This window comes from Macaca fascicularis, chromosome 1 (assembly GCF_037993035.2).
Source record: "Macaca fascicularis isolate 582-1 chromosome 1, T2T-MFA8v1.1".
NCBI lineage: Eukaryota > Metazoa > Chordata > Mammalia > Primates > Cercopithecidae > Macaca > Macaca fascicularis.
This window is the reverse complement of record NC_088375.1, coordinates 10,013,648-10,085,736: the sequence shown is the minus strand read 5'-3', so window position 1 is coordinate 10,085,736 and position 72,089 is coordinate 10,013,648. Positions and strand designations below refer to the sequence as shown.

Sequence of the window (72,089 nt, the reverse complement as noted above, 5' to 3'; positions counted from 1 at the left end):
TATCAAGGTGATTTTCCCAATCCTAAACAATTATAAATTATATTTATATCAAGGTGATTTTCCCAATCTAGTGAGCATATGTAAATATGTATGTATCTAATGTAGTGAGCATATGCAAATATATATGTATCTAATGTAGTGAGCATATGTGAATATGTATATATCTAATCTAGTGAGCATATGTGAATGTGTATGTATCTAATCTAGTGAGCATATGTGAATATGTATGTATCTAATGTAGTGAGCATATGTGAATATGTATGCATCTAATGTAGTGAGCATATGTGAATATGTATGTATCTATTCTAGTGAGCATATGTGAATATGTATGTATCTAATCTAGTAAGCATATGTGAATATGTATGCATCTAATCTAGTGAGCATATATGAATATGTATGTATCTAATCTAGTGAGCATATGTGAATATGTATCTAATGTAGTGAGCATATGTGAATATGTATGTATCTAATGTAGTGAGCATATGTGAAAATGTATGCATCTAATCTAGTGAGCATATGTGAATATGTATGCATCTAATCTAGTGAGCATATGTGAATATGTATGTATCTAATCTAGTGAGCATATGTGAATATGTATCTAATCTAGTGAGCATATGTGAATATGTATCTAATCTAGTGAGCGTATGTGAATATGTATGCATCTAATCTAGTGAGCATATATGAATATGTATGTATCTATTAGGGGGAGGTTTATGTGTGTGCCTGTGTGTTTGCTTTTTATGTGTGTGTAGTTGTAAGCATGTGTACGTGTACTTATGTGTGTGCATTTATTTGTGTGCCTGTCTGTGTGTGCACGTATGTTTTGTAGTAAGGTGAGTATACATTTTCTTTTTGGTGTGGAAGAATACGATCATCACAGAAATAATGAAAATGAGCCAGATTTTGAAAACAGAAACCCCAGAACAGAAATAAAATGTCAAGTAAATGAAATAAAATGAATAAATACATTGTTTTCATCAAGTTAGATGTTTCAAAATACACACTTCAATATTAGCTTATTTCCAGCTTTTTGTTTTCTCAGTATGTGGTTCATACAACTGTAATGCTTTTGTGAATACAGAGCACCAGTAATGGGAAAAGAAGCTCTGTTCATTATTCCCAGATTATCCTCATTTTGTAATTCTTTTCACTACCTCTTTGTGAGTATTATCACAAAACAAAAACAAGAAACACCTGCTGTATTGTACACATGATTTTCAATCAATTCATCAGCAGCTTCAGAGTAAAAGAAAGAAATCAAGCAAGTTATTAGTCCACTTGGGAACTATGAGAACAGATTTTAAAGGATGTGAATGTTTTCATTTCAAAGTAATTTTTTTTCTTTGCCCTTTGGAATCATCAACACCAAATTATTTTTGGCTTGCTGCTTACACTTTTCATCATTGCCTTTAGATATTTATTGGTAAAAGGCTCTGAATCTTGGGAGCTGCAAAATATGAAGATATGGACAAACATACCTCACACACGAAGATGTAATGGTCATTAGAATGTGACCATTAATTCTGCCATTCTTTCAAATTCTGAATTTACTTCTTTAATCCTTTCAGCTTATAATTTGATATTTTGATTCTTGAGTAGAAAAATTCACTTAAATATAGCAAAGATTTATTGAGCCCCTGATATATAATATATTGGATAAATGCTCTAGCTCTGAAGTTTACAGACCTGGTTTTGAATTTTAGCTCTACAAATAATTATGTAAGCATTGGGCACATTGCTTAACTTTCATTCAATTCCATTTCCTCACCTGTAAAACAGTCATAATGTCCTGAGATAAAACATTAGTAACCCAGAAGCAAGCATAAAATCAAGAAAAATGAAATTATTATTAGACAGGTAGTCATGTAATATTACTGAGAAATTGTCACATCCCCAAACTTTGTATAGTAATGCAAGCATTTGGTGAAACTTTTTTGTTGCTTTCAACTTAAATGAATTGAATGCCAACAAGAATATTTCTAGGATCACATCAAAATTAGTATATAAACTGTGATAAGCTGAGAAAATAACTTATATTTTTCACCAAAACAAGTTGCTCATATTGTATTTTTGCATTGCTTAATGTATATATGAATGCAAGCCATATACCAATTACTAATAAATGCAATAGAATAGAACAGACAACTTCAAAGCTCTTCTCTCTCTCCAGTTTGAACAGGCTAAAGAAATCCATTTTTATTTTATAACATTGGCGGAGTAAAAAAAAAAAAAGTGAATGAAGTAAAACGATAGACCTAAATGTTTTAATATAACATAATTATGGAGTTCTATTTTTTAAAAAAAGATTGATAATGCATAGAGTTCACTTTATAAATACATATTAATATCTATAGCATAGTAAAGTTAAAAGAAAACAAGTATTTATCTTGAGAATTATGCTGTCATATTCGAGGTCCATATTGAATTAGAAAATGTTAAGCTCAATCTTTCTAGCCACAGAGATTGATCGGTCATCAGATGACTTAGTGTAATCGTCTACATGATCAGTACCTCTGTTGCCTCGTTCAGCACAAGATCAACTAGGAGTTACTAGTTGAGGTAACAGGTAAAGGGATCTCACTGGAGGAGGACAATCACAACCAAACAAATAAATGAAGACTGTGATGAACCAACCAACACTGTGAATCAGTGAAAGTCTGGACTAATTTCCCAAATTCTGAATCTTGGTGTTTTTCCAAGCAAATAGATGTAGTAATTATTGTGGTGACTATGTGGTCTGTGTTTTTACTTTTAGTACAAATTTGCTTCTTTCAAGGAAGTTATGGGCTTGCTACTCCGGACTATGAATACTGAGGCCCTCATGCAGACACCAAGAAATGTCTTCTTGTAGCCTGTGATATGGCTTGTGGACAGCCTTGCTTTTGGGTGCAGGGAATTAAGAGCACACCTGTACTAATGGAATAAGAAGGTAAGCATGAGATACTCTGGAGTTCAATATTCTAACCTTCTACTTGAAAACAAAATGAGATATAAAAGTAGCAGCAATTCTGATTAAAGTCATGGGAAAAAAGTACTGTCAGTGACCCTGTTATTCCAGCAGGATCTCATAGAATATGCCATTAACCTCAGTCCACAAGGAAGTATATTATACAAGAAAGCAATTAAAAATAGTGGTGTCTAATCTCTTGTGACTTTGGGGCACTGGATTATCCATAAAACAAAGGCACATCAGTTTCACTGAGGAAAACTCCATCCTTCAGGGACTTCGTTTGGACTTTTTCTCACTGATGTGCAGAAGTGAAAAAGTCAGCTCTTTGTTCCTGGTGTTTATTGGTTTATCACAGTCATCATTCTCTTATTCAGCAAATGTTTATTCAGAAATGTCTATACATAGGCTTTGATTTAGGCATTCAACTATAAGTGAAATAGACATTTTCTTCTTTATTAGAGCTTATTGTCTAGAGGAAGATGGAGATAACATACAGGTGAATGTTCAAACAAAAATGTGAAATAACTTGAGAATAATGCTATGATACAATCAAATTAGAAGCTAAGCAAATAATTAGACGGAAAGGACACATGTGAACAGTTTAGACAGGTCAGAGCTCTTGGAGGAGTTGGAATTTGAAGACCTTAAAGAGCTAGCCATGCAGTGTGCAGAGAGAAGGAGAGGCAGGCTCAGGGGCTCTCATGGTGTCCTATGAACTCTATGGTGATGTTCACTAAATCTATATAAATTTTCTTGACGTCACCGAAATCTTCAGGTTAACAATATGAACTGTGTTATCCAATTAATTATTTTACCATCATCATAAATCAATACACAAAACTAAATCATTATGTCATCATCCCATGCTCGAGAGTGCTCCACCTCAAAACTCAAATTTTCTGTGACTAGCTGTGTTTTATTTATTATTTCAGATAGTATGTCTAATAAACATATATTGAAAGACACTATTTAGCTTACAAAACAGAACATTAGCAATATTGTTGATGCCCTTTGAGTGCTTCTCCCCAACTTAATTGTTCTTTCTACCCACCAAAGGTATCCATTACTTTGTGCTCTGTACTTGTCATTTTTTTCATTGTTGTTTATCTCCCTAGACTTGTATCCTTAAATGAGATATCATTTAGTTTTGTTTGTATTCAAACCTTGGTAAATATAAATGTATAAATTATCCACTGACTTGCTTTATTTTATTGAATTTTATTCAATATTATGCTTCTGAGGGTCTGTTAACTTCTGTAGCTATATTTCATTCAATTTAACTGTTGTGCACAGTTCCATTTTAAGAATTTGCCCAAATGGGTGTATCTATTTTTCCAGTAACAGAGAGTAGGTGGTTTCCAATTTTTTCGTACAATCAACAATGTTACTGTGAACATGAAAATGGTTTCCAGAGGGTATATGTTTAGTAGCTAGATTTCTAGGTCTGTGTTGGATCATGTGCAAATTACTAGGTAATATCATCAGGCTTTTCGAAGAGGATGTACCAATTTACATTCCCACAGGCAGATTTCAAATCTTCTACTATTCCACATACCTATCATTTTTAGATTTTTAAGCTTCTTTCAACATATTAGATATAAACATGTATCTCATTTTTATTTTAAGTTTGCATTTCTCTGATGACTCTTGATATTGTGAGCATTTTCATTTATGAGTCACTGATACATCTTCTATGAAATGTCTGAGCATGTCTTCTGCTATTTCATCTTCTAGACTTATTGTCACTTCCTTATTGAATTTTAAAAGTTTATATATTCTTCATATGATTTCATTTTTGAACAGAAATTTTACTTTGAATGTAACTAGATTTATAAATGCTTCCTTCAAAAGTTTTTGCTACTTTGTTTGGTTTAGGGAATCTCTCCATAACTCAGTTAGTTTTCTGCTAAAACTTTGAAATTTTGTCTTTCACATTTGTCTTTGACTTAGGCAAATTACTTATTTTTGTGTATTGTGTGGGAGAATCCTATGAAATATATCTTGTCAGAACGCGCAGCTGTGATTGCGGCAACAGGGAGAGGCTCCTCTGCCTGTGGAAAGTGGAGGAAAGAGTACAAAGGGTTTTATATTGTGGTTTGAATATCAGCTTAGCCACAGTAGACTAGAACATCAGGTGAATTGTTCAGGTTTTTGACTCGAATCTCTAGCTCCCAGACAGCATCTCTGGACACATACGGGGCCTGGGGGAACTAACTCCCCCTGAAGGGAAGGACCTTAAGCAAGGTCCAGTGCTATGCAGGCTTCAGGTTTGACCCAGCAGAGTCCCAGTGGTGGTGCCCACAGGGATGTTTGCATCACCACACACTTAGTTCCAGGTGGGCAAGCACAGAGAGAGAAACTCCATTTGTTTGGGAGGAAGCAACAGAAAGAACAAAACTCTCTGCTTGGTAATCAAGAGAATTATTCTAGATCTTATACGAGATCACCAAGGTGATACCTCTATAAGTCTGCAAAACATGTATTTATTGGGTTTGCAGTTTAAGTCTCTTTGAATACCCGGAAAACCTTCCCAGGAAGGACAGGCACAAACAAGCTCAGATTGTGAAGACTATGACAAATACCTAACTCATCAACGCCCAAACACTGACAAACATCTACAAACATCAACACCATTTAGGAAAACATGGCCTCACCAAGTGAAGTAAATAATGCAACAGGGTGTAATCCTAGAGAAACAGAGATATATGATGTATCAGACAGACAATTCAAAATATCTGTTTTGAGAAAATTCAAAGAAACTTAACACAGAAGAAATTCACAATTCTATTAGATAAATTTAACAAAGATATTGAAATAATTTTTTTTTTTTTTTTTTTTTTTGAGACGGAGTCTCGCTCTGTCACCCAGGCTGGAGTACAGTGGCCGGATCTCAGCTCACTGCAAGCTCTGTCTCCCTGGTTTATGCCATTCTCCTGCCTCAGCCTCCCGAGTAGCTGGGACTACAGGCGCCCGCACCTCGCCCGGCTAGTTTTTTTGTATTTTTAGTAGAGACGGGGTTTCACCGTGTTATCCAGGTTGGTCTCGATCTCCTGACCTCGTGATCTGCCCGTCTCGGCCTCCCAAAGTGCTGGGATTACAGGCTTGAGCCACCGCGCCCGGCTGATATTGAAATAATTTAAAAGAATCACACATTCTAGAATTGAAAATTGCAATTGACATGCCAAAGAATGCATCAGAGTCTCTTAATAGAGAATTGATCAAGAAAAAAGAATTAGTGAGCTTTAAGACAGACTATTTGACAATAGCACTCAGATGAAACAAAAGAAAATAATAAAAACAATGAAGCACACCTACAAGATCTAGAAAATAGCCTCAAAGGGGTTAATCTAACAGCTATTGGACATAAAGAGGAGGTAATGAAAATATAGTGGTAGAAAGTTTATTCAAAAGAATAATATCAGAGAACTTCCTAAACCTAGAGAAAGATATCCACATTCAAGTACCAGAAGGTTATAGAATACCAAGAGGATTTAACCCAAAGAAGACTACTGCAAGGCATTTAATAATTAAACTCCCAATGGTCAAAGTTAAAGAAAGGACCCAAAAAGCAGCAAGAAAAAGATACAAATAGCATACAATGGAGTTCCAATATGTCTGGCAGCAGACTTTTCAGGGAAACTTTACAGGCTAGCAGGCTAGGAGACAGTGGCATGACATATTTAATATGCTGAAGGAAAAAAACTTTTACCTTAGAATTGTATATCTGATAAAACTATCTCTTAAGCATGAAGAAATAAACACTTTCCTAGACAAACAAAAACTGAGGGATTTAATCAACACCAGACCTTTTATACAAGAAATGCTAAAGGGAGTTCTTCAATCTGAAAGAAAAAGATGTTAGTGAGCAATAAGAAATCATGGGAAGGTATACAACACACTGGTAATAGTAAGCACACAGAAAAATACAGACTAATATAGCACTGTAATTGTGGTGTGTAAATTACTCTTGACTTAAGAAGAAAGACTAAACTATGAACCGTCTAAAATGATAACTACAACAACTTTTTTAGATATAGACAGTACAATAAGACATACAGAGAAACAACAAAAAGCTAAAAAGTAAGATGAAGATAAAGTGTGGAGTTCTTATTAGTTTTATTTTTGTGTATCAGTTTGTTTATGCAATTAGTGGTAAGTTGTCGTCAGTTTAAAATAATGGGTTGTATTTGCAAACCTCTTAGAAAACTCAACATACTACAGATATACAAAAAAAAAAACATACAACGGATATACAAAAAATAAAAAACAAGAAACTAAATTATATCACCAGAGACAATCCCCTTCACCAAAACAAAGCCAGGAAGAAAGGAAAGAAGGAAGAGAAGATTGCAAAATAACCAGAAAACAAATAATAAAATGAAAGGAGTAAAACTCTATTTATCACTAATAACATTATATGTAAATGGTCTAAACTGTCCAATAAAAAGACATAGAATGGTTGAATTGATAAAAATAAACAACACCCATTGATCTATTGCCCACACGAAATGCAGTCCACCTATAAAGATGCACATAGACTGAAAATAAAGGGATAGAAAAAGATATTCCATGCCAATGGAAACCAAAAAACAGCAGAAGTAGCTATTCTTATATAAGACAACATAGACTTCAAGACAAAAGCTGTAAGAGACAAAGAAGGTCCTTATATAATGATGAAGTGGTCAATTCAGCAAGAGGATATAATGATTGTTTATATATGCACCCAATACTGGAGCATCCAAATATATAAAGCAAATATTATTAGAGCTAAAAAGAGATAGACACCAATACAATAATAGCTGTAGACTGCAACACCTCACTTTAAGCATTGGACAGACCTCCTAGACAGAAAATTAACAAACATCAGATTTAATCTGCACTACTGAACAAATGGACCTAATAGATATTTACAGAACATTTCATTAAATGGCACAGAATACACATTTTTCTCTTCAGCACATGGAGCATTCTCAAGGACAGACCATATGTTATGTCAAAAACCAGGTCTTAAAACATTCAAAAAATGAAATAATATTAAGCATCTTCTCTGGCCACAATAGAATATAACTAGAAATCAATAACAAGAGGAATTTTGGAAACTATACACATGGGAACTTGAAAATATGCTCCTGAATGACCAGTTGGTCACAGAAGAAATTAAGAAGGAAATGAAAATTTTCTTAAAACAAATGATAATGGAAAAACAACATACCAAAACCTCTGGGATACAACAAAAGCAGTACTAAGAGAGGAGTTCAGAGCTGTAAATGCCTACATCAGAAAAGAAGAAAAACTTTAAATAAATAATGATGCATCTTAAAGAACTGGAAAAGCAAGAGCAAACCAAATCCAAAATTAGTAGAAGAAATAATAAACATGAGGGTGGAAATAAAAAAGTTTGAAATAAAGAAAACAATCCAAAAGATCAATGAAACAAAGAGTTGGTTTTTCAAAAAGATAAACAAAACTGAAAAACCATTAGCCAGACTAACAAAGAAAAAAAAAAGAGATAAGACCCAAATAAATAAAATCAGAGGTGAAAAGGAGACATTACAACTGATACTGCAGAAATTCAAAGGATAATTAGTGGCTACTATGAGCAACTATATGCCAATGAATTGGAAATATCAAAAAGGAATGGATAAATTTCCAGATCCATACAACATACCAAGACTGAACCAGGAAAAAATCCAAAACCTGAACATACCAATAACAATGAGACAGACCCTCATAAAACATCTCCCAGTGAAGAAAAGCCTGGAAACTGATGGCTTCACTGCTGAATTCTACCAAACCTTAAAAGAAGAATTAATACCAATCCTACTCAAATTGTTCCAATACAGCAGGAAGAATTACTTTCAAACTCATTCTATGAGGTCAGTGTTACCCTGATACCAAAACCAGACAAAAACACATCAAAGAAAGAAAACTACAGGCCAATATCCCTGATGAATATTGATGCAAAAATCCTTAACAAAATACTAGCATACCAGATTCAACAATGCATTAGAAGGATCATTAGTCATGACCAAGTGGAGTTTATCCCTGGGATGCAAGGATGGTTCAAAATATGCAAATCAATATGATACATCATATCGACTGAATGAAGGACAAAAACCATAAGATTATTTTAATTGACTCTGAAAAAGCATTTGATAACATTCAATTTCTCTTCATGGTCAAAACCGTAAGAAAACTGGAGATAGAAGGAACGTACCTCAACATAATAAAAGCCACATATAACAAACCCACAGCTGGTATCATACTGAATGGGGAAGAAATGAAAGCCTTTCCCGTAAGATCTGGAACACAATGAGCATGCCAACTTTCACCACTGTTATTCAACATAGTACTGGAAGTTCTAGGAGAGCAATCAGATAAGAAAAAGATATAACAGGCATCAAAATTGGAAAAGAGAAGTCAAATTATCCTGTTTGAAGATAATATTATCTCACATTTGGAAAATCCTAAAGATGCTACCAAAAACACTATTAGAACTTATAAACAAATTCAGTAAAGTTGCAGGATACAAAGTTGACACACAAGAATCAGTAGCATTTCTATATGCCAACAGTGAACAGGAAAAAGAAATCATAAAAGTAATCCTATTTACAATTGACATAAATAAAAGTAAATGCCTAGGAATTAACCAAAAAAGTGAAAGATCTCTACAATGAAAACTACAAAACATTAATACAATAAATTGAAGAGGACACCAAAAAATGAAAAGGTATTCAATGTTCACAAATTGGAATAAGCAAAAATTGCTAAAATGCTCATACTAGCCAAAGCAACCAACAAATTCAATGCAATCCCTATCAAAATACCAATGACATTCTTCACAGAAATAGAAAAAAATTCTAAAATTCATATAGAATCACAACAAGACTTGGAATAGTAAAAACTATTCTGAACAAAAAGAGCAAAACTGGAGCAACCACATTACCAGACTTCAAATTATACTACAGAGCTATAGTAATCAAAACAGCATAGTACTGGCATATAAACAGACACATTGACCAATGAAGCAGAATATAAAACTGAAAAGCAAATTCACACACCTACTGTGAACTCATTTGCAATAAGAGTGCCAATAACATGCCCTGGGGAAAAGACATTGTCTTCAATAAATGGTGCTGGGAAAACTGGATATCGATATGCAGAAGAATGAAACTAGACCCCTATCTCTCCCTTATACAAAAATCAAATCAAAGTGGGTTAAAGACTTAAGCCTATGACCTCAAACTATGAAACTAGTACAAGAAAACATTGAGGAATCTCTCCATAACATTGATCTGGGCAAAACTTTCTTGAGTAATATCCCATAAGCAAAGGCAACCAAAGCAAAAATGAACAAAGAAGGTCACAGCCAGTTAACAAGGTTCTGCAGAGAAAATGAAATAATCAACAAAGTGAAGAGACAACCCACCAAATGGGAGAAAATATTTGAAAACTATCCATCTGACAAGGAACTAATAGCCAGAACATTTAAGAAGCTCAAACAACTCTATAGGAAAAAAAGCCAATAATCCAATTTAAAAATGGACAAGATTTGAATGGATATCCTCAAAAGAAAACATACAAATGGCAAACAGGCATGTGAAAAGGTGCTCAACATCACTTATCATCAGAGAAATGCAAATCAAAACTACATTGAGACATCATCTCACTCCAGTTAAAATGGCTTATATCCAAAAGACAGGCAACAACAAATTCTGACAAGAATGTGGAGAAAACGGAACCCTCATAAACTGTTGGTGAGAATGCAAAATAATACATCCGCTATGCAGAGGAGTTTGGAGGTTCCTCAAAAAACTAAAAATAGAACTACCATATATATGATCCAGCAATCCCACTGCTGGGTGTATACCTAAAAGAAGGGAAATAAGTTCATTTAAGTAATATCTGCATTCCCATGTTTGTTGTAGCACCTTTCCAATAGCCAAGATTTGGAAGCAACCTACTTGTCAATCAACAGATAAATGGATGAAGAAAATATAGTACTTATACACAATGGAATACTATTGAACCATAAAAGAGAATGAGATTTAGTCATTTGCAACAACATAGATAGAACTGGAGGTTATTATGTTAAGTGAAGTAAGCCAGGCATAGAAAGACAAACATCACATGTTCTCACTTATCTGTGGAATCTGAAAATCCAAACAGTTGAACTCATGGTGATAGAGAATAGAAGGATGGTTACCAGAGGCTGAGATTTGTGGTGGGGGTAGGGGCGAATTGGGGATCATTAATAGGTGTAAAAAAATTAGAAATAATAAATAATAACTAGAATTTGCTAGCATAGCAAGGGACCACTGTTAATAATAATTTAATTGTACATTTAAAAAATAACTAAAAGAGTATGATTGGATCATTTGTAACAAAAAGAGAGGATAAATGCTTGAGGGGATGAATATGAAAGTGTTCCATGATATGACTATTACACATTGCATGCCTGTACAAAAATACCTCATGTAATCTGTTAATATATACATCTATGTATCCACAAATATTTTAATTACATTTTTACATGATAAATACATAAATTTTTATCTATAAATTAAACAGAAAATTATAAAACATATTAAAAAATAGCAGTGTTCCAAAAAATTCTGCCAGCTAGATAATTATTGTTGAGCAGTATGCCCCTTCACACTGGTCAGCGATACCATCCCATTTACATACCACATTCCAACATTTGTCGGGTCTGATCGTGGGCTTTTATTTTTTTTCTGTCTCATTGTCTACTTTTTCTACTATTTAACCAAAAGCACACTGCCTCAGTTGCTACATTTTATATTAATTTTTACTCCAAATACAGTCTCATCTATGCTTTTGTGTACATTTTAAAACGAACTTTTCAAGTTAGGAAAAAACAGTATTGGCATTCTGATTGGGATTTTTCAGACTCTAAGATGTTCAGGAAAGTTGACATTATTACAGTTTATGAACCTTGTGTCTCTCTCCAGTCAATATAGGTCATGTTTAATATCTTTCAACAAAGTTTTATCATTTTCTCCATAAGAACTTTGCCTACTTTTGTTATGCATATTTAGAGGTATTTATGATCATTGGTGTCATTATGCAAAGTAGATTTTTTATTTAATAATGTCCCCATGCTTTTAATAGCATTCAGATATATTATTTGGTGTTTTAGTATTTTATTTTATTTTGCTGTTCATGTTTTTATTCTGTTTTAATATAAAATATACTTCAAAGTATACTATTTTAATACATGACAGAAAATTTTTATTGTAACCATGTTCATAAAATCACTCGAAATCCTAAAACAGGAGCAACATGGAGACTCTAGGCTTTCTATTTGAGTTAATTATGCATTTGCAGGAGATCTTCTTTCATAGACCTCTACATTTTTCCCTCCGAATTTGTTTTTTTGGCTTAAGCAATAGAAATCTATTTCTCACACTTCTGGAGGCTGGGAAGTCCAAGATCAAAGTCCTGGCCAATTCAAATGAAGGCTTTCTTCCTGACTTGCAGATAGTCAGTCTCCTTCTCCCTATGTTCTCATGTGGCAGAGAGATCTCTCTCTCTTCCTGTTTTTGTTTTGTTTTGTGATTTTTATTAGAGATGGGGTTTCAACAAGACTGATCTAAAACTCCGGACCTCAAGCTATCCTCCCACCTTGGCCTCCCAAAGTAATTGGATACCTTTCTCTCCTTTTTTTTTTATAATTATTTCCATAGATTTTGGGGGAACAAGTGGTATTTCATAACGTAAGTTCTTTAGTGGTGATTTGTGAGATTGTGGTACACTCATCACCTGAGCAATATACACTGAACCCATTTTGTAGTTTTTATCCCTTAACCACTCCCCATGCTTTCCCCCGAGTCCCCAAAGTTCACTGTGTCATTCTTGTGCCTTTGCATCCTCATAGCTTAACTCCCGCTTAACACTGAGAACATATGATGTTTGGTTTTCCATTCCTGAGTTACTTCACTTAGATTAATAATCTCCAATCCCATCCAGCATGCTACAAATGCCATTAATTCATTTCTCAGCCATAGCTGAGTAGTATTTGATCATGTACCACAGTTTCTTTATCCACTCATTGATTGATGGGCATTTGGATTGGTTCCATGTTTTTGCTCTTGTGAATCATGCTGCTATAACCACGTGTGTGCAAATATCTTTTTTGTATAATGACTTCATTTCCTCTGGGTAGATACCCAATAGAGGGATTGCTGGAACAAATGGTGGGTCTACTTTTCATTCTTTAAGGAATCTACACACTATTTCCCATAGTGGTTGTACTAGTTTACATTCCCACTAACAGTGTAAAAGTCTTCTCTTTTCACCGCATGCCTGCCAAAATCTCTTATTTTTTTATTATGGCCATTCTTGCAGGAGTAAGGTGGTATCACACTGTGGTTTTGATTTGCATTTCCCCGATCATTAGTGATGCTAAGCATTTTTTCCTATGTTTGTTTGGCCTTTGTATATTCTCTTTTGTGTATTGTTTATTCATGTCCTTAGCTCACTTTTTGATGGGATTTTTTTTTTCTTGCTAATTTGTTTGAGTGCATTGTAGATTCTGGATATTAGTCCTTCGTCAGATGTATAGATTGTGAAGATTTTATCCCACTCTGTGGGTTGTCTGTTTACTCTGCTGACTGTTTCTTTTGCTGTGCAGAAACTCTTTAGTTTAATTAAGTTCCAGCTGTTTATATTTGTTTTTATTGCACTTGCTTTTGTGTTCTTCATCATGAAATGCTTGCCTAAGCCAATGTCTAGAAGGATTTTTCCAATGTTATCTTCTAGAATTTTTTTAGTTTCATGTCTTAGATGTAAGTCTTTGACCCATCTTGATTTGATTTTTATATAAAGTGAGAGATGAGGATCCAGTTTCATTCTCCTACATATTACTTGTCAATTATCTCTGCACCATTTGTTGAATAGGGTGTCCTTTCCCCACTTTATGTTTTTGTGTGCTTCGTTGAAGATCAGTTGGCTGTAAGTATTTGACTTTATTTCTGGGCTCTCTCTTCTGTTTCATTGGTCTATGTGCCTATTTTTATACTAGTACCATGTTTTTTTGGTGACTATGGTCTTAAAGTATAGTTTGAAATCAGTTAATGTTGTGCCTCCAGATTTGTTCTTTGTGCTTAGTCTTGCTTTGGTTGTGTGGGCTCTTTTTTGGTTCCACATGAATTTTAGGATTTTTTTTTTCTAGTTCTTTGAAGAATGATGATGGTATTTTGATGAGAATTGCATGGAATTTGTAGACAGCTTTTGGCAGTATGCTTATTTTCACATTATTGATTCTACTCATCTATGAGCATGAGATGTGTTTCCATTTGTGTCATCTATGATTTCTTTTAGCAGTGTTCTGTAGTTTTCCTTGTAGAGGTCTTTCACCTCCTTCGTTAGCTATACTCCTAAGTATTTTATTTCTTTGCCGCTATTAGAAAAGGAGTTGAGTTCTTGATTTGATTCTCAGCTTGGTCGCTGTTGGTGTAAAAGAGAGCTACTGATTTGCATATATTACCTTTGCATCCTGAAACTTTGCTGGATTCATTTATCAGTTCTAGGGCTTTTTGGATGAGTCTGTAGGGTTTTCCAGGTATAGAATTACATAATCAGCAAACAGTAACAGTTCCACTTACTCTTTACCAACCTGGATACCCTTTATTTCTTTCTCTTGTCTGATTGCTCTGGCTGTGACTTCCAGTACTTTTTGAATAGAAGTGGTGACAGTGGGCATCCTTGTCTTGTTCCAGTTCTCAAAGGGAATGCTTTCAACTTTTCTCCATTTAGTAGTATGTTGGCTGTGGGTTCGTCATAGACGGCTTTTATTACCTTGAGGTATGTCTCTTGTATTCCAATTTTTTTTTTTTTTTTTTTTTTTTTTTTTTTTTTTTTTTTGAGACGGAGTCTCGCTCTGTCGCCCAGGCTGGAGTGCAGTGGCGCGATCTCGGCTCACTGCAAGCTCTGCCTCCCGGGTTCACGCCATTCTCCTGCCTCAGCCTCCCGAGTAGCTGGGACTACAGGCGCCCACAACCGCGCCCGGCTAATTTTTTGTATTTTTAGTAGAGATGGGGTTTCACCGTGGTCTCGATCTCCTGACCTTGTGATCCGCCCGCCTCGGCCTCCCAAAGTGCTGGGATTACAGGCGTGAGCCACCGCGCCCGGCCTTGTATTCCAATTTTGCTGAGAGTTTTCATCAGAAATGGATGCTGGATTTTGTCAAATGCTTTTTTTTTTTTTTTTTTTTTTTAGGTTTTATCAAGTTACCTGGGGCTTTTGCCTCACAGTTCTTAAGAGTCTTTGCTTTGTCTTAACTTTAGATAACTTGCTGAAATGTGCCTAGGTGATTATCTTTTTGCAATGAATTTCCCAGGTGTTCTTTGAGCTTCTTGAGCAAGGCCAAGGAAGTTTTCCTCGAATATTCCCTCAAATATGTTTTCCAAACTTTTAGATTTCTCTTCTTCCTCAGGACCACCAATTATTCTCAGGTTTGGTCATTTAACATAATCCCAAACTTCCCTGATACTTTGCTCATTTTTTCTTTTTTTTTCTTTTTTCTTTATCTTTGTTGGATTGGGTTAATTTAAAAACCTTGTCTTCAAGCTCCAAAGTTCTTTCTTCTGCATGTTCAATTCTATTACTGAGACTTTCCAGAACACTTTGCATTCCTCTAAGTGCATCCATCATTTCCTGAAGTTTTGACTGTTTCTATTTATTCTATATATTGCACTGAAGATTTCTCCCCTCATTTCTTGTATCATTTTTTTGATTTCCTTAACTTGGACATCATCTTTCTTTGTGCCTTCTTGATTAGCTTAATAACTGACCTTCTGAATTATTTTTCAGGTAAATCAGAGATTTCTTCTTAGTTTGAATCCATTGCTGGTGAGCTAGTGTGGTTTTTGGGGGTGTGTCAAAGAACCTTGTTTTGTCCTATTACCAGAATTGTTTCTCTGGTTCCTTCTCATTTGGGTAGGCTATGTCAGAGGGAAGGTCTAGGGTTCAAGGTTGCTATTCAGATTCTTTTGTCCCATGGGGCATTCCCTTGAGGTAGTACTCTCACCCTTTTCCTAAGGATGTGGCTTCTTGAGAGTGGAGCTGTAGTGATGGTTATCTCTTTTCTGGATCTAGCCGCCCAATAGGTCTACCAGACTCTAGGCTGGTACTGGGGGTTGTCTGCACAGTCCTGTCATGTGAACCATCTCCAGATCTCTCAGCCCAGGATACTAGCACCTGCTCTGGGGGAGGTTGCAAGGGAGTGAAATGAACTCTGTGAGGGTCCTTAGTTTTGGTCCCTTAATGCACTATTTTTGTGCTGGTTGGCTGGCGCTTTCGAGAGCAATCAGTTGTGGTAGTGTAGGGATGATCAGGCAGTGGGCTGGGGCCTAGAGCTTCAAAGAGTATATGCCCTTTGTCTTCAGCTACCAGGGTGTGTAGGGAAGGACCATCAGATGGGGGCAGGGCTAGGCATGTCTGAACTCAGACTCTCCTTGGGTGGGTCTTTTTTGCTGCAACTGCTGTGGGGATGAGGATGTGGTTCCCAGTTCAATGGAGTTAATGATCTCAGGAAGATTGTGGCTACCTTTCCCGTGTCATGCAGGTTGTCAGGGAAGTGGGGGAAAGCCAGAAGTCACAGGCTTCATTCAGCTTCCATACAACCCTAAAGGCCAGCCTCAAGCCCCTACCAACAGCGCTCAGTCGGTTTCCAGGCAGTGGGTGAGCAGGGCTGAGGATTTCACCAGCCTCCCAGCTGTGAAAGCAAGTAAGGCTTTTGTGCCTCCCTGCCTATGGAGTCAGCACATCAGATTCACCCGCTCCCTGAGTTCGGGCCAGGAGACTTAGCATTCAGTTGCAATTGTTACAAAGTTCAGTAGGAGGTGTCCTTCTCCTTGTGGTCTTTTCCCCATACCTCTAGCAGCCCTCCCCAAGGACCCCTGTAAGGCAAGGCAGAAATGGCTTCCTAGAGGACCCAGAGAGCCCACAGGGCTTTTCCTGCTGCTTCCTCTACCTCTTTTTTAAGTATTTTTTCGTTATTCCTATTTTAAGCAGTATTTTTCTTTTAATAGCTTGAGTAGAAATGAACTTAATTACTTTGTATCAACCTTATATTCAGTAAAATTTGCTATATGAATAATTTTAGTAATTTGTAAGTCCCGTGGCATTTGTCTTTGAAATGTTCTCACATCTGTCCCCTCCTTCTGTCTAACTAGCTTGCACACTACCTGGTACTCCCTTTCATTAGGCCCTCATTCACATCAGTCCTGCATTTCCAGAAGAGCTTCTCAAATCTATTCATTGTCTAGTAATTTACCAAACTCTAATTTAGTCTTAAAGAGTATTTCTTAGTGAATGGAAATGGGCCTGCTTTCTTGAAAAAAATAAAAATGTTCAAACTCTAAGATCCATATCTTATTCAATTTTCCTGCCTTTCATTTAAATTCCTCTAAAAGATTTCATAATATATATTTACAATCTCAATTTCCAACCTGCTATCTTCCACTACTGTCCAACAACCATCATTTGCTATCTTCCTCCCCTTACTCCAACCTGCTACATATCTCTCTAAATATTTCTGTTGTAAGCATTAGTCCTGCCTTCCAAAGTTTTTCTTATTACCCATACCAAAAACTCCTCTCACCCTCAAAATAGTAGTTAAGCCCCTCTTCTATCTGAAGATCTTTTGTGTCCCAATCCACTTCGATAGCTCACTGTCCTTAATAATTACTCTTTGCATTTTTATATTGTTAGATTGGTTTTTTAATGTTTTTACTATTCACCCATCAATGATAATTTATTGAATGTCTCACACATGTGTCAGGCACTGCGTCCCGCAGCAAAGCCTCTTTCATAGGTTGCAAATATATCATTATGTATCTTAAAAATAGCCTAAAGTTAACCTCAACAATTATAGCTGTTCAATCAATATCTCTTTATTAATTTCCCTTTTTACTCCTCAATTTCTATCATAGAGCAATTCTGCACATGATAAATATTTAATGTACATATTTGTTTAATAAAAATCAATGAATACATTTTATTAAGAAAATAAGACATTCTCCCAAAGGCAAAGTGAGTTGTATTTTTTTCTACGTAACTTGGGAAGTTTTGGTGGATATGACAGGATTTCTTTGGGAAAAAAATGTATATGATGTGCTGCAAATTACAGAATCCTGATATATATTTTTTCTGGTTTGCTTAAGTTCTATTAAAATAAGCTGTCTTATTCCAAATCAACTTAACATAATTTAGGATAAATCATCGTGACTTTGTCTGATGTTAGCATTAAGTGGGCTATGCTATCACTTCATTATGAGTGTGTCTTGTGGATTTCTCTCTCCAAGTTTTATCAATAATGAGGATATAAGCCTGCGATTGTCAAACACTTTGTCTGTAAAAGAATTTTTAAATTTTGCATTTTACAGAGAACTAACCATTTAGAAAGTACAAGTTCTACAACCCAACTATTTACACAAGAAACAATTAATTAGCTTTCAATGCCTTCATTAATGATTGTAGTATTTCTAATTTCACCTACTGTTTAACCTTTTGAATTTCAGTCAAGACAAACAGCTCTGCATGATACAACACTTAATCAGAATGAATGCCTCAAATGGAAAAACACTTTTGTAATCCCAAGTATTAACATTGATAATACAATTGAATGACAAATATTTGCACAAATGAAGGAAAAATAATCTATATTTTCTGTGTATTTAATTTCAGGGAAGTAGTGGATGCCAAGAATGTATGTTTCTAATTATAGATTCTATCATTTCAGAAAATAAGGATGTAGATAGATAATTAAGCTCCATATAAATACTCTTACAAGTATTGAAAACTTACAAATCATTAGTTTATACTCTCTTAATAGCTTCCTGTGAGCTACAATTATTTTCATAGTAATGGCTATGATATTTCATCGTATTTTTAGCCAGTGATATAATTTCTTTTACTATGACGATAGTGAATTTTTTCTGCCATTATCCTACAAATTTTAAAAACCTTTCTAAAAACAATATGAAAGCTTTGATAAAGCCTTTTTGGGAAATGCTGACAGAAACAAAGTTAGAACAAATGTGAAACAAAAAGTTTCATCAGAGATTTTAGTATCTTAACATGCCTTACAAAAGTTCAGGAGGAGCAGTAATATGTATGGAATTTCCTAAAAATCTTTAACCATGGAACCCTTCTTTTTTCAACTTTCCCATAGGACTGAAGACATGTTTTGAAATCCATTGGTAGAGTGAAAATATTGTGTTTTCGATTCATTAAGAATAGATTTGAATCCCAATTTATCTCAGTTTTGCCTGTTAGGTTTTTTTTTTTTTTTTTTTTGGAGTCTTGATATCATCATATGTAAACAGGAAGTATTATTGACCTAATGAGGCATTGTATAAATGCAGTAAGCGATTTCAATTGACTTAATTCGACAAACGTTTACCTAGGTTCCAGTAAATGATCAGCATTTAGTTAGGACCTGGAGATAAAGAAATTAATAAAACATAATCCCTGACCTCAAAGAGTTCTTATTTTAAAATCCATCCACCATTTGCTGCCATGGGAATTTTCTCTGGCCACATTCTTCTTTGGTTCTCACTTACTATACGTTTTCTTTGCATTTTTTACTCTTCTCTGGCTGTCAGCTGCAAACTGTTATAGTCCTAACCAGAGTAATTTAACCTTCCATTTCCCCAAACCAACTATCCTTGAAAGCCCAAAAACTCATAGATGGCAAACAATAACCCATATATGCTGGATATCTGTCCTTACAAATACAAAAACAATAAAATGATCGAAATGAGACATTTTTCTTGAACACACACCAGACCAAATTCTTAACACTTCTCTCATCCAGACTTCTCATTCACGAGAGAAGCAACTGAAACATATATTGTCCTGAAGGCTCTGTGGTCATCAAGAAAGGTGATTGTTATTATTATTAATTGTGTACACTTTCTTTTATTCTTATACAAAAGGAAATCTTCAACAAATACTACACTACACATACAGAGGTTAGACCTCTTATCTCTAACAATCAGCATTTGTTGCCATCAGTATTAGCAGTACACTCAATTGAAGAAAGGGAAGAAAGATAGGCAAATAACCATGAATGAACAAAATAAACATGTTCTTATGAACATTAAATGTTTCTGGCCAAGTGTGACAGCTCATGCCTGTAATCCCAGCACTTTGGGAGGCCGAGGTGAGTGGATCATTTGAGGTCAGGAGTTCGAGACCAGCCAGGCCCACATGGTGAAACCCCGTCTCTATTCAAAATATGAAAATTAGCTGGGCGGTAGTGGCACACAACTGTAATCCCAGCTACTCAGGAGGCTGAGGCAGGAGAATTGCTTTAGCCTGGAATGCAGAGGTTGCAGTGAGCCTAGATCAATACCACTGTACTCTAGCCTGGGTGACAGAGAGAGACTCTATCTCAAAAAACAAAACAAAAACAAAAACAACAACAAAAAAATTAAATGTTTCTTAGCTAATCAAATTAGAATGCATTCAGCTGAATAAATAATAATTTATTCTAATTCAAATTAAATTTTTGACTATTACATCAAAAAAGAGGCAGTTAAAAAATATACAAAAATGAAAACATGACCTCAATTTAAATTTTGCTGAAGCAATAATCTCAGCTTTTAAAATACAACCTTAAATTTTATACTGATAGTTAACTATTTATTGAAGCAATGCTGTGTGTTTAGAATTGTCAAATGATTTTTCTTTTTTGTTTGTTTTGCATGTGAGGAAAAACCTCAGATTAGAAGCTCAAAGGTACAGATTAAAATCTGCAGAATGTAAACAGAGTAAATTCTGCAAAACACAGCTCAAAGAAGAATGCCAGATTCTCTGGAGCACTTGGAAAATTCTGACTACTTGAAACAATTCCAGAGGATTCTTCTTCCACTAAGTCCACTTGAATTTTTCAGAGAAGACATTCATCTACCTGATCAGAACATGAGCCCACAATTTCTGAAAATGCATTATTGATACTATGTATCATCCATATTTCTGGATATCTACCCTCTCTTGCTTCACACACCCAATGTGGTGTTACTCTGTTTTGTGATTCCAGAATGAGATTGGATAATCTAATCAGGCACCATGTAAAAATTAAAGATTAATAGCTTCCCCTTTTCTTCCACCTTATATCTTGCTGTAATGCTGATTGCCTCTTGAAATGCTTGGCTGTGTGTCCCCATCCAGATCTCATCTTGAATTGTAATCCCCACATGTCAACGGAGGGAGGTGATTGAACCATGGGGGTTGTTTTCCCCATGCTATTCTTGTGATAGTGAGTGAGTTCTCATGAGGTCTGCTGGTTTTATAAGTGTTAGGCAGTTCCTCCTTCACATGCTTACACTATCTCTTGCTGCCTGGTGAAGAAGGTGCCTGGTTCGCCTTCCACCATGATTGTAAGTTTCCTGAGGCTTCCCCAGCCATGTGGAACTGTGAGTCAATTAAACCTTCTTTGTTTATAAATTACCCAGTCTCAGTTAGTGTCTTTATAGCAGTGTGAAAATGGGCTAATATACCTCTTATTAACAGACTCTACATAAGATACTACTGACAAATAAGTAAGATAGTTTTCAGGGTTTATCTTTCTTTGACAGAGAGGAGTTTAGAAAAGTAAATGTAATAAAGATCATGGATAAATGCATTCTGATCTGTTATACAGGTATGATGTAGAGTTAACAAAATAATTCACAAATATTATCATAGGCCGGGCGCGGTGGCTCACGCCTGTAATCCCAGCGCTTTGGGAGGCCGAGGCGGGCGGATCACAAGGTCAGGAGATCGAGACCACGGTGAAACCCCGTCTCTACTAAAAATACAAAAAATTAGCCGGGCGCGGTTGTGGGCGCCTGTAGTCCCAGCTACTCGGGAGGCTGAGGCAGGAGAATGTCGTGAACCCGGGAGGCGGAGCTTGCAGTGAGCCGAGATCGCGCCACTGCACTCCAGCCTGGGCGACAGAGCGAGACTCCGTCTCAAAAAAAAAAAAAAAATATATATATATATATAATCAAATACTTTTCTTGATATTTTTTTGTACCCACAAAAACATCATAGTAATTTTCTTTTAAATTACTTTATCTTCTTCTATGGAACCTTTTTTTTTTAACTGTACAATCACCAAAATAAAATTTCTAGATTTAGGTTCTTACTGATGAGATTAGTAAAATGGCTAAAGCTTTATATATATTTACCCTAAAAGAGTACTATATATTTTTCCAAAGAAAGAGGACTTGCATGCATAATAATTATACCCAGGTTTCAGAGGCAGCTAAACAGAAGAAGGAATTGAGTGCTCAATCCCTGCACTCTCCCTCAGGGCAGTGAGCGAGTCAAAGGTCAGTTTTTTTCTTGATGGTCCCTTCTCAAAACTTGCCTTAAACTTCAAATTATGAAATGTGTTAACTATCACTTCTGCCTCCAAAGTACTTCAGGTCAGTAGTCTGTTAAGATACTGCTTGCTATTAGACTATGAATTTAAACATAACCTTACATTCCACAAATGATGATATTCTGTCACGTCTGTATACCCTTTATGTGCCTATCAACAACTGTAAAAACTGAACACATAATGCACATGTCTAGTTCTTCATCTTTTTGAGGGGAGTGAGGTCTTTCTCAGCACACATAGACGAAAAATGACGTAAGAGAAAACTCCACTCATTTCTTTTGTGTATGCAGGATCCAAAAGTAAACTATAGTCCCCATTCCAGGCTGCAGTGTATATTTTACTCATGTGTCTCGATAAGTGCACTGTATATGTTATCTCACATAACACAAAATATATCACTGCAAAGCTTTAAAAAAATCATTCTGTCATTTTGAATCAAAAGTTGGGGGAGCAGATGGGTAACTAGCTTGGAGGAGAGAGATGGGGCTACTATCGGCCAAATGCAAGAGAAGTATCAGAGTCTAATGATGAGGGCATTCTACGGCTAAGCATGTACAAAATTTAGTTTTGGTAATAACTTTTCTACTTGGCCTTCATTTTGTAGTTTGAGGTTATCTGCTGACAATGTAAGAATTGAACATCAAGTGGAATCTCTAATGAATCCAAGTGGATATTTTGAAAGTTGCTAACTGAAGTAAATATAATTTTGAGTAAGAACATAGGCATTTATCCAGCACAGAGAGCACATGATGTGTTGGATTGGAGGTTACTGCCTGTATTATCAAGGCTGTCCTTGGTAGTTTCTATCTGTACAGTGTTTCACATCAAGATTACCATGTGTTCTTCACAGCCAGCTAGTGAAGTAGGTTAATAATTTTTGTGCTGTTGTATAAATGGGCCAACTGAAACAGATAGGTTCTAACCTTGGAACAAATACAGAATAGAGTGTGTTATTTAAAATATGTCAAACTATATAAGAAGCTATATTATTACAAGTATATAAAGTATCAAATAAGGGTAAGTAGTTATCCTCTTAATTTTGAAGTTCCATTTAATCAAAATGGAAATTTCAATTGGTAATAGAATGTCAGTGTTTGAGATTGTTTTAAATTAATTTAACTAAAGTATTTGTGTAAGCTCTGTAAATTAAATTTACGATGATGTGGGTCAAATGAAAATACGTGACTTTACGGTAAAGCTGCAATCATAAAAAGGTGAACATTGCCTGTGTTGTTCTTCCAGCTGAAATAAAGTGGTTACTTAAAAATCTCTTCTCGATACTTCTGACTTCAGCTCAGTCATATGAGAGCTCAGAAGGCATCAATCCCATTTTTACAATAAGAAAAAAAGGGTTACTTACTAAAAATCAATGACCTTTTAAGACTCATCTGAGATTTAAGGTCACATGGCAAACTGCTACCCCAAATTCTATAGACAAATGAATGTAGAGAATCACAGCACAGAGCAGCTGACTTGGAGTAGAAACCACCTTACCCAGACACTGGCAGGAACATTTACATTGTAATTTTGATATTGATTTCTTGAGTCTGAGTGTGGATTAGATTGAGAAAGAAAACCCCTGAATGGTTTCCATTTTATGGGGACCCCACACTTTTATACATTTTACCTCCAGGAATCCTACTATATTCTCATGGTAAAGAGTGAAAAAAAAAAAAAAAAATTCCCTTCCTGGCTCTGGCAGGAGGAGGTAAAAGTGGCCATTTGGAAACACACGTTCCATAATGAAGGCCGGCTCTCCAGAGGAAGGGCAATTACCCAACTCCAGGCCACTCTAGAGTCACCTAGTGTGAGAAAATCAGGGAGAAAAGTGTTAAATATACTTGTAAAGGTCACACCCCAGGCCCGACGCCTACTAAAAGACAGATTTAATCCTAAAATTAATTAACACTTAGAGCTCCTTCCCCTCATTCTTTCCTTACCACTACACCAAGTAGCTCCAATCTGATACCAGTGGATACAGATGAAATAACTGTAAGACAAAGGCTCTAAGAAGTTCTTGGGGGAAACTCAAAGACAACATGAGAGACAAAAACAAGGACACTAGAGGAATTTGCAGATCCTAGAACCTACAGCCTTTGCAAATACTATGCACAGCCAAGCTCCTACCTCAACAAACGTAAAAACTCACACTGAAAGCCTATTTTACCCTATTCCTGTAATTCAGTATGTCACGTCCAACTTCCAAAAAAATTATAAGAATAGGCTAACAGGGAAGAGAAAATACAATCTGATGAGACAAAGCAAACGTCAGAATCAAAGTCAAATATAATACCAAATTTGGAATTATTGATTAAGGATTTAAGATAACTATAATTAATATAATAAAAATTCTAATAGAAAAAGCAAAACACATGGATAATATAAGCAGAAAGAATGAAACATTAAGAAAGAATCAAAAGGAAATGCTGGAAATACAAAACACAGTTACAAATGAAGAATGTCTTTGGATGGACCTATCAAGAAAATACATGAATTCAAAGCAATGTCAACAGAAATTTCACAAGCTGAACTAGAAAGAGAAAAACATAATGAGGCAATAGAGGATCCAAGAACTGCGAGACAATTTCTAAAGGTATATTATACCTTGGAATACCAGAAGGAAAAGAAAGAATAGAGCACAAGATATATTTGAAGTAATAATGGCTGAAAACTTTCCAAAGTTAATGACATATGTTTATTCACAGATTGAGGAAGTTCAGACAACACTAAACAGAATAATTCCCCCCAAAAAATCTACAATTAGGCATGCCGTATCCTACTGTGGAAGCCCAACATTGTATTCATTGTATTTCATTTCAAATACAATGAAAAAAACCAGAGAAAAAAATGGCTTACCAATAAAGAAAATGGATGAGAAATATTGTCTACTCATGAGAAACCATGCAAAGAGCTACATTAAAAAAAACAACAACAACCTAGAATTCTAAAACTAGCAAAATTACCCTTCAAAAGTGAAAGAGAAACACCTTCTTAGAAAAACAAAAAGTAAGAAATTCATTGTAAGCAAACCAGCCCCGTAAGATGTTAAAAGAAGTTCTGCAAGAAAGAAAACGATATGGGTCAGAAACTTAGAGCTACACAAATGAAGGAAAATATTTAGAGAAAGAATAACAGAAGGCAAATAATTTATTTTTAAAAGTATTATTGATACAGTAGATAATTTTGTTCAAGGTAATCATGGTACTAATGCATTATGTGATTACAGTATGTGATAAGTGAAATGACTCAAGAGTAATAGTATAATAAATACAGGGAAGAATTGAAAATACTGTGTTTTAAGTTATCTGTACTACCCATGAAGTGGTATAGTGGTATTTGAATGTGGACTTGGATTAGGTAATGGTATACTGCAAGATGTAGGGTAAAATAAAATAACATGCAAAGAGAAGAGAGAAAATGGAATCATGAAGTGCTCATACAGATACTTTGGAAGACAGTTTTTCAATTTCTAATAAAACTAAACATAATCTTACCATCTAAGCCAACAATTACACTCTGATATTTTATGAAAACTTAAGGCTTTAGAAAAACCTGCACACAGATGTTTACATAGAAGCTTTATTTATAAATTGTCAAGACTTGGAAGCAACCAAGATGTCATTCAGTAGGTGAATGGATAAAATGAAGTACATGCAGACAATGAAATATTATTCAACACTAAAACGAAATGATCTATCAAGCCAGGCAAAGACACAGAAGAAACGTAAATGTATGTATCTAAGTGAAAGAAGCCATTTTGAAAAGTCTATATACTACATGATTCCACCTATATGACATTCTGGGAAAAAAGCGGTTCCCAAGGGTCAAAGGGGAGGAAAGGATGAATAGCCAGAGCACAGACTTTTAGGGCAGTGAAACTACTCTGTATGATACTATAATGGTGGATACATGTAATTACACATTTATGCAAAGAAAGTTCAAACCCAGGAATTAACCCTACTGTAAACTATGGAATTCAGATGATAATGATGTATCAATATAGGCTGATCAATTGTAACAAATTTACCACTCTGATGGGGTTGATAATGGGGCAGGCTTTGCATGTGGGTACATGGGGTATATGAGAAACTCTGTATCTCCTTCTTAATTTTGCTGTGAACATATATCCACTCTACGAATAGGCTTAAACCTGCTCAATTGAAAAAAGAAACAAAGAATAACAAATAGAAAACACAACATGCGGCCGGGCGCCGTGACTCACGCTTGTAATCCCAGCACTTTGGGAGGTCGAGGCGGGCGGATCACGAGGTCAGGAGATCGAGACCATCTTGGCTAACACGGTGAAACCCCGTCTCTACTAAACATACAGAAAATTAGCCGGGCGCGGTGGCGGCGCCTGTAGTCCCAGCTCCTCAGGAGGCTGAGGCAGGAGAATGGCGGGAACCCAGGAGGCGGAGCTTGCAGTGAGCCGAGATCACGCACTCCAGCCTGAGCAACAGCGCGAGACTCTGTTTCAAAACAAAAAAAAAGAAAAGACAATATGGTACACACACACACATATACACACACATATATATACACACACACGTACACACACATTATACATATATGATGTGCACATAATATAAACAAATACTGACTAGACTGAATATACAGTCATCCCTCAGTATCCATGGGCATTGATTCCAGAACCCTCTTGCAGATATCAAATTTTGCAGATATTCAAGTCTCTCATATAAAATTATGTAGTATTTGCATATAACTTAGGAGCATCCTCTTGTATACTTTAAATCATCTCTAGATTATTTATAATATATAATACAATGCAAATGCTATGTAAATAGTTGTTATATTGTATTTTTTAATTTGTATTATGTTTTATTTCTGTATTTTTTTTCCTGAATATTTTCTATCCATGGTTGGTTGAATCTGCTGATGCAGTCCCTGGGAAAAGAGAAGGCTGACTGTATAAATAAATCGGGGAGAAGAGACAAATTTCCATTGCAGACAAATTCTGCACAATTTATGCATATACTCTGCATAAATCTGCCCTTTTAAAATGTGGGCTGCAGATAATGACTTTGTTCCACAAAAGTCTGTATAGAAAAGGAAGGCAAAAAAGATTGCAGTGGAGAAAACTGATAAACACTACTTTAGCCAGGTGGCTAAGGTCAACGTCAACAGTGGTAAGTCATGCTAACAGTATGTTTCTTGATTTGTTGTTGGGGAAGCAGCCATCACCACCTGTCCTACTCTATGAGTTTGCTGAATCGAGGCTCTGGGTCTGGAACATTCCCCAATATGGAAGTTGGTCCCAGATTCTTCTTACTTATTAGGATAAACTTTCCCATGCTCTGGTATGCAGTGAACTTCTTTGTGTTGCTTAAGCACGTGCACCAGATGGTACCTGGCCAGTCCCACCAGTATATCTGCACCCCCAGGGAAGGGAGCAAGTCTCTTGACTATAGCATAAGAAGGGTTCATTCTGTCCATCACTCTGCATCAGCTCCTGGTAGGGACGCGCTTACCCTGGGAGACTGAGCCCATTACAGATGGTGATCTTGCTGCAGCTCTTCTCCTTTTTGTGAGTGCAGAGTTGTTCTAACCAGTGCCTGGTATGTCAAGTCCTCCTTGGCACTCCTCACGCTTAGAATATGCAGTGAGCTGAGGTCTGTGGCCTCCAACTGCTGACGGTTGGCATTGCTATGATCTTTGCTGCCCTCCAAGTGCTGGGGATTCTCCTTTCAAATTGGTTTCTGAGTCTTCCTGTTTGGTAGTAGGATATGATCGACTTGACACTTTATCTTTGTGATCTTCCTCATAAAAACCCATTACTCTAGTTTAATTATGAGAAAAATGTCAGGCAAATTCCAAGACAAGGGTATCCTCTAAAGTACTTGACTGGTATTTCTCAAAACTGTCAAGGTCATCAAAAGCGTGGAAAGATTGAGAAACTATTCCAGCCAAAAGGAGTCTAAGACGATATGACTATTAAACATAATGTGATAACGAGGATGGGGTCTTGGATTAGGCAAAACTAAAAAAATTTGAACAAACGATGGATTTTAGTTAACTATAATGTATCAATATTGGTTCATTAATGGTAACAAATATACTACACCAATATAAGATGTTAGTTATGGGAGCAGATATGAGGAAACTCTATATCTTTTCAATTGTTTTCATAAATCTAAAATTATCTTTAAAAATAAAGTCTATTATTTAAAAATACCTTTGTTACAGGGTAGCAGTTGAATACAATGCCTTCACTGAAGCTCTGACAGAATATATGCCTGTATTCCCTTTTGAAAGCATATAGGCAACTATGTTTTAATATTATTTTAATGTCATTAGTATTTGTAGTATAGATAGCTAAACAAACGTAAAAGTGAGTTTGTTTAAGAAATGAAAAAATAACTGCTTCTCATATTTTGACCAGTGGCCACATAAGTCAATCTGGAGATTACTCCTAAAACAGCTCACATGTGAACCTAGGAGCTAGTCTCCAACCTGCGTGAGAAAGAAAGCCTGTGTGTTAGCTTAGAAGTGTGGGTCCTGGTGTTCTTCAAAGCACAATCCATGAGAGCTGAGAGCACTGAGTTAAAGGAGTTCACCCTGGAAAGAAAATGGGGAGGACACAAAGCACCGCACTTTCATATAAAAGTGGACGTGAAGCTGATGGAACTGTTCCCGGGACTGAATCTGGCTTTCTGCACAGCAGAAGCAATGACTGCCTATGTGTGAAATGACATGCTGGAGTCCTTGCTAGGATGAGGGCTTAAGGAATCCCTCTTTAATGTTCTGCTTACGAAATTTGAACAGACAAATTTTTCCTTAACAGGAATAACTTTTAAAGATGAAAAAAGCATAAAATAGATGTTTTGAGCTAAGGCAGAACCATCAAATGCAGCATCTGGGAAACTTAATGGTGAGCAGTGTCTGTCCGAGAGGAGGAAGGGAAATGCTGAGTCTCTGCGGATTGTATAAAGAGAACAAAACTCCTTGACACATGGAGGGTGAATCCCCCCATCAGGACTTGACACAAGGAGGGTGAATCCCCCTGTAAAATATGTCAGAGTTGCCAGGTAGGAGCAATGCCTCTTGGGGAGGTGGGGTACAGATGCCACACTTTAAAACTGGACCATCTTCTGTACTGCGTGTACGGCAGAGATGACTAAGCTACTAGGTGTGAGGTCACACAAATACTGCTGTGGAGGATCCATGCTACACCCACAAGAAGGAGAGGTAACTGAAGCCCCTGGGGACAGAGACGGTGTTTTAATTTTTTTTCTTTTCTTTCTTTCTTTCTTTTTTTTTTTTTTTTTTTTTTTTTTTTTGAGACAGAGTTTCGCTCTTTTTGCCCAGGTTGGAGTGCAGTGGTGCGATCTGGCTCACTGCAGCCTCCGCCTCCCGGTTCTCCTGCCTCAGCCTCCCAAGTAGCTGGGGTTACAGGCACCTGCCACCACGCCCAGCTAATTTTTTTGTATTTTTAGTAGAGACAGGGTTTCACCTTGTTAGCCAGGATGATCTCAATCTCCTGACCTCATGATCCGCCCGCCTTGGCCTCCCAAAGCACTGGGATTACAGGCGTGAGCCACCGCGCCTGGCTGCTGTTTCTAATTTTTATTCCATCAAGAGGTTTGAGAGTCAGAAAAGAACGAAGTATTTGGAGAGAGAAGAGCAACATGTACAGGGCTTGTCAAAGAACAGGAAGTGGTTTGCAGCTTAAGGACTGCCTTGGAAGGGCATTGGCACTTTTTCATGTCCAGCCTCCTCTGTCCTGCCGTTTATCCTCACTTCTAGTGTAGCTGTGAAATGATACGTGCTCGCAGAAGCCTGTGCATTTGTCTATCATTGCATTTGCAGCTGACATTGTCACTGTCTAGTAGACTGTATTAGGGGATGGAGACAGCTGTTGTGCTCCCCGACTTGGCTTACAAGGAGTTCTCCACTTACGCATTTATGAAGGATGAACCATGAGCAGGAGAGTTCAATCTGGAAAGGGAAAGATTGGACTGAATGAAAATCCCAGGAAGATGGAAGGTTCCATCTGTAACCTCAGCATCTAGTATGTCGCCTGACATAGAGTACAGTCTCAGTAGATTTTTGTTTAATTAATCATTTACTAAATTAATTACTTTGAGCTGACAATTTACATTTAGAAAAGAGAAAAATCACTGTAGTCAAGGGAACATGGATTTGAATTCTAGATCTTCCACGTCTTAGTCCTCTGACTGACAGGAAGTTTTTAGAAACTTGCTTTCTACTTGCACAAAAGAACAATATTCATATTTATTTCACAATGTTGTAAAGAAAATTACATCATGTAGAAATAGACACATAACATTCTTTAAAAGGCCAGTTAGAGCAGATGCAGAGGTTAGAATTGTAGTTACAATTGCTCTTATTATTATTTCACGGGTTTTTTTTCCCACAGTGGCATAGGTTACATGTCATCAAGGGCAGAGGAAATATCTTTTTCCCTCTTTTGTGTCCCTTGGTATAACGTAGCCAAGTATGCACTTATTTCTATTTATCTAAATCTATGTAACTGTGAGCAAAATTAATTTTACTATAATGTAAATTTGATAGTGAAAATATACAAAAGTATTATAATTCCACAAAGTATGTGATGTCTCCCAATGATAAAGATAGGACGCGTATCAATATACAGCTACCCTCCCCTTAAGACTCATAACCAGTTTACCTATACATTTCAGAGCTAATTCACTGCACTTGCTAACCCACCGAAATTCCACAGGAGCATGCAGCCACAAAATCATCACGATTTAGTCATGTTCCAACTCTCACTTTGAAGACTTTCATTTATCACAGTTTTGGGAAAAAAGACTTTCAGTTTCTCTGACTTCCTCAGTAAATAACATGACCATTTAATAAATATACGTGTGTTTAGTAAGCAGGGCTCTGCCCATATTGAAGAAAGCCCTTTGGGATCATTTATTCCTACACACCAGGGAGGGCTGGCACTACGTACCAATTTAATGCCAGTATTATCTTTCTATGGCTACAAATAATAAAAATAACCTTCTGTTTTAAAGTTTGTTCTCCAATAAAATATGTAAAAAATAGGAACAAATGTCTTATTAGCTTCAAGTAGGTATTGTTTTACTATTTATTATTGTGCTTGCATTTCAAGAAAAAGTCAAAGATGCAAAGGTATAAAGAAAAACCAGAATGTTTCTCTCTATCTCTCTCTCCCTCATAGCATCCTTTGAATGTTTATTACCAATTCTGAGAAAAATAAATCTCAAAGAATACCTAGCCCTTTCTTTACCATTGCTTTCTCTCAAATTCACACACACACACACACACACACACATACACACACGGCCTCCTTGTCAATGAGGCTGGCTGATAACAAAGGAAGACATGTTCTCTTTGCTTAGTGCATGCATGAAAACATCCTTTCTGCCCACTCTGCCACTCACTGTCAAGCTACAAGAAAAGCTATGGGCTTCAAAATCTTTGGTTAGTGCTAAGCGAAAGGCAGAAGAGGAAGATAGATGCTAACATTCTGAACTGACTAGATAGCATTCAGATAAACCAAAAGGAAAATATTAACATTTTGAAGAAAGAAAATTCAGTTTTTATCTTTACATAGAAAAGTTGGGCGGAATTTTTCTATTTCCATATTTCTCTATGGGACCATGGGGACATGGCACATCACCTGTTGTGTATGTGTGTGTGTGTGTGTGTGTGTGTGATTTACTGGGTTTGCTTCCTTTTTTATAATAGCTTTATTGAGATACAGTTTAGATACAATACCATTTATCCTTTTAAAATGTACTATCTGATGGTTCTTAGTGTATTCAGGGTTGCTCCATCGTCAGTATCCAATTTTAAAACAATTTCACCCCCAAAAGCCTCATTTTTATTAAGAGGCACTCCCCCCTTTTTCCCCCCAGCCCCTGGCAAACACTAATCTACTTTCTGACTCTATGGATTTGCCTCTTCTCGTGTATTTTTCCCTTACTTTCACAGAATCACATACATTATTTCAACCGCAATCAGTCACCTGGCATGTTTCACTGGGGGATTCAAGTCAGAGTTATATCTCCATTAATAGAGAAAATGTACTTTTAAAATCTCTTTTAAGAGAAAATAATCTTGAGCTTATGTCTCAAAGAATAATGTCTTATAAATGATGAAGCTTCCTTAGATGTGTTCATTAATTTCAACAAATATTCACTGAGGCACTGAACCAGTGGGTCTCCAGGTGTGGTTTTTAATGGCCCACACCACAGCCACCTGGGGATACTTATTAAGGATGCAGATACTTGGGATTTGCATCACATCTACTGCATTAGACTTTCAGGGAAGGGGCAAGGGAATAATTTTTTTTTTTTTTTTTGAGATGGAGTCTCACTCTGTTGCTAGGCTGAAGTGCAGTGCTGCGATCTTGGCTCACTGCAACCTCTGCCTCCTGGGTTCAAGTGATTCTCATGCCTCAGCTTCCTGAGAAGCTGGGATTACAGGCACACACCGCTACACCCAGCTAATTTTTGTATTTTTAGTAGAGACGGGTTTCACCATGTTGGCCAGGATGGTCTAGTCCTCTGACCTCATGATCCACCTGCCTCGGCCTCCCAAAGTGCTGGGATTACAGGTGTGAGCCACTGTGCCTGGCAGGGGATCATCATCTCAAACAGGGCCCCGATGTGCTACTCGTATGCACACTAATATTTGCCAATCAGAGGCCCAGCCTGTACTAAGGTCTGGGGATAAAATAGATGATTAAGACACATAATTTGATATTAGGTCATTTCAACACATTTAGCCTACACATTATGCCAATGATATTTTAGCAAAATTATATAAATACATTAATAGGGGAAGGAGCACAGAAAGAAAAGATTCCCAGTGATCAACCACTTTCTGCTTCTTACAAAATACGTTACAAATACTGTTTCTCTTATGAAGTGCATCACCCAGTACCAGATGCTGTGACATGTATGTTTCCCATATTAGACCTTACACAGAAATACTCACATTAGCATAAATTTATTTATTTATTTGTTTATGAAATTAATATGCATTGAGTTACAACTATGTGTTAAACCCTGCTAAGGCAGCAAACAAAATAAAGTCTCTAAACTGCAGAACTAAGGGAAAGAGAAGACCAATACAAGAAGGAAAGAACACTGTGAATAGGGGAAGTCTTCCTGAAAAGACTAAAATGAACTGGTTCTCAGAGGATATGTAAGATTTGTGTGGGAACCAGTAGGTAAAGGCAATTCCTATAGTGGCAGATACACAATGAAAGTATGTATAGCACCAAACAAATGAAGCATTTGATTCAGATTCGATCCAACCAGCAGTCAAGTATCTGCTGGTGTCTGGAATATATGAGAGAGGCTTGATGAAAATAACTGGAGTAGGACTATCTTATTACATACCGGAGCCATGTAAGGACCTACAGACAGTACTGGAAATACCTAAGGAATGGCTGGCTCTTAACTGAGTGTATCCTGATGAAAACTTAGTCACCCCAGGGGAAAACGCATCCATTTAATTCCAAGGGAACATTTATACACCTATCAGCATCTATACATCTATCAGCACGAATGCGCTTGGGCTTCCCACTCTGAAAGACCTGGAACGCTAAATGGCTATTTCAGTCCTCTGTATAGATAAGAGAAGGATAAGATCTGGAAAACAAACAGGGTATCTTTGGTGCTCTGATGGTGGAATTCGCAACCTGCCGCTGCTCAACTACTGCCCATAAGTATAAGATTCTGTTAATTCTGCCACTAATCTGGTTATTTTCACTGCAGGTACCTCAAAATATGAATCTGAACATGAATCAGCAAGGAAAGAATAATAGTGGTATATTAATATGTGCCAGCAGGCAGAGAGAGAGGGAGGAGAAAAACAAAAACCTAGATTAAGCACATAAAAAATCAAAATTTTGGAGGAGACAGACCAGAACATGATCATTACTGAGCATTTAGTGAGCTTTAAGTACAGTACAAAGACTTTATGGAAATATAAAACTAAAAAAAAAAAAAAAAAAAAAAAAAACCATTGATTGGGCGACCTGGGTCATGCCTGTAATCCCAGAGCTTTGGGAGGCCAAAGCGGGTGGATCACATGAGGTCAGGAGTTTGAGACTAGCCTGGACGACATGGTGAAATCCCGTCTCTACTGAAAATACAAAGAATTAGCCGGGCACGGTGGTGGGCACCTGTAATCCTAGCTACCTGGGAGGCTGAGGCAGGAGATCGCTTGAATCCAGGAGGCGGATTTTGCAGGGAGCTGAGATCGTGCCACTTTACTCCAGCCTGTGCAATAAGAGTGAGACTTGGTCTCAAAAAAAAAAAAAAAAATAGATGTTGAAAAACAGAACAGTCACTGTTAAGATCAGACCTGGTGGCCTCGATGACACAATGTAAGAAATATCTTAAGGTACAGGGTCAAAAATATGAAGAGATGAAAAAAGATACAGGAAACATGAGAACTGGAGAAGAGATCTAAGAGAATTAAGTGTGAATTGTAGGAGTTTCAGAGGGAGGAACAGAAACAGATGGATGACTCAAAATAATAAAATCAAACATGTATTTTTTTTTTGAGCTGAAGGAAGAGCTGGACCTTTGGACGAAATTGTTCAATGAACAGTCCAGGCAAAGTTAATGACTTTTTAAAAAGAGTTGGAGAAATTGCAGAGCTTCCAATAAAAAATAAAAATAAGTGTTTACAAGCTTCTAGAGACAAGAACGGGTCACCTTAAAAACGGAACAAATCAGACCAGTCACAGGCAACTATTTTGCTTCATCAGAAGCCAGAAAGTAGCAGAAAGCCTCTCATAGAATACTGAGAAATTAGAATTGTAACCTAATCATTTCGTTCCTAAACAAGATAGTAATCCCTGATGGAAGGAAGAAAAGATGTATGTGGATGGTCTATGCTTTAGGGACTATATCATGTTTATTCTTTGTCTAACCAACAAAATTATCCCAGGAAAAGTGGAGGTAAAGAAATGAACAATGGTGAGGGGGGGGGATAGACCGCAGCTTCATATACCTATAATTAAAATGGATAATGAGACACTCGAGAAACGCAATAAACGACCATAAGAATGCTGAAAATTAATGAGAAACTCTTGGAATCAAATGAGTGTAAATGCTTGAAATTGAAAAGAAATTCTTGACATTGAAAGGAAAATCATAAAAAGACTCTGGGATTAACAATATTAATATTAAACTCTCCCAATTAAAACTCTGAGTTAAGGTGGGTGAAGGAAAAGAGCTAAATTTCTCTTTCAGATTGTGATGATGGGGAGAGGAGGGGAGTAAATACTTACTTTTTTTTTTTTTTTTTTAGACGAAGTTTCACTCTGTCACCAGGCTGGAGTGCAGTGGCATGATCTTGGCTCACTGCAACCTCCACCTCCTGAGTTCAAGCAATTCTCCTGTCTCAGCCTTCCGAGTAGCTGGGATTACAGGTGCCCACCACCGTGCTCAGCTAATTTTTGTATTTTTGGTAGAGACAGGGTTTTACCATGTTGGCCAGGACGGTCTCGAACTCCTGACCTCATGTGATCTGCCCACCTCAACTTCCCAAAGTGCTGGGATTACAGATGTAAGCCACCGTGCCCAGCTGTAAATACGTTCTAAAGAGCTCAAATTTACAGGAGGGGTAACAAGCAGGGTAAAGTTCTTGTTAGGGAATAACTAGCACTTGTGTCCAGGTATAGTAGTGTAAATATAAGAGTTGATAGAAATGATGACCACTCATTAAATAAAAGCAACAGTAAATATAAATACAAGTTGTTGAAAGTTTTACATTTTTAAAAAAGATAAAGAGAAAAGAAGAAATTGGAGAGAAACAGGTAGACTTTATAGCGTAAGTAAAGATAAAAAGGGGGAGAGAAGCAGAAAAGATAACTATTGGGTACTGGGTTTAATACCTGGGTGACGAGATAATATGTAAAACGAACCCACATGACAGATGTTTACTTATGTGACAAACCTTCGTATGTACCCCGAAACCTAAAATAAAAGTTAAAAATAAAAAAGAAAAGCAATTGAGTAAAATAATTTTGAATATTTATATACATATACAACATATATGTGTGTGTGGGTATATATATATGTATATGAGGGAGAAAGAAATGTCACATTGTTATAAACCAGTGAAATTGAAAATAAAGTATAAAAACCCAACATAATCATATCTGCTTAGAAATTTAAAAACACAATACTTGATAAACTTGGATCAAGAAAGAAAATGCACTCGATTTATAAAGCTACAGAGCAAAGAATGCATCTACCAGAATTTATATGACATAGCAAAACTATACTTAGAAAACAGATATTGCCTTAAGTGTCTTTATAATTAAATAAATTTTCTGTATTAAAATTTCTCATTATCAGATTATAATTTTTAATATTTTAAACTAAATCAAATTCAAACAATATCTGTTAAGATTCATGATTTTCTGTTTTAATATTTGAAGGTAATCAGCTCCATCAGTTGAATAATTTCAGCAAGAGTTTTTCTTAAGGCAAAAGAAAAGGCATTGACAAAAATTCAGTATAGTAGAGTTTTGTATGAAAGCTGACATTCATTAGAATGTTAAAATCAGAACTCTACTAACTGGATAACTTGGTGAGTTTGTATTGCCCATTATGGACTTTACATTGTCGTTTCCTTCCTGTGGAACATCCACTCAATTTAAAATGAGTCCAGTGGGGTACTCAAGCACAAAAACAATTTTGCAATATACGTTAGTGTTATTATTAATGTTTATGTGTGCAATGAGTTTGCCTATCATTTTATTAGCTAAGCTGTAATTTTAAACATGCTTCCTGCATATAGTTAAGGAAGGACTTTGATATGTATGCAGTTATATTCCTTCAAGTACACTCTTTCTTCAAAAGCTTTCTAAAACCAGTGCACAAACTAAACATGGCCAGCTGTCGAATCTATCTCTTAAATATTAACTTCTCCAGTTAAAATTAGCACAATCCGGGCCTTACACATAAGAAACTGTCTCTGAGATTATTATCGTATACTTAACTACACTGCTAACAATGGATGAGAGCTTAGCAGCTAATAAACCTGCTGTTCCAGCTATAACAAAGGTAAGTTAATGTATTTGAAAGAAGAGTGATAAAATAACCAAGACATCATAAACCTAAGATAAACAAAATCACCTAGTAGTGACTAATTAACATAACACATGCAAATCTTCAATATTATTCACAGCTTGAAATCCCTTATACTGAATAATTGTAGGAGACATTCATATATAAGGACTTCATTTGATTCTTTATATGAAATAAAGTTTCTTCTTCCGTTATGTGAAAATAAACAAAGCCCACTCAAATGAGAACAAACAAAAGTTATTTATTCAGAGCTTGTTACAGCAAGAGAGTCAGCCACCATCACTTGCGTTTGGCAGAAGCTCACAAGCAGGCAGAGGAGAGGGAAAGCTTCCTAGTGGAAAAAATAGAAGGCTTCAGGTGCACCCTGACAGGAGGTTGTTGGCATGGAGAAGCTGGAGGTGGGCAAAAGTAGAAGTGGGACTTCCTATGCGACTGGGTAGGGGAGCATATTTGGCTTTCTTTGGTTGGTTATAAGTTGAAAGCAGGAGCAAAAATGATGGAAGCTGGCAGTTATTGATGACTTGCATTTTTAGCTGACTGCTACAGAGGTTGTTGTCTGCCTTCCTGGACTGGTTGCTGCAAACTGTTTAATTTTTTTAAATATGGTCAGAGTTCTATTTTAAGATATGGTCTCGTGGTTATAGGTTTGCATATTTAGTCTCTCAGCTCCCATCCTGTGTCTGAAAAATATTACCTCAATAGAATTTGAATTCATAATGGTTTTTAGCAGTATCAGAAGAAACAGACAAGTCTGGCTTCGGATTAAATATGTTCAATCAATGTCTTATTTCATATATTTTGTATAATCACAGGAATTCCTTCTTGTGACAATTTCTGCTGTCTCTTATAGTAGCTAAATGTTTTCCAAGCACTTAATTTAAACCCATGAATATTGATATGAAAAGCTAAAATAGCCCTTTTTTATTATAAAGCATGTATACGCATTGTAAAAAATATTCAGAATATATACAGTCTTGTCTTTTCCCAGTATCACAAACAAATTCTTAAGGGCTAAAGCATATGACATGTATTGATGGAGAATACATTAGAGGTGCAGATTTTAAATTCACTTGAATGAAACTTTCAGTAACTTCAGACGTTCAGACCTACACAGATAACTCTATTGCACGGCTTACAGCCAAAGGGCCAATGATAGCTTCATAGCAACAAAAACAACCACCACCATAAGGACAATTATTATGACTATTTTTGGAACCACTACTGTCGGTCAGGGTCTCCGTGTATACTCATATTTAAGTTTATTTGATCTTTGCAACACTTTAAATTTAACATGTCTAACATAAATGTAATGTAAAACAGAAAGATAACTTATATTGACTCATTCATTCACTCAAAAATCACTTAAAATAGTACTTGAACCATTTTACTTTGAAATACATTTAAATCTATTCATTTCAATTTGTTTGAATTTCGTTTTACATAAATTAATGTATTCAGTGGTTCTTGAATGAGCCTGAGACCCAAAGACAACTGTTTGATGTGAATGAGTCAGGAGTCATATCCAAACCTGTCTGCATCCACTGTTTGTGCTTCTATTCTAATATGTCCAAAGTTTCCTGTGAACTGAGGTGTATTCAAAGAAAATTAATGTTTTAAATTATCAGCTCCAAATAATGATCAAGTTTTTCTACCACTGAAAAGTCAGTGCATAGAGCATATTAAAAAATTAAGAAACTTCCAAGGAATACAAGTTCATTGTCTTACATATTTTCTTCTAAACTGATATTTTGTTTTCCAATTGACACAGAGTAATCTTAACATGCAACTTGAAGATGTTAAGTAGGTGTTCATATGAGATACGATGCTGATCAGAAGACAGATGTTCATATGAAGTAAAAAATATATTCCGTTATTAAAATGTGTCAAATTAGAAAAGATAAATCAAAACTCAACCATCTTCATTCCTTGCTGGTGGCAGAGAGTAAGAGCACACAGTAAAAGACAACTGAGATGCTCATTTTTAAAAAAGCATTTTTTAAAAAATATCATGAATTTTAAAGGTGTTTCCAATTCACAGATCTACCACAAAAAACTAAAACATGCACAAAAATGTGTTTAGAAAGAGACTTATTGCAATATTTATGACTACAATAATATTCTTCAAGTATATAACATAGATATACAATGACAGAAGAATGGTGAATAAAATGTAGGATAGCCAAGTGGGGAAACACTATGCAGTTATAAATAACGTGTTTACAAAATCAAAGTATATGTTAATATCTGGATATCTTTTACTGGTTTTGTTTTTCTTTATTGTAGTAATTTCTCTTTTTAAATAGTCATAATATTTTTCAGCATCTCCCTTGAAGAACTGGGGTTCATTTCTCCAACTTCTAGATCTGGGATGGGACATGTGAAAAACTTTTAGAAACAAAAAGTTTAGTATTAATACAATGTTTAGAAGTATATATGTCGTATATTATCATTTTGCAAAGTATAAAACATATAAAATAGCACTGTGCATTGTTTATGGACAAATGAATAGGTAATAAAATTATTAAATCATAGGTGGGAAAGGTACACAATTACTTAAAAGATATAGATATTTTTCCAGGAATAAAGGAGAAAGAATAGGACTGAGAAGTATAAAAGGGATTTCAACTATATTTATAGTTTTTGTTTTGTTTTGTTTTGTTTTGTTTTTTGAGATGGAATCTCGCTCTGCTGTCCAGGCTAGAGTGTGGTGGCGCGATCTCAGCTCACTGCAAGCTCAGCCTCCCAGGTTCAAGCAATTCTCCTGCCTCAGCCTCCCAGGCAGCTGGGATTACAGGCGCCCGCCACTGTGCCTGGCTAATTTTTGTATTTTTTAGTAGAAAAGAGGTTTCACCATCTTGCCCAGGCTGGTCTTGAACTCCTGACCTCATAATCCACCCGCCTCAGCCTCCCAAAGTGCTGGGATTATAGGCATAAGCTATCACGCCTGGCACATTTATAGCTTTTAAAATATCAAAAGCATATAAGCTGAATATAATTTTTAACAGATTATTAGAATTGTTATAATAGTTTGTGTGTGTGAAACATGTCTAACATAAATTTAAAAATTCAATAAACTTACCTGAAAGACAGAAGGAGAAAATGCGTAAGATGAACATTTGCCAGTCAGTATGTGAAACACAATTGTTTCTTAGATAATGGTTTTAACCAAATAGAATGTATGATGAAAAAAAATCTCATTCAAAATAATAACCAAATATACAACTCCTGGGGATATTTAACAAGAAATTTTTAAAACACAAATTCTTCAATCAAATGGTTTTATATAATCTCAAATAAATCTCAGTGGAGATTACTTTGATATCCCACACTGAGACAAGAAATTTCAATGATGTTGTAGATAGCCACAACATTCACACTAGAAATTTCAATGATATTGTAGATAGCCACAATAGATAAGATCATTTTTAATAAGAAGAAATAAAAAGAAAGGTGTTGAAATCTCAATAATTAAAAGAATATGTTACTGGTATAGTTTGGATATTTGCCGCATCCAAATTTTATGTTGAAATGTGATCTCTAGTGTTGGAGGTGAGGCCTGGTGGAAGTGGATTGGATCACAGGGTGGATTTCCCATGAATGTTTAGCACTGTTCCCTTGGTGCTATACTCATGAGATCTGGTTGTTTAAAAGCGTAGCATCCCCCCAACACCCGCTTGCTTATGCTTTTGCCATGTGAGAGGCCTGCTCCCCCTTCCCCTTCCCCCATGATTGTAAGCTTCCCGAGGCCTCCCCAGAAGCCAATGCTGCTATGCTTCCTGCATGCAACCTGCAGTAGTGTGAGCCAATTAAATCTTTTTCCTTTATAAATTACCCAGTCTCAGGTATTTATAGCAATGTGAGAACAAACTAATGCGGTTACTTATGCAAAGTAATTAATAAAATCTCAATGGATCACGATTCTGAAGAAATACAACTTAGTACAACTTAGTACTCTCATTTATAAGAATTGATTTTTATGTTTATTAACAATATGTAATAGTTAACTATTCATTTCAAATAGCTGAGAAATCAAGTGGATAAATAGTTTGGGGTCAATTAACTAACCTTTAGACAACTTAAGAAGAAGAAGGAAGACGAGCAACAGCAACAACGAAGTTAACTTTTCAGAATCTCTATTAGACATTTGAATTTGGAATAACTGGAAGCAGAATCCACCACCCCTTGCTCCTGCCACATTGCAGGTTTCGCTCAAATGCAGACAGCACACTTGGGGAAGCAAAAATCTCTGGCCGCAGATGCTGCAGGAGAAATTACCACTGGGCCACAGAATCCCCGGAGGAGCCAGCATCAGCTTCCAAAACTGGGAGCTACCCTGTGAGCAATCTATATACAACACTGGGCACAGGCGGAAAGGAACTGCCAGAAATAATAACTTCAAACTCCAAAATAAGAGCAAATTCACCAAGGAAAGCAAATTTAAAGAAAGAAATGAACGGACTTAAAAATATCTAATTAGTGTTCATAGTTGGATTTAAGAGAATTGCAGTGATAAAAACAATAGCAACTAGCAAAGAAAGTGAGGCAATCAGAGCAAGAAGAGTTCTTGGAAATAGAAAGCATGATTGCGAAAATTAATAGCTCAGTAATAATTCAGTAACAAAATGTATAGTTCTAGAAACTGAATTTGTGATGGCCCACTATATTAAAATTACGGGAAAGGGAAAGGCTAAAACACATAGAAAATGGTAAAGTATGTGCTTGGCAAAACCAGGCAAACCAATACCCATTAGCAGCATATAGCAAGAAAAAAGGATGGAAATAACAATCGAACTAATTATACATGAGAAATTTCTAGAGCAAAAGAAAACACTGGGATCTTTTATTCCCACATACACATCCTATTAGAATTTTTGAATTCCTATGTTAAAAATGCAGTGCTACAAACTTTCAGACATACAGAGATATACATGCAAAAGACACAGCACTGAAATAAACAAAAATAGCTAACATACGAATAAGAAAAAATCCCAGGTTTACAAAGGAAAGCGAATCACAATAGTTGCGTGGCTCTGATCTGTCGTACCACATCACTGTGTGCACAGTTAAGAAAACAATCATTGCAAAAATTCTCAAACTATAATTTACTTGGGAAGACAAAAGCAGCTTGTTAGAGAATATAAATCATATCCTCATTTTTGTTTTTAAAACTACATACATTGAAATGTCTTCCAGTAGATATGGATTATGGGGAAATTTAAATTTTTGGACATTTTTAACAAGCATATACTCTACTGTTCACAAATTAATATACTGTGTGTCAACATGGATGGAATCTCAGTTTGGGGCCAAGCACCGTGATTTTCCTGACTTTAAGGAACTCCTCTTCCATTATGGTAGACAGGAAACAAACAGTGCGAAACCAACGAGCACCCGTGGTGAGGAAGATCATCTATACCTGGTTTCATGGGGCTACATTTGCAGGCTCCTAACTCAGCCAAATGAAAGTGTATGGGGACTATCACCAAAGATAAGTCTTAAGGAAAAAGCAGGATTTAGCCAACTCACAGGATTGGGGGAAGCGTTCCAGGCAGAAGGGAAAACATGAGGCAAAAACAACATATTGTGTAGGAGGAAAGAAGTAGGACAACAAGCTGAGCAGTTGTCCGAACACTTAAAAAAAGTGAGTCACTGCATTAAAAGAAATGAGGCCGAGCATTAGGATATATACCTAATGTAAATGACGAGTTAATGGGTGCAGCACACCAACATGGCACATGTATACATATGTAACAAACCTGCACGTTGTGCACATGTACCCTAGAACTTAAAGTATAATAAAAAGAAAAAAGAAAAAAAAAAAAAGAAATGAGGACGAAGGGATTAGTCATGCCCAAATCATAGAGGGTCTTATAAACATATGCCAGATAATTGAAAGCATTTTGCAGAGCACAGATTTTCAATTTTTTTTAAGTAAAATAACCCTTTACTCAAACAATAGCTACTAGAGATCTAATATGGAAAAATGTGAAAAAAAAATAGTCCCTTACAAGTTTAATTATATGAGCTACATTTGATGACATCAACTAACATAGTCAGGCATTTGGTGCAATGAGGCCACTGCAATGAATCCCCAAAATCATACATTTAGCGCATAATTTATTTCCAAGTTTAATTTTAGTTGCACAACATAAAAAGACTTTGAAATTATAGAGAGATATTTTTTCAAATGGTCACTCAATTTAAACAGAAGTAGCAAAAGAGACATTATTCTGGGATCTGGGAAGAAAAAGAGATTGAATGCTAGGAATAATAGCAAATATAATAAATTGACCAGTGATGAGCCATTTAGGTCAACTCTCTGGACATGCTAAGTATTTGGTAGCATTTGTTCAGGATTTGCATAACTTTTATTAATGGCAGAGGGCTGTTGATTTTCTTTTAGGAAACACTGTATTTCTTTGTATTCAAAATTGTTCATTAGCAAGTAAGAAAATCCAACTCTGGACATTTAAGCAAAAGGGGGAAGCTTAGAGAAGATACAAAGGCTCACAGAATTGCAAAGAGGATGGAAAAAGCTTGGTAAACGCACAGGAACCAAGATAATTCTAAAGTTCCAAAATCAGAACTCTACTTTCAGCAGGGCCAGTCTAGCCAGGATGCAAACAATGTGTTACACGGCAGTTTCCACTTCAGGGACACTGTAGCCATTGCCACTGACCATTACTAACCATCCCAGCATGAACGTCTTTTAGCTGAGCTCAGGTCCTGGGTCCAACCTGGTTCCTTGCAGATGGGGAGAAGGAATATCTTGTTCCTGGGGCATTTGCAGTGGGAAGGTAGCAATGGCTACTGACAAAGAATGGGAAGATTTGGCTTAAAGTTTAGAAAATAGAAGTCAACAAATTGCAGAAAAAAGAGATATTATGGAACTTCCCGATAACTCAGAAGGGAATGGCGGTGTTGTTTATTCTGTTAATAGCATGGGTTCATCTTCTGTTCCCTCCACAACACCATAGAGAATTCACAGGACATCAGATGGAGGTAGCTGCTTGACAATCTATGAACACTGGCTAGCAGGTGAATTTTCCTCTGGCCTGTATCATGGAAAAATACCCAAGGTTAGTACAGAGGTGGAAAAACACCTGTCTTCCCGGGGCATGGTCATTCTGACAACCCACTAGTGTGCACTAGTAATATGTTATTACCGATATGAACTGAATTTCACGGGAGGTCCTTCCTTGAAACTTCTGTACTCCAGAAAACTCTTGAATATCCCTAAGGCAGCAACTCAGTGGGTGAGTAAAGCAGATTAAGTGAGGTGCTGAGAAAGAAACAAATAATCTTAATTTCAAAATAGTCATAGCACTTCATGCCTTCATTTATTCCTCATATCCCACCATGTAGAATGTACTACTAGTATTATCCACCATGTTACATGTGTTAAATATGAAGGAACCAAGAACTAGTGGGGTTAAGTAATACGTCCAGAATTACACAGTTAATACAAAGCAGAAGTAGATGTGACATCCAGGTAGCTTACTTGGAGTCTATGTTTGTAGCTTATATGCTGAACTTATTTTGCGAGGTTAACGCTAAACTTGATATCAACTACATTTGCATAAAAAAGAAATTTTTTCATTGCTCACAACTAAAAACCAGTGGTTACTCATACTCATGAAGAAAGTGGCTAACAATTCTCAAAGCTTTGTTTAATAAACACGTAATTCTTTCTGTTTTGTGTGAGAAAATATTTTGCCCTATTCTATTGTTCTTCTTTTCTTTTTCAAGTTCTTTTGCAATTTTCAAATCAAATATCTTCTTGAACAAGAGATTAAAGATTTGAAAAATAACTAGATATAAAGAAATAAATTGCTTATTCTTAGAAAAGACTACAGGGAAATGAATTTGGTTTAGAATTCATGGTGATGGGGATAATCAACATCATGAGACTCCTGGCAGAAATGTACTTACTTGCTTTGTCATTTATTTTGAAATAGTCAACATAGTTCAATATATAAAATAAAATTTCATGAAAACTCATGTTTAAATATGAATTTATTAGTGATTACCTCATATTCTCAGTCTACCTCATGTTCTCAAAAACTGTGCTAGCAGACAAAATTTCTCACTATTTGGAGGAACCAGGCAACATACCCCGTATTGTGTAGATCTCATATCTTGAGATCATCTTGCTGTAACACAGCAAATTTTTGGATCCCATTTATTTTATTTTAAAAATAAAGCTGGTGTTTGGGTTTAGTTTTACTCTATATTTTAGAGGTGGTTAGTTAACAACTCAAGTGTTACTTATATAAAAGCCCGTTATTCAGAAATTTACAATTCAAATATAGTTACTCTAAGTGTAGGGCTGTCTTTTACTACTTAGTTGTGTCAGTTAGCATGATGTTCTTAAAAAATATCCAAGAGATGTCCATAGACTAGAAAATTTAAGATTCCCACTCTACCAATGATCCATTGAGCTCAGCACCCTGTACATTCTGGAGCAGGTTTAGGATTCAGAAGTAGACCTGTATTAGCAAATAATCAGAGACATTTCTTCTGCCTGACCTGAGATTTAACTGAATCTTGTTGCCAAGATGCTTCACATTTGTCTTGAGTGAGTGTTTTGTGCACAGTTCAAAGACAGAGAGCTCTGACTTCAAGTTTTCAGATGTGATCAGACAATTCCTTTGTAATTTCTGCTAATAGATGATTTTTTTTTATTTTATTTATTTATTTATTTATTTATTTATTTATTTTTTTGAGACGGAGTCTGGCTCTGTCGCCCAGGCTGGAGTGCAGTGGCCGGATCTCAGCTCACTGTAAGCTCCGCCTCCCGGGTTTACGCCCTTCTCCTGCCTCAGCCTCCCAAGTAGCTGGGACTACAGGCGCCTGCCACCTCGCCCGGCTAGTTTTTTTGTATTTTTTTTAGTAGAGACGGGGTTTCACCGTGTTAGCCAGGATGGTCTCGATCTCCCGACCTCGTGATCCGCCCGCCTCGGCCTCCCAAAGTGCTGGGATTACAGGCTTGAGCCACCACGCCCGGCCGCTAATAGATGATTTTATACGTGGTAGCATTGGATCTGAGATTTTCCTTCATTTTGGCACCTACTATTGGTGACAGAGTCAGAAGATTAGAAACCCAAGCACCTCAGCTACTTCTAAAAATTGGGGAATGTTCATATCCAATAAAAATAACCAATAATTGGAAATAACCAAATCAGCTATGTAAATTTGCCAGAGGAATGTGGTTGGGTCATTCACTTCACCTGGGCCCATTGTAAAAATATTTAACAAAGATACATCAGTACCAATGAAAATTAGGTTTTTGCTGCTGTTATTTTGCTTTGTTTTTGTTTTATTGCACTTTGGGGAAAGAAGAGCAAATTTACATTTTACCGATGATCTAAACATTTTCTTGTATCATAAGTACCTATTCTTAGTACAAAGCTCTTAGTGCTCCTTAAATGAAGGCATCACGAGCAGCCATATGGTGGCCTGCCCCTTAACCTAACACCGACTTTGAGGGGTTAAAAAAATAAATTTTATTGAAACACTTTGATCTTTCTAAAAAGATATAGAACAGGAAAACTATTTTAAACTAAAATTGTAATGGAACATTGGCAGAGTCCCTGAAGCACCTGCACGCAATGAACAGTTTGAAAACTGCTAGTGTAGGTGAAGGGAAACTAGCAAAGGATTATACGGAAGGGAATGACACTGTCAGATTTACATTTGAAAGATATTTCTGCATCTGTGGGAAGAGCAATTTTGATGAGAAAAATACTGAAAACACAGAACTCCATTAAGAAGGCAAAGATGAATTAGAGCAATAGTGGTAGGAATGAAGAGAAGCTGGATTGAAAGATTATGTAGGAAGTAAAAGCTGCCAGTATTTAAGTCATTCCACTCTCTTCTAGTCTCATTTGTAGTCTTTCCAAAAAGCCATTAGGTTAGCTGTTTCCGCTAAACCTGACTAGATGGTATAATAGTGAAGAACCCGGACCTCTATTTAAATCCCAGACCTGGAACTTACTAACTCTGTGATGCTGAGGAAATTACTTAACCTTTTGGTCCTCAATTTCCTCATCTGGAAAATGGGAATAATCATTTCTACCTCACAGGTTTAATAGTAGAGATAAAAAGAAAAAAAGAGTCTATGCTAAAATATTACAATAATGCCTAGCTAAGCAAACAGTAAACGGTTACTTTTTTTTAACTCAAGAAAGAAGCAGTTTAAGAAAGGACAATAAAAGAAAAAAAGGGTTGGGGGCAGTGGCTCACGCCTATAATCCCAGCACTTTGGGAGGCGGAGGTGGGCGGATGAACTGTCAGGATTTGGAGACCAGCTTGGCGAACATGGTGAAACCTTGTCTCTACTACTAATAAAAAATTGGCCGGGTGTGGTGGCATGTGCCTGAAATCCCAGCTACTTGGGAAGCTGAGGCAGGAGAATTGCTGGAACCTGGGAGGCAGAGATCACACCACTGCACTCCAGCCTGGGTGACAGAGTGAGAGTCTGTCTAAAAAAAAAAAAGATAGAAAAAAAAGGTATGTTAATGGTCTAGATGAATATATTAACAGCGTTAAGAATTAAGCAGTATTGCCAAAAGGAAAGCAGGCTGCGTAAAAGAGAGTGAGTGAAATGAGTAAATCAATGTTATTTTTATTTAGTTGTGCTTGATTTCACCTGTTTATTACCAAGTGAAATGGCGCAGATAGCAGAGCCTTCATCTGCAAAAATAAAATAAAATAGTGAAAGGTGAGAAGATGAAGAAAACAGATGTGGCAGTGTAAGATTCTTTACACTTTGCAAAAGGAGTGACTCTCACTGGCACGTTAGCTTGGGTTTGTTAGAGAAGGAAAGGCGAGAAGATCGGATGAGTTGTGCAATAACTGGCTGTTGGACTGAAGCAGAAGCAGTTGAATGCAGCTTTCCTGTTACGTGAGTTCCTGGCACGTCATGATCTCTGCATCTCCCTGGGTGCAAAGGTAGAATTCTTCCTGTGAAAAGCCAGAATAAACTTTTCTTTGGTCTCTCTAATTAGGACTGAGAATGAAATAAATTATCAGAATATTAAAGCAGACTCCTCTGGAACTCCCATTAGATGTCCTGTGAACCTTTAATTCCTCTTGTACTTCGGAGCCTGGATTTGAGCAAAGAAGACACATGTCTATGCATGAAATCAAGTTTTTGTACATCTAGAAGTATCTACTTGGTAACATGGATTGGTTCCACTAAAATAGATGGAACCGCTGTCCTAGCATCCTTTTTCTGTTTGTAATTACAGGCATCCAGTTTCCCCTAGGGAATGAATTCTCATTTTTTTGACCATTTTATTATGATACATTTTTTGGACATCTAATAACACTTTTGTCACATAATATTAATGACAAATTGTGCTCACCTTGAATATCACCAAAAAAACAGACAACATGGGTGGTTGTTGTTGTTTTTTTATGATAGTGGTGATAAATTTTCACTACTTTTAAAAATTTATTCATTTATTTATCTTTGAGTTCATCTCAGTCTTGGAATCAAGTAAATCTGGTTTATTGAGAAATTCTACATAATGTCATTTTGACAGAGTGGCAATGGATTTTCACATTACTTCTAAAACTTATTCTCAATGGTTTTATATCAGAATATAATCTCTAGTGTGACTAGAATTTAATACAGAAAGCAACACAAACAACTGTCCCCATTTTTTTTTTCTCATACCCACGTGTAATCATAGCTCACCTTCCGCTATGCCAGGAAATGTCTCTGGATGCCTTCCAACACAGCGATTTATGATTTGATTGATTTATGATCCAATTGACTTATCAATCAAAGTTGCCACGTAAGGCTAAACATAATATGCCACCCAGTCCTAGGCTGAAAGCTTTCTACATGGTCCCAAGCTTGAGTAATTCTTCAGTTGGGCTGAGATGGCTGAAAATGTCTGATATAGGGCTTCTCTTTTATAAAGTATAAAGGAGTTTGTTCATAAATGGTTAGTTTCCCGTTAAGAGTACGGATTCTACACTCCCAAAGTAAATGGCTACTCTAAACACAATTCATTTTATTTATTTATATTTATTCTAACTAAAAAGCCTCTTTCATAACTTCTTTCAGCAAACCTTTATTGACATCCTTAAAAGTGGCAAGCACTATTCCAGGCACAGTAATAATCACAGGCAAAAATCTCTTCCCTCATGGCAATTGCATTTTAGTTAAATTGTGGGGACACAGTCAATAAACAAATAAATGGAGTAAATTCATATAATGGCAGATGGAGATACTGCTATGAAGACAAATAAAACAGAGAAAGAGACTAGGGAAGGGTTGTAATTTTAAACAGTGTGTCCTAGAAAGTGTGAATTTAGCAGACACATTTGAGCAAAGACTTGAAAGGTGATGAGAAGCAAGCCTTGAAAGGCCTGGGGCATTGTCTTTTAAGCAGAGGTCACAGCAGATTCCTCCCACGTGTCTGATACTGTGTTCTGTGAAGGAGGAACAGTGACAACACCCACCAGTGTGTCCAGAGGGCAGGAGCCAAGGGCAGAGTGGGCGGAGATAAATGCAGAGAACGAGCAAATGAGAGGGAAAGAAAGACAACAGGGAAAGACTGGAGGGAGAGGAGGTTTGAAAAAGATCAGAGACCGATCTGCTTGGAGCCTGTTAGGATGGGGCTATGAATTAGCCATATCCAAGTGGAATGGTAAGAAGACTGCAGGAGTTCAGGGCAGAATGCAGGGAGCAACGCCCCCAGAGGGAGAGCTGAAATTAGCATCATGCTCGAGCCTGAGCCAGGCAGAAGTGACCCAGATGGGATTTAAAGCTCCTTCCTTCTAGACTCAGGAGACTGAGGCAGGAGGATCACATGAGCCCAGGAGTTCAAGGCTGCAGTGTGATATGATTCTGCTTGTGGATAGCCACTACACTCCAGCCCGGGCAACGCAGTGAGACATTGTCTCTATCATATAAATAAATAAAATAATAAACACATAAATAAGTAAAGATCTTCCTTCTGCAGGAAGGAATAAATGATCGGAGGAGGCAGAGAGAGCCTGGTGTTAGAAGACCTAAAGTCACCATAATAAAATACCATCTCTAAAATACAAATAAATAAAATAATAAAAAAAGAATAAATAAAAATCTTTTTTCTGCAGAAAAAAAATTATTTAATGGGAGAAGGCAGAGAGCGCCTGGTGTTGAAAGACCTAAAGTCGCTCCAAGGAAATAATGGGTGGGAGGTGTTTAAAGTTCCAGGTAAGGGGGAATCTACATTTAAAAAAACCTTATTTGAATAGATGTAGAGCCCAATCCCAATCCTAAAGCGGGGAAAGGAAGTACGTTTGTTATAGCTATAGCCTCTATTCTTCTCATTCTATTGCTGTGGTTTAAAAAACAAGAACAACAAACAAACAAAACATAAACACCTGATTCTTCAAAAGACTCGAGAGTAACATTTGATACATATCTGTTATCATCTGGGAATACTAGTGAGGTAGAATGTTCACAGGACAGGACATGAAGCCCTTCCAAAGCATCCCGTGAGAGCTCCAGTACAGACAGGGCTAAAGACATGTAAATTAGCAGCTGGAGTGACCACATATAGAGCATTCATCAGAGTGAGGCATGAGGGGAGAGTGGCAGAAATAACCTACTCTCCGGATTTAAGGGCAGAAATCTGGATTCCCTGATGATGCCCCACATGTCAACAGTAAGATACTTAGACACAGAAAAGGTAGAGTGCTTCTCTTGCTATTACAACAAATATGAGAGTTAACTTCAACTAAATTGCTTTCCTTTGTTTTAAAGAGCAATATACAGAAATTCTTTCAAGAGTCCAATTCATCCTCAAGCCCACTAGTATAAATTTCATAATGTATCAGGATCAAAATAATTTTTCAGTCTTCTCAGTGATTGACCCAAAATTTACAATAATCAGGAATACATCCTATAGCAATGAAGTCTGTATTTATACTTTGTTTCATGAAAATGAAGCCTCTTTCTTTTTGGTCAGGATGCATCATTCTGATCATCCTTGGGTGAGAATTTGGGAGGGAGCAAAATGATCCATGGCATGGAACCTTATTATGAGAATGACCACATAGAAGAGTAGTTCTTAACCTCCTGGGAATCAAAGACTCTGTTGAGAATATGCTAATCAGATGCATGGACATCTGATTAAAGACACAGAAAATAAAATACTTAGCACCTATGAAGAGATAGAAGTTTGCATTTTCAGGAGATTCATAGCTATTTTTCCTGATGTCTCATTAAATCAAAGATCCTAAAGTCATCCCGCTAGGGGAGAGTAAATTAAAATAAAATCAAGACCCAAGCCTCTCACCTTTCATGATCTCCACTGCTTCATGCTGTCTTTTTTGTAGGTGCAGGGGAATTAAAGTGTCATCATTTATAAACCTACAATAAAATGCAGAGCCCTCACTACATTTAGTCTTCCAAACCTGAAAAGCTACCTAGATTTTCCGCAAAGGAATGATTCTCTGCACATCGTCTTTTTAAAAAACTGTTTAGTAATGATGCTTAATGTAAAGCAGCTGTCGCCTCTCACAAAGAAGGCTCCACAGTGTTGCTGGATGAGTCATGAGTCATACATGAATATGGAATTAGCAGAATGATCATTTGCTCAATTGTCAAGGCCTGTCTCTGTAGAATGAATGCCTATTGTGAAAGTGCAAAGTTTCTGTGAAAATACCAAAAGGAGGGGAGGTGCTTTTATATGGGCTGGGAATATTGGACACATCCTTGCTCAGGTAGAATAGCGTATACCCCATCCTATAAGGAATGCAAAAGAGAACTGTTTTTGTTGTTGTTGTTGTTGTTGTTTTTAGTTATCAGTAAAGTACAGTTAGTTCTTCTCTGTAACCCCTGGGAAGTGTACTTTGAAACCAGAGGCACCCATTTCAGTATAGAGGAACCTTTTAGAACCTTCTACCTTCTACCAGTCTCTCCTCAGGAATTAGTTAAATTGGGGTTAGGGACAGACAGCTGAGAACTTAATTGACATAGACATATATAAAATTAAATATGAGAAGTAGCCCCTCAGATATGTGGATTAAAAGTAAATTAGCTTTCTAAGTTCAAATGACTTGCTTTAAGTCTGCCATAATCTGAACATTTGTGTCCCCTCAAAATTCCTAAGTTAAACTCCTAATACCCAAGATGATGGTGTTAGGGGGTGGGGCCTTTTGGGTGGCGATTAGGCCATAAGAGTTGAGCTCTCAGGAATGAAATTAGTATCCTTACGAAGGAGAGCCTAGAAAGTCCCCTCATCCCTTCCACTCTCTTGAGGACACAGTGAGAAGGCTCCCTCTATGAACCAAAAGTAAGCCCTCATCAGACACCACGTCTGCCAGTGCCTTGATCTTGGACTTCCCAGCCTCCATAGCTGTGAGAAATAATTGTCTGTTGTTTATTACTATCAAGTTTATGGTACTTTTTTTAATAGTAGCTTGGAAAGACTAAGACAAGGCCTACATGAGAGACCTTAGTGGGAACTGAGTGAGGTAAGTCATCCTTCACAGAAGAGTGAAAGATACAGAAAATGCCCCAACTCTAATGGAAAGAGGGGAGTACCTCAAAGCTTCAAATATCTAGAAATATGTATGTGCTTATATCATTAGAAATCATATTCTTTGAGGCTTAGAAAAGAGAATGTTCATTAATATAAACCTTCTGAAAGTTGTCAGAATGTACATTTATGCTTTTTCTGAGGAACGTTATCAAACAGCAGGAGAGTAACCTCGGCATTTTAAAAAATGTTATTCCTGATAAACATATTTTTCCTAGAGAAGCATGTCTCTTAAATGGTAAACATTAAGATAGTGGGAGAATAAATTGTTTCCAAATTACACAGTTATGTTCAAAGCTTGGGGAGGTTATATATTTTTATTTTTATTTTTTTGCTTTATTTTTTTCAGACGGAGTCTCACTCTGTTGCCCAGGCTGGAGTGCAGTGGCGCGATCTCGGCTCACTGCAAGCTCCGCCTCCCGGATTCATGCCATTCTCCTGCCTCAGCCTCCCGAGTAGCTGGGACTACAGGCGCCCACCACCATGCCCGGCTAATTTTTTATATTTTTGGTAGAGACGGGGTTTCACCGTGTTAGCCAGGATGGTCTCGATCTCCTGACTTCGTGATCCGCCTGCTTCGGCCTCTCAAAGTGCTGGGATTATAGGCGTGAGCCACCGCGCCCAGCCTATTTTTATTTTTTAAGTCAGTGTGGAAGGCAATTTCATAGGCATACTTCAAATTACTCTATAGTTTTACACTGTTGAGATGAAGACCACATGCTAATGAGAACTTAACAAATGCAGTGTAATAACAGCAATGCGCTCATGAACATATGTGATTTTAATCCCTTCTTAAATATTAAAGTGTACAATCTGTAGATAATGGTTAAGATTCTAGATTTAGGTTTGGATTTAGACAGTTGAGATTTTAGAGGGTTACACTCTGCTTTCCAGTTTGTGCTATTCTAAGCTGTTTAGTTTATCATTTCTATGACATTCCAAGTCAAACGAGGACAGCTTGATTTTGCTGATAGCTGATGAAACTGTAAAATGCTGCATAATTAGATAGAAGGGAAGTATCTATTTAAGAAGGAAAATAAACATCCAGGAAGTTATTCTACGAGGGGGGAAAAGTGATGTGAAAAATATTTTTGCCCTGTTACCAGACTTTTCCAAGAATTTAGATTTAGCTTTTGTTTACAGCATTGTTTGCCATTCCTGGATGTCTTTATATAATTGACTTAAATAATTGACATTTGAGTGGTACTTTCTGGGCATGAAAGTGCTTCACACATACTGACTCCCTTAGTACTCCAAAATAATTGTAAGAAAAATATTGCCATTACTCAGTTTAATAATAAAGACCACTTGAGCTGCCTCAAGTTAGATTATTTTCCCAAAGTTATACAGGGTAAGTGACAAAACTGGGAATATTTTGTCTTTTCCCCACTATCATGCTGCCTTTAGCTTGAGAATCTCTAAGCCTGAAAATGAGGAGTCAGTCATCTTGATTTGTCTAAAATCTCCTGACGTGTATCTCTGCTGCAGTCTCCTCACACAAACTCCATCCCTCCTACGTACTGGTGATTCATAAAGCAGAAGCAATCAAGTCACTACCTACTCAGGAGGCTGCTAGCATCTTAGCCCAGGAATCAAGGCTTTTAAAATACAGCCAAACCACATCTTCAGTAATCGTTACAACAGTTATAGCAATTGCTTACACAATGTTCCTATTTATTATGTGCAAGACACCATTCCAATAATTTTGCATATATTATCTCATTTAATCCTAACAACAACGACAACAAAAACTCATGAGGAAGGTACTATTAGGACATCAGTTTTCCAGCAGAGGAAATATGGAAATTTGGAAAATGAAGCCACTTGTTCAGGATATCCTGTCTTCCCTTTCACTGGGTTCATGATACACTGCCTTTTCTTTCCATTAACAAGGTGAGAAATCGAAGGGTTGGGGGTTGGGGGTGTACCGCACCTGGATATGAAGCGCCATCTGTACTTGGGAGGGGAAACTGAGGACTGTAGGTGTGATGCATTACGGAATTTGGAATGTTTCATAAATTTGTTTTACAGTGAAAGAGAAAGCTTAGAGAATGACAAGTTATGCAAGAAAATGCTATTCTCAAAGACCAAGAAAGAGGCACAGTGGGTGCAAGATAATCCCATTGATAATAAATTGGGATACCACACAAATTAACATGTATGATCACATCCAACTAAATGCTGATTATACAGAAGATTTCTGAAATATACTAAAGATGTAAACGTTGGGGGGCAATTAAGTAAACACAAAAGAAAAGAGAGGAAATGGAAATGGAAATTGGAATGTTGTTCAAGCAAATTTACATAATTAAACCAACTATACACTAATTATATGAAACACTTCTGAAATATACTGGATGTTTAAAAGGAAAAAATAAATAGCAAACAGGTGAAACAAGAAGAAATAGAAATATCAAACTGCATTGATATAAAAGGAAGAGATTTGTCACTGAAACCAAAACTGCTGTTTTGTTCTGAATGATGGAATGCAATGTTTATGACTAGAGGAATACCCTCTTTGTGCTGCTTTCAAAGCCGTATTTCGACTGGAGAACGGAAGAGAAAGACACTGAAAAGATGGCTGCCTCCGTAGTGGAGCAGTTTAATTGGCTTTTGTGCAAGATAGGACTAGGGAATCCCAGAGCTGATTTTGGAGATATGAGATAAAAAGAGATTTATCTGAATTGGAAAATAAGGGGAATTTGTTGTTCATTCTTTGTTATTTCTTAGTTCTAAGAAGGAGGGGGAAGATAAATATCGAAAATTATATTTACCATGTTTCTCTTTGGACTATATCAATGTCCTTGTTCATCTCTAAGTTCTCAGTAAAACACAACACAGATAAACCCTCACGTGTAAGTCTCTCAGTATGTGGGGTTCTGAATGTGTGATTCTGTGTGTACGTTTATGTGTGTGTGTTTGCATTTAGTGCTCCAGGTGATCATTGGTTAAATCCTGAAGTATCCAAACACCTTCCAAGCTTCTCAGGGTTTTCTCATTTCTCTTAGGCAAACAATATTTTTTTAAGTGTGACCATTAGCTATTATTTTCAACTATGTCACATGAACAGCTTTGTGCACTTTCTCAGAATATAACTTTCATATACTGTTGGAGATGAAATGTACAATATGTGCAAAATTCATTTGAGAAATCTCTGTCCAAATCTGTAACACTGATGCTACAGAAAAGCAGAAAATGTACTCGTTAAGTTGACTCAATAAAGTACTGTAAAATATTATTAACCTTACCAGGGCCGGTAATTTCTGCCTGAAAAGATTATACAGGAGACAGAATACCCTCTCCTTTTAATACACATTCCTAGTTTTGAGAAACGCCCCTTTGCAACCATGCATACTTCTCCACACTGGGTCTAAATCATTAATGATTCATCTAAATGATTAACACTCTCAAGAGATTGAAAAACATTACACACCAACAGTAAGTAGTAAAGGCCATGTTAACTTAGACACCTTGACACATAGATGTAGAAAATGCTTATAGTTTCAGTTCTATAATTTCAACCAAAAACAAATATAAGAACACAGCTACTCACTTGTTTAGATATGAAATAACTTTTCTCCTTCCTAATGGGCAAAAAAAATCTTAACTGATTTTAGCTAGAATAGAAAAATAAGCCATCAAGCTAATCAATAACAAAACAGACCCTATGTCCTCTCTCATCCAATGGATAAAATATCTCCATAGATTATTAATCCATTTATAGTGATCAACAAATATTCAGACAATAAAAGCTAATTCCTAATAATTGCTGCCACTAATGAGGAATAATAACTCATCAGCCTTTAACAAACCAAAAGCAAAAACAAAACACAAAAATATTGGAGAGAGGAAAGAAATTTTTGAAAAATAGAGTCAACAAAGTTCTACTGTCACGTTGGATCTATCATAAGGAGGTTTATTCTGTTCATGAACTGTACCACTTCTCTAGTGATGAAGTTTATTTGGTTCTGTCAGGTGAATCTGTCAAGCATTTGGGTGGAAGACCTCCGAAATTATATAAAGTTACAATATCTAAACATTGGGATACCAGTACACAAATGGAAAAACGGATCAATGAAAGATTAAATAGTCTCAAAGCTTCCATAGAGTATGTAGAATAATTTAATACAGGCTTATAGAGGCACCATACATCACTAGAAACAAATAAGGATTTTTCAATAAAAGACTCTGAGAGAATTAGTTATTTGGAAAGAAAATAAGATTAAGTCATAATCTTATACTAGCTAGCACAATAAAGTCCAAATATATCAAATGAAAAAAATCAATCACTTTCATAACTACCAGAAAAAAATAAGATGATCATATTTGCACTGTTTGGGGAAAGACTTTCTAACATTTTATTTTAAAACTCAGATACAGAGATTAGATTATATGGTACTGTTGATCTGTAGTCCGTTCTCACATCTGACCACTTTAAAGCTCTCTTTTTGCCTCATTTATTGTTTGAGCTGATGTTTATGTCTCTTATCCACTCTCTTTCTACTCCTCTCATAGAGGACCATTTTGCTATTTTTAAATGTTTGCTATTTTCTGTTTCTATGTGTTCATTATATACATCTGTTTTAAATTTTCATAAATATCATCATTTATATATCTTATTCTACATTTGTATTTTATGCTTTTAAAATCCCTCACGTTACTGTGTTTACAATTATAACTGCTTCAAACTGCTGCATAATTTCATGGTCAGCAGACATGGAGTGTGTTTTTTTGTTTGTTTGTTTGTTGTTGTTTTGTTTTGTTTTGTTTTTGGAGATGGAGTCTCACTGTGTCTCCCAGACTAGACATGGAGTGTTTTAATGTTTTGTTTTTGGTTTTGGTTTGTTCAAGGCCATTACATTATGAATCCTCGTTGGCTGTAGCAATGAATGGGGTTTTGGGTCTTTGGTCTGATTATTTCATGATCAGTATAAATGGATTGATGGTTTATAGATATCTTTTACTCCTTGGGTGAGAGATGACAGACAGTCTGTTTTGTTACTGATTTGTTTTATTCCTGTTAGTTTGTCCACGTCTTATTGGACAAAGCTAGTGCCATGGCCAGTGCAACATCAATATCTAAGGAAATAGTTTTCTCACTTAACTGAAAAAGTAAGACTGACACCAATAACCCAGTCTGCCATAGAAGCTATTTAAGGCAACATTAAAGTTGTCAGGAAAATTCTTGGTGTTTCAGTAACTTGTTCAACAGACACATCTAAAACAACTGGTAGGGGAAGAGTATGGAAAGTGATAGGGGCTGAAAGAGCAGAAGAAGAACAGGCTGGGAATGAAATTAGAGTTAAGATAGATGAATAGAGGTGTTTTCCCCAGGATAAGCACTCTAGCATTCAGAAGATGAAGAAATGCATTTTGAGCAGCGTACAGGAGCCAGTCAATTGAACTAATGGATATCATTCCCCCAATTTTTCCTATTGAAAAATGTAATAGATTGGAAAATATGAAAAGAATTCAAACCGTTAAAAGTAAATATCCTTTATTTCAAATTCTCTCCCTTCAAGCAAAGATGCTTAAGAGACTTTTTGCTGCCCCTTTAAGCATCCCACAGTCCTTTGAGAGTTAGGAGCACTGGAGCCTAAATGACTCCCCTAGCCTGAGGGAGCTCCATTGTGATAGCATTTGAGGAGCTGTATGCAAGTTATTCTAGCTTTATACCCTTACCTCTAGATCATGGTCCTATTAATAGACTTATGCTGAATAAAATATAAAACAGTTGAAATGAATGACTATGTCTTAATTAAAAATAAATTTTAAAAAAAGCACTCACCTCCACATTGTTCCTTAATTGGAAAAGGCAATTAGCCACATTTTAGAACATTTCTAATTTATTCAGAATTTCCATGATATTAACTTCTTCCTAGTATGAGCTTGGATCTGGTAAGATTCATTCATTTTCAAACCTGAGACTCATTCATCTACATACATAAATGAGAGTTAGTCATTTATAACACTATTTTCTATTCGTGCTTGCTCACATATTCTACATGCCAGTCGATCTGCTCCTCAATGGCAGCATATTTAATCAGTACATCAGCAATGCTACATTTCCGTTCACAGCAGAGCAAATGAGATTCCAATGCTATCTTCAAAAAAAAATTCTTGACTTAGAAAAACATCTAAAAACAGCTTTTCATATTAATTCCTTAAGCACATTCCTAAAAATAATTTTTATTTATTTTATTTTCTCCCATAGCAAGAAGGGCAGCACTCTAGTGTTGGCAAGGCACTATTGAGAAGCAACATAATTAAGTTGCCAAGCCATGTATCTGATGACAACTCAGTATGCCAAATAGAGGTGGAATCTGGCACTTAAAACAGCCTTCTGTTACTCTAGGTAGGTAGTCAGACATGAACAGGGCGGGATAGGTGCCCCCCCCACACACCAGGAATATCCAGCAACCATCACGTGATGGTCAATCAAATGTTAACTATCTCTCTAAAATAATAATTGATTACAGCCAGTGGCCCCAGGGGAAAGGCAGTCTCCCAATAAAGAGGAAAAACCTGAAACTGGTGATCAGCAGCCTCCTGACGAGATCTCAGGAGTTGGGTGACTGGGTTCAAGCATGCACACTAAGAGGCAAAACGGTGGAGTTTAACTGGTCTATGACCTTCCTCTAGAAACATTTGACTGGTAAGGGAAGAATGGCCCCAGTGAGCATTTGTACAACTCCAATACAACTGAAACACACTGCGCCTGAGGCCCCTCCCGAGTGCTAGCCGGCCACTGTATGTGTAGACAGGCCAAGGGAAGAAGCAGAGGAGAAGTGACGCAAGACCCCGGAAGCATGTCAACATATAAAACCCCAAGTCAAAGGTCAAACAGTGCACTTGCTCTCTCACGTTGCCCAGTGAGCCCTATTCCAAGGGCAGTTTACTAGCTTTCATTTCTGCTCCAAAACTTTTTGATAAATTTTGACTCCTGCTCTAAAACTTGCCTTGATCTCTCCTTTTGCTTTATGCCCCTCAGTCAAATTCTTTCTTCTGAGAAGGCTAGAATTGAGGTTGCTGCAAACCCATATGGATTCGCAGCTGGTAACAAACTTTGGTGCCACATGACTTGGATACGTTCCACTGCTAACACTTTCCCCTTTAGTCCTAAATCAAAAACTGAGATCATGATTGATCTCAATTGTCAAAATCCTTATTGGGTCAAGGGGTCAGGATTATAAAATATTTCCTGAATACAAATGAAGACTGAATTGGTAGAGATGTTTAGAGAACAGTCCCTTGCTTACTTGACATTGAAATCCCTGCTTACCAGTGCCCCAAACCAGGTATCTGGTCTTTAGATTCCATCTGGGTCCCATTACATGAAATGGGATTAACATCTAATCTGGTCACTCAGTAGTCCAGGCTAGAAATTCAAGAAAGATGGAATTTGGCTTTCCTTGTAGCTTTCTCTGTTTCCAGAAACAGTCACAGCTGAAACTGCTATGGACTGCAGAGGGGATTTTCATTTCAATGCTAATATTTTATCACAGCAATATTCACTCCAGAATTAACAATTACAATAATTATTTGTGTTTTCTTCCTTATTTCCTTCCAAGTAGCTCAGTCACATTCATCCTGACCCCCACAGGGAGAGGTGTGCTAGCAGCGGGAGGCAAGGATGGTCAAGCTTTACATCTGCCACATGGAAGACATAAGTAAGCTTACCTTAAAGGCTCATGGGATCAAGGATCTAGTCACCAGATGCTGTGGTCAAACTGATCACACAGCCTTTTATTAGATTTCTCTCCTTCCCTGCTTCACTCCTCCGTCCCTCACTTTTGCTCCCTGGGATGGTGTTTCAGAAACAACCACTTGCACATATTTCTTTTTTTCTCTCAAGCTCTGCTTTTGGCAGAACCCAACCCAAGAAGTCTGAACCCTCATGTTTCCATCTCTCTCTTGCTCTGTCTGATTACCTTTCTCTCTATCCACCCACCCTTGTTAAGGACTTATAATTTAGACCAAAATGACTGGATTGAGAGAAAGAATACATCAATGAATAATTAGCAAGATGTATTAGTCTGTTCTTACGCTGCTGATAAAGACATACCTGGGACTGGGCAATTTGCAAAGAAAAAGAGGTTCCACCAGGCCTCATGATCATGGTGGAATGCAAAAGGCACATCTTACATGGTGGCAGGCAAGAGAGAAGTGAGAACAAAGTGAAAAGGGTTTCCCTTTATACAACCATCAAATCTCATGAAACTTATTCATTACCATGAGAACAGTATAGCGGCAACTGCCACCATGGTTCAATTATCTCCCACCAGGTTCCTCCCACAACATGGGGGAGTTATGGGAGTTAAATTCAAGATGAGATCTGGATGGGGACACAGTCAAACCATTCACCAGGCATGCTAATCAATGCTGAAACTCAAGCACTTTCCAATTTTTTGGTATATCGTTCTAGAGTTTTTCTTTGGACATTTAAATATTTACATATGTACATGTATTTTTACAAAAATGAGATACCATTATACATAGCCACACACACATACATACATGTCAAGACTCTTATTTTTCAGTTAAACTTAACGTAGCATTTACTGATTTCAATAATTCTAGATATAGCACCCATTTTTGTAACTGCAACATGTTAACATTGCAAAATTTGGATGGTTGACTCAGATTTAAATATAATCCCTTATTAATAAACATTTAGTTTATTTCCAGTTTTTTACTGTGATAAGACAATATGTCAGAAGCATCACTTTACATGCATCCCTCCCACAAATTATTTTCTTAATGTAAATTTCAGCTTGAACAGTATTCAGTTTTTACAGAAAATTTTTACCAATTGACATTCCTACCAATAGCAGGTTATGAGGTACGCTTCATCACACTCCCACAAGCAATTAATGCTATTATTAATTTTTGGGGGTATTCTGACAACAAGTACACAAACACATTTTATAAATAGAGATAATATATTCACAAATATATCATTTAATCTGTATGTATTTGACTATTGATGCAGCATATGTTAGCCTGTTTGGGTTTCGAGCTTTGGTATGCTTCCTTTTGTCAATTGCCTGTTCGTTTCCTTCCTCTAAGAGTTCACAATGAGTTCTTATAGTAGTCATTCATTTCTTTCTTTTTTCTTTTTTTTTTTTCCACAAGCACATCCACTTTATTGAATATCATTGTGGACAGGTGTGTGGGGATAAAATGCTGTATCTAGGGGCAGGACCAAGGGGGCAGGATCAATAGCCCCAGTGTGAGGGCCAGCATTGCAAAGTGGAGTACAAGGGTCGCAGGCTATGGGCAGCTACTAGTAACCCTGTTTTTCCTGTATGATCTGTAACATAATATGGTAGATCATCACAGAACCAAACACCAGTAACAGGATGAATCCAAAGGTCATGATGATGCCCACAATCAGGGCCGAGATGTACAGGCATTTGGCCGTGGAGGCATAGGCCTGGGCCCCAGTCATGTTGCCAACCATCTTCCTGTCCCTAGACTTCACGGAGTAGGCGAATGCTATGAAGCCCAAGCAGCACCAGTTCAAGAAGATGGTGTTGAACAGGGACCAGACGACATGGTTGGGCACGGAGGTCTTGCTGTGGATGTTGATAACGGTGGACCTTGGGAGGATGGTGCTATGGGGTGCCCCCAGCACAGTCACCTCGTGATCCTCCTTGTGCATTTTCTGTCTTTGGGGAAGGAAGTGTTGAGTGAAGGTTTGAGAAGTGTGGTTTTCAGCGTGGAGGGAAGGGCAGCTGCAGTGTCTGGATGCTGGGATGGTGCTCAGTGAGCCCTGCTTTCCCCTGTTGTTTCCAGTAGTCATTCATTTCAATGGCAAATAGTACTGAGGGAGGTTCTACAAGAGTCTTCAGAAGCTGCAGATACAGTGGTAAGCATGAAACATGGCTCTGCCCGCTGGAGCATAGAGTTTAGCAAAAAAGATGGTCACTAACAATTACAGCTACAATCAAGGTTGGAAAATAATTCTCTGGCACAGAAAATGTACTGCAAGAGAGGTCAGAGAATCGGGCCATCAGGGAAGACCACCTGAGGAAGTAAGACAAGTTGAGATCGAAGAGTAAGTGAAAGTCAATCAGGTGAAGAAGGACACAAGAATATTTCATGGAGATGAAAAAGATATAAAAACACAGGGAAGGCCGGGAGCGGTGACTCACATCTGTAATCCCAGCACTTTGGGAGGCTGAGATGGGTGGATCACGAGGTCAGGAGATCCAGACCATCCTGACTAACACGGTGAAACCCCGTCTCTACTAAAACTTCAAAATATTAGCCAGGCACGGTGGCGGGCGCCTGTAATCCCAGCTACTCGGGAGGTGGAGGCAGGAGAATGGCGGGAACCCGGGAGGTGGAGCTTGCAGTGAGCCGAGATCACGCCACTGCACTCCAGCCTGGGCTACAGAGTGAGACTCCATCTAGAAAAAAAAAAAACAAAACAAAAGCCACAGGGAAAAAGTGTATTATGTTTTAATATATTAACCCTTTGTCAACCATATATATGCATATATATTCGATATATAAAACACTTTTTAGATTATTGTTTGGTTTGAACCATTTTGCCAAATGTGAGTATCAAAATTTTATTGTCAAATATGTAAATCTTTTCCCTTAAGATTTTAGGTTTGGGTGTATGCCTAGATCAGGTTATGTTCACATTCACTTATATTTTCTTCTAGTATTTTTTCTTCTTCTTTTTTCTCTTAACTCTCAGACCATCACACAGAAATTCCTGTGCTTTTCTCATTTTATTGTTTGTCTTTCATATTTTTACAGTCTGGAATGTATCTGGTTGTAGAGTATAAAATGGGTATCATTTTATTTCAGAGAATTTAAATTCTTTTTTTCTCAAAAGCTTACATTATCTAGTAGGTTCCTCTACTTTGCCATAGAACTTTCTTAAAGCAAATATATATCCCCCACCACACACTGGTTCAAATCTTCACAGAAATAACAGAGCTCCCAAACATTACCAACATCTCCTGCTCTCTGGCCCAACACATCCTTTCTCCAGGGTTCTTTTTGACCTTCACTCCTGATTTTCACCTCAATTTTTCTTTTAAAAATTCTTACATATTACTCTGTCCATGATGCTACCCCCAAATTAAGTCAATTTGTTTTGTATTCTTTATTAACCCACCAATCAAAAAAGAGACATTACTATCCATTAATATGAAAATGAAATATAAATAAGAAATACATTTTACTTCTTTGGAAGTATGTCATTCAATGAAAGTTTTCATTACTTTTTTTTAATATATTTTTTTCTAAAATAACTAAGAGTAAAGGAATTCACTCTAAAAGTAACTGGTACTTAGATTGCATGACATTGGCACAATAAAAGGCAATAAAATAATTTAGACAGTGCTCTTCACCAAAATAAGCCAATTTGTATAGCCAAATTCTCGCAAAGAGGATTAACCTGTCCCTGAAGCAGCAGTACTTACTGGATGTTGAGAAACACAAAATACCTGTGCTTGTAGCAGCGTGAAACCTGGCCTATGGTCCCAAAATATTACCAGAAATATAAAATCAATAATATACACATCATTAAATACATTCCATATTTTAGAGGCTACTCATTAAAGCTGCTTAGAACCTTCTGAATTACTAATTAAAATACATAACTAAAAGTATTATTTTCTTACTACAGCAATAAAAATGCAGGCATTTTTTTTTCTCACTGAATATTCTTTTGTGATTTTAAAGACATGACACGTGAACTCTGAAATTGCCAGAGAGATAGCACTGGCTCTTGTATTTAAAACTCCTTTTATTTAAAACCTATGTTCAACCTTTTCCTGAATGATTATTGCCTATGGTCAGTAACAAGATGGTGGTCTAGAGTCTAAGCTCATTAACACTTTGCCTGATTTGGCAAACATTATTCCTTTCTTAGTAAGGTCTACATCCTGATTGAGTTAGTGATATTGCTGGGGTGAGAGTAGCAGGATTACTGTTAGGAAAGAAAAAAAATGATACATTTTTCACACTCATTTGAAGGTCAGTTGTTCACACTGACCCAGTGAGTTCTCCGTCTTGCAGCAACGATCAGCAAACAGCAGCAACAATAAAAGTCTACCTCTAAGCCTGGGAGAGGATCAAGGAAGGCAAAGACAGTGTCAGCACTAGCATGCTGGTGAAGATAAGGAGGAGTGGCAAATGCCATGGCCAAGTGGGTCAGTCCAGGAAAAGAACAACAAGTTGATCAAAATGCAGAGCCAGTAACTGTCTAGTCTCTTCATAGAGTGTAGTGTGTTCCTGTCCATGCTCTACTTTGGCCTGAACTTCTTGCTTTCTGGTATGGACATTTGGGAAGGGAAGGACTTGGAACCCGGAAGACAAGAGCTTGTTGACACAGAGCTGGACTCCTGTAGAGGACAACATTCTGCTTCCTAAGAACAAGGTGTTGTGGTGGGTGTGTAAGAACAATGTCTCCCTAAAAGATTATCTCCCTGTTATCATTGATCTTTATCTTCCTGAAGAATACATGCTTTCCATTTTAAGTTAAGACACGGGATTTGCCAAGATTGTAAACCACACTGAGAGTCAATTTTGGAGTTTGTCAAATCATGTATGCACATCTGATCTAGTATTAATATCCAGTAGTCAACTTTTTATTCTATTGTCTAGCAGCTGTGTCAAGAGGGGAATGAGAAAAATCTAGAGAGTAATTAGCTTATAGAGGGAAGGAATAAGGAGCCATTTTCTATTGTTGAGATATTAAAAGTACATACAGCGAGGTTATCTTGGAAGACAGTAACACTCCAAATTATTAAAATTTGGTGCTTATCTCCTAACGATATGCATTATATTCTTAATTCTGAATTTCTGATCAATCCAGTACAAGCCAGTTCACAGCATGTCTGTCCAGTGGCCTATGTCCAAACCTTGTTGTCTAGTACAAACAACATGTAGTTGCTACCAGGTGGTAGCTTGTCCAACTACACAGTCCCTGATGTCAGTCTGGCTGTAGAAGGAAACACTTGACAGGAGACTGAACAAATGCCCTAATGTACGAGATGCTCTCCACCTGTCAAATTCTCAAGAACAACCTCAATGCTCACTCTCTGAATACACAGTGGAGATAACCATTTTCTACTAGAAACCATTTCAGAGCCACCAACAATATTATTGATATTTTCCTTGATGCTAAAAGGAAAAACAAAGAACTATCTGGATGCATTCAGAAGATACTACACTGCAAGAAGGAGCCTCTGACTTGAGTTGCAACAGCAAAAGACGCTTCCCCAACCATTCCCACACCAGCTCTCCAAGGGCAGCAGAACCATTTTTAGGAAATGGCAATTGACATTCAGAACTTTTCACAGCACAGAACACATAATGCTTATGATGACGGCTGTCATCAGGAAAGGATCGGAAACTCTGAACGACTGCCAAGATATTCTCAATAAAACTGGTAAACGTCCCATGGACATAATGGCAACAAGCAGGGTGGAGGTAGTTAGGGGATTCATCGCATTGTGTAAGGAATATCAGGATGACAAGGCCTTTACCTCCCCATGGTCACCACTGACAACTTTCCAGGGAGATCTTCTGAATGCCTGTGTCATTGAGCTCATTAATGAATTTGAAAGGAGGTTAATTTTAATCAAGAATGTAATTGGGAAGGGGAAAGTCAAGCCCTAATAACCCACCCACTTTCAGCAGAAGAATAAGCATGGAACCACAATGCTGACGGAGTGAGGGTGCTCAACCTAGCCCGGGCCACAGGCCAACCCGGCCTCTTACTCCTAATCAGGTGCTGGCAAGGATGCAATTTTGAACTTGTGCTAACAAATATTCCATGTTTCCCATCCCACACCTGGGAAAATCATAGCAGAATCCAAACCTAACTATGAAACTGATTTCTGATAGAAAAACAGGCTCCTTTATAGGAATACCCAGGGACAACCTCTTCATACCGAACCTCCATGCTTGATGCCTTCTGATTACTGAGAGTTCTCTGCAATGCCTGCACCGCTGCTTCCACCTGAGGCCATGCCCTCAACCCCTACCTGCCTGTACCTCTGGCTTCCAGGATCTGACTACCAAAGTTGGGCTTCTCTTCTGAAAATAGATTGGAGATTTGAGTCGGCCATAGTCACTATGTACACTCCAAGAACAACTGACATATCTCCTGAGGCTCTGATCTGAGCTGCTTTCACCTGAGGTCACAAAAGACTCACCTCTGCTTTCTGCTTTCAGGAGAATCACATTTGAAGTATAGAGAGAGACACATGCAGGAAACAGACAGAGCTGACCGGTTTCGTGTAACCTGTCCAAATCTTCTTTGCTAGGTGTCACAACCCAGTTCACACTTCAAGTCTTAATAAAAAGAAGTAGGAACTTCAGTAACAGCAGTGCCTGTGCCTGCATCTTTCTACCTGAACTCGTACAATCTCATAGATCCTTCCTTTACATACACAGAGCATGTTTAGTTCACTGCTTTTTATCTTACAACATATAAGAAGGGATATTAGAAGCAAAAACTTGAAGAATGAGTGGTAGATAATGACGGAAGAAGAAACTCTTGGTTGCCAGATGCCCAATAGCCACCCACAATAAGAGAAATGAAGACATAACAATGGATAGAGAAAAAGGAACCAAAACAACAACAACAACAACAAAAAAAAAAACACTCAAAATTCTATCACTGCTTAGTATCATGATGGCTGTTTGTAATGTCTTCTTGTCAAAAAATTTAAGTTGGTTCTGTACACTCTTGTGTAAGAAAGTGTCAAGCTTTTAAAATGTTTCAATGTTTTTCTGGACAAAGAGGGATAAGGTAGAAATAAGAAAATAATAACTACCAGGATATAAGCAAAAGGGATTAGAACTAGGATGTTAAACAAGAGTCATTTCATTTTCAAATTCTGTTTCATGCTTAGGGACGTCTTGGAGCACTCTCCTGCTAAGGAGTATGGGGCTATATCCAGTAGAAAGATGGCTGGGGCTGATTAGTGATGTTTTCCATGGCTTTGGAGGTAGGGAAGTGGGTGAAGTATAGAATGGAGGACTAGGAGGTGAACTTGGGTCCTGTACTTTCCATCTCTAGATAAATAAAGTGGTGCTGAAGATAAAGGTAATGGAGGGATGCTACTGGCATTTACAAAACATACATAGTTCACTCCTAAAACTTTTTTTTTTTTTTGAGATGGAGTCTTGCTGTGTTGCCCAGGCTGGAGTGCAGTGGCACAATCATAGCTCACTGTAACCTCAAACTCTTAGACTCAAGCAATCTTCCACCTTAGCCTCCCAAGTAGCTCTGGACTACAGGTGCACACCACCACACAATGAAGTAGCTGGGATTATGGGTGCACACCATCACACAAACCTTTTTTTGTTTGTTTGTTTTTGGAGAGATGGAATCTCCCTATGTTCCCCAGGCTGGTTTTGAACTCTTGGCATCAAGGGATCCTACTGCCTTGGCCTCCCAAGGTGCTAGGATTACAGGTGTGAGTCACTGTGCCAGGGCCTAAAACTTTTAAAATATTACTAAATAAAGACATGTCCACTGCTTTCATAGCTTAAGATATATAGCTACTTAGAATTTTAGTTGAATTCACAAAAATTAGGCAGTATAAAATGACAGGAGTCATTTAGCAACTTTCTAGTTAGAATATTTGATGATAGTGTGGTGCATGGTAAACATTTCCATCTATATTTTATTTCTGAGACTGAGTGCTTTCTTTTAATGAACTATCTATTATGTCATTCAAGTTGGTATTTAGAGAAAGACTTGATAAGAGTCCTGGTTCCTGAGAACATCTCCTGCTGTGGGCCATTAATTAACTTTGTATAAGTCATAACATTTCTTTGCTTAGATTTCAATAAACAGTGAGTTCTCCATTAGCTAGAAAATCTACAAAATCATTGTAAGTCTAGAGAAATTTATATTCTATAACAAATGTAAAATTCTCACAAAAGTAATGACATGAACACATTGATCATCTATAATACTTTCTAACACTTTAATTTACTATCCATGTGTTCAGATTACAATCTTTTTAGGGAAAACAGAAACACAGACTGTTCGTATGTGAAAGAGATCCATGACCCTCCTTGGTCAGCAAAAACAACAACTGCAAATGAACATTTCTTAGTGATTTATTTGCATTAGCAAAGCTGTCAGGACATTTAAAACATTCCTGAATTGAGTTAGTAAATAAAAGAAAGTCTGATTTTGACAAAAAGTCATAAAATGATACCATTTAAGGACAATTATTTGAGGTTCTTTACTATTCAATGTCTGTATCCTGTCTCAGGTCAGGTATACTTCCAGCACATTCTTGTCATGAGGAAAGCCAAACAAGCTCTACTGGGCTTTCTTGCTTCAAAGTCTTATTTTTTATCGTGCGTTCAAAACCAAAACAAAAAAGAAGAGGTACAATCAACTGATTTTCTCAGTGTATTTGCCAGTATGTTCGTGATGCAATTTAGGCAAATTAGTGAATCCTGCTTGAAAATATCAATGCTTTTGGTCATTTGTCCATATACTGACATAACATATTGAACATAGTAATCAGGGAAACTCATTTTAATGAACAAATGAATAAAATTACAAATAAGTGATTTAAACCATTAAGAGTAAAAACACCATTCGATTTCATTTATAATGCATCCTTCACAGCCTATCATTCACCTACGAAGTCCTAAACCATATTGCTTTGTATGCAAAAATGTCCTAGCTTATGGTAAAACTTCAGTTATGCTTCTTTCCACATGATGAGCTGAAATCATATTATCAAAGTTTCCAAAAATTTCACCATTATATTAGTTATTGCAGCAAAAACATCAAGGACACCAGAAAATAACAATAGCAGCAACAATAAAAACCCACAAGCAAAACAAAAAGACAGTATCATTACATTTAGTGGTTGTGATCATGGGGAGTAATGGGTAACAGTGCTACTGAGTTTTTACCAAATTTTTGTTTATTATTAATGTTTAGTTAGAGGGACTTACAATATCTGAGTAGTCTACATTTAAATAATGTTGGAAATCACCAATCTTAGCCCATTGAAATCATAGTAAATATTGCACAGTTGCTTTGTGTCGTTTTCCGACTGAGTTTTATTTCTTTTTATTTTACAAATGTAATAAAGAGTACTCAAAAATACACATGTACATACTATAGGTGAAGATAATTTAGTCCACACGCACACGTTGTAGAAGAAGATATTTTAGTTTCAGTAGAGGCACTGCTTATTCTGCAAATCCTTCATTGACTTTTGAGACTGAGTCAGACCCTTTGTGTTCCCATTGTACATCACAGTGATACATTCAGAATCACACAACGATACACCTACCACAGTGTCAAAGACTTCCTAAGTGCCTGTCTACCCAATTTTGACCATGAATCTTCTCACGTGTATACCACCTGATAAAGTTCATAGCGTATTGGATCTGTTCAGTAAATACTTACGTGAATGAATGACATTATGGTGGGGGAAAAGTAGTACAGGGTTGGACCATCAATTTCCATGTGGTCTTAAAGCCATTCATTCTTTGAACATTGAAATATATACTATTAATAATTGTGAAAAAGAAAGACCATTGGTCATTGTACATTGTTCAATAACACCTTATGTAAGATTTGCATAGTGCTTTCTTCTAGAGCTTAATATCATTTCAAGACAAACATTAGAAATAAATGTTTTAATTTTGCCCTTAACTTTTAAATGTATTATACTTTAAGAATTGGATCAGCCTTTAAATTCATGATTTTAAATCATGACAAAGTTGAACTGTTACTAAAGGTAGGAGACAAAGTTTAAAACTTAAAAGGTATGTTATGAGAATTTTTAAATGTGAGCAGTTCGGTGACTAAGAAAATCTCAAGGAAAAAATGGAAAATGTTTAATATTGTATATGGGATAATAAATATGTATTCAGTAACCTAATGAAATTTCCTAAAAATTAACATCTATATAATTCAAATTAACTATATAATCTGATAATTTATAGGATTTTTAAAGAATCATTCATAAAGTGATTCCACTGAGTTAATATCTATATAAGTACATTTCCATTCATTGATGTAGGACATAAAAAGGAGTCTGACCAGGTTCTGAAGGAGGAAAGGTTATTTTAATTAAAGTGACTGTAGTTTAGATCGTTAAAGGAAATGTAATTTTGAATAGCTTGGAATTATTCCATACCGTTTAAAAATATCTGGAAAATATGTGAGACATGTATACAACTTTTCTCATATGCTTAAATATCTGCCTTTTTGTGAGAATATTGAACTTTCTGCCTTAAAATAATATAAATGTGGAGAAAGGTCTAGTTTCAAACTGCTTTCTTCAAATATACAGAAAGAGTAGTAATGATGGGTTAGAACAGTTTTGACTTTTGGAATAAAATTTTAGAGTTGGGTGATATGGAATGAGATCACTTTTCTGTCACTTTTTTTTTTGACATTCAGAGCTTAAATAAATACTGTATCATTTTTGTGACTGATGACTCCCCCAAGGGCTTACTCACCCATCCACTGTGAGACCATTGCAGGGATTGCATTTGGAAAACAGGATGACAGTCAGGCAAAGGAGGGAAATTTCAGTTCGTAAAGCACTTGCATAATTTTTGTTCTTATCATTTCTTTCTTTTTGTTTGTTTTATTTCCCTTTGACACATTAAATGTCCTGTACTTTAAGTTGCTTATCACTTTCATGAACTGGTTCATGTACTATTTACTGTAGCTACTCTACTTTTTATTTTCTCTTTACCTTGTCTAGTCCCTGAGAGGAAATAATCTTTCATACACATCTTGTGGTGTTCTTTCCCAAAATTATTCTTCAGGGTTATTGTAATAAAATTATCCTTTTATATATTCAGTGTTTTGGATATGATCTATTCTTTATGATCATTCTAAGATACATTGCTTTATGTTATTAACCTTAGAATATGATTTCCATTGCTCTGTCCAATACTTATGGAGAAAGTACTGAATTTAAAAGAAAGAAGAATTTAAAATATTGGCTACAACCTCTTTTATCAGAAAGTAGTGTGTTTGGGGATGCATAATTTGTCACATCTTAACTTACCTATATTCATATGAGAAAGTGGCCTAATGAAAATTTAAACTGATATGAAAAAGAGTT

General features: G+C 36.7%; 1 pseudogene across 1 annotated transcript; it reads right to left on the bottom strand.

The window, feature by feature from the left end:
• Positions 1-62,115: 62,115 nt before the first annotated feature.
• LOC102129479 (interferon-induced transmembrane protein 1 pseudogene) lies at positions 62,116-62,781 on the bottom strand (annotated as a pseudogene). The gene has a single exon (XR_012427929.1). The product of XR_012427929.1 is annotated as an interferon-induced transmembrane protein 1 pseudogene (transcript).
• Positions 62,782-72,089: the final 9,308 nt, after the last annotated feature.